The sequence below is a fragment of the Abrus precatorius genome, unplaced genomic scaffold, assembly GCF_003935025.1.
Source record: "Abrus precatorius isolate BTA unplaced genomic scaffold, Abrus_2018 Scaffold9, whole genome shotgun sequence".
Lineage (NCBI taxonomy): Eukaryota > Viridiplantae > Streptophyta > Magnoliopsida > Fabales > Fabaceae > Abrus > Abrus precatorius.
In genome coordinates, this window is record NW_020874439.1 from 590432 (window position 1) to 662520 (window position 72089).

The 72089-nt window shown below is 30.9% G+C and overlaps 4 protein-coding genes across 4 annotated transcripts; 1 reads left to right on the forward strand and 3 right to left on the reverse strand.

Annotated features, from left to right (window-relative positions):
• Positions 1-8112: 8112 nt before the first annotated feature.
• LOC113851614 (ras-related protein RABA5b-like) lies at positions 8113-12703 on the reverse strand. Its single transcript, XM_027482143.1, has 2 exons — positions 12123-12703; positions 8113-8824 (listed from the first exon to the last, which is right to left on the reverse strand). The coding sequence occupies exons 1-2, from the start codon at positions 12454-12456 to the stop codon at positions 8508-8510; spliced, it is 651 nt and encodes a 216-aa protein (XP_027337944.1). The 5' UTR covers positions 12457-12703; the 3' UTR covers positions 8113-8507.
• A 17990-nt stretch (positions 12704-30693) lies between these two features.
• On the reverse strand, positions 30694-43737 carry LOC113849204 (ubiquinone biosynthesis monooxygenase COQ6, mitochondrial). Its single transcript, XM_027478926.1, has 10 exons — positions 43514-43737; positions 43197-43305; positions 40143-40239; positions 39154-39297; positions 37094-37152; positions 36182-36249; positions 36051-36102; positions 32685-32858; positions 31952-32551; positions 30694-31313 (listed from the first exon to the last, which is right to left on the reverse strand). The coding sequence occupies exons 1-10, from the start codon at positions 43519-43521 to the stop codon at positions 31098-31100; spliced, it is 1527 nt and encodes a 508-aa protein (XP_027334727.1). The 5' UTR covers positions 43522-43737; the 3' UTR covers positions 30694-31097.
• A 2863-nt stretch (positions 43738-46600) lies between these two features.
• Positions 46601-47471, reverse strand: LOC113851455 (cysteine-rich repeat secretory protein 55). The gene has a single exon (XM_027481943.1). It carries the CDS (start codon positions 47469-47471, stop codon positions 46695-46697), a length of 777 nt encoding a protein of 258 aa, XP_027337744.1. The 3' UTR covers positions 46601-46694.
• Positions 47472-58497: 11026 nt separating this feature from the next.
• LOC113851374 (EPIDERMAL PATTERNING FACTOR-like protein 9) lies at positions 58498-59676 on the forward strand. The gene is made up of 3 exons (XM_027481838.1): positions 58498-58844; positions 59234-59295; positions 59389-59676. The coding sequence occupies exons 1-3, from the start codon at positions 58772-58774 to the stop codon at positions 59569-59571; spliced, it is 318 nt and encodes a 105-aa protein (XP_027337639.1). The 5' UTR covers positions 58498-58771; the 3' UTR covers positions 59572-59676.
• The last annotated feature ends 12413 nt before the right edge of the window (positions 59677-72089 follow it).

The following is a 72089-nucleotide window of genomic DNA, read 5'->3' on the forward strand; positions in this document are numbered from 1 at the left end:
ACTAATGATGAGAGAGCAGGTCAACCAGATAGTCTTGAGGCAAGAGGCTTTCCACTCCAACTAGAAGGCTATGTTGACTCTGATGGAGACCATGATGCTGAATATAGGGAAGAAGCTGGGGATGACTTTAGAACAGATTTATGATGGCCCCACCTTCAATGTTTTCTACCTCAAGAGGCTAATGAGGATGACAACAGCTCCAGCTCTTCAGAGGAAGCAGAGGCCGAGGCTGATGATGAAGACAACACCCTTTCCTTCTTCAGCTCAAATGAAGACGTCATACAGCTTTATTTTATTTTTTTGTTATTCTTTATCTCTTTCCCTGTATATATTACTATTTCTCATTTCTATGTAATTACTGCACATTATCATTTTTATTTTCCTACTTTACTTTTACCCTAATACTTTTGCTTTGAACAATATTTGATGCCTCTATATTTTTATATATACACCATTCACATTTCAGTTTTCATATTTTCTTTTTGTGCTGAATCCATTGTGTATCTTTGTGCAGAGAATGCCCTCAGTCCTATCAAAAGAAGCATGACTTTAACCTCCTGAGTTGTGAATCTATCTTCTATGGAAGGGGGGTGATCTCTTTGCCTTTGTTTCACATGTTTTTAGTCCAATTTTCTTGCACAATAATAGACAAAAATACAAAAATATTTTCATTATTCTTTTCTTTTTAATTTAGTTCAGTTTTGTAATTCCAATTTCATATTCTAATTGCACTTCTCATTCAACATACAATCATTCTCTGTTTTGTATATAATTGTCATTCTTACCATTCAGAACATATTTTCTTGTAAGGTGAATTGTACTTACATGTTGCTAAGTAATTGTCATATTTTACCATAGTAGAGAGTTGAGCCTTTAACTTCTTTTCTGTGTGCATACTACATGTATTTATGCACCTATCCTCTAGAACTTGCCTTGCTTCTTAATTGAATATGCATTGTGCAATTTCTCAATCTAGATGATTGAGGCCTTCTTTACACACATCCACCCACCCTAGCACACCCTTGCACCTAATTCCTCTTGTTCCACATTTTCTTCTTTTGCCAAACTTAGTCTACAAAAATATTTTTCTTACCTTAAGAGAGGTATTTCTTCTGAGTTGCATTAAGAGTGAGTGCAAGAAACTAAGTTTGGGGTGCTGGTTCTAACCATAGTTGCTTAAGGACAAGCAAGCTCTTAAGTTTGGGGTGGTGGCCATCATATATGTTCATAATACATGTCAAAAAATGCTTGAATTTGAAAAAAGAATGATTACCAAAGTCCAATAAATTACAAAAATGAATGAATGAAAACTGAGAGAAAAATGAAAGAAAAAATAAATAAATAAATACAACAAGGCATTTTGAGTTGAAAAAAAAGATTACACATAAGGCAATTTGATAAAAAAATATATATACATGATGAAAGAATGCTTGAATTTCTAAAAATACATCATTTGGCATTTTACTCTAGTAATTGTACTCATTTACTCAAAGGAATTCCCCTCTCTTGAAAACCCACTTGAGCTTGTGACCTTTATTGATCAAAATGAACCTATTCTAATTTCATTTGTGACTAACAAAGCCCTTATGATAAGTGGTTCATTGTATCTAAGTAAAGGAGATTGAGAATATGAGTAAGCATATGGTAGGGTGAGGCAAAATGCATGAACTGAGGGAAAACACTTACCCCAAAAATTTTGTTGAGTGAAGAGTGAAACACCTTTTTGTGAGTTAGATAATTTCTTTGCATTGTGTGATTTACATGAAACATTGCTGAATTTCTATTTCAGTTTAGTGAGATTTTGCATGAAAATAATTGATAAAGAGTATGATTCCTCTGTTGAATGAATCTACAGTTTTGAAATTTTTGGAAGTGTCAACTAGAGTTAAAGATTGGAATGGAAAATTTTGAATTTTTTTTTTTTTGGATAAATCCAACCCTTATTGCTCAAGTTCCTTGAATTTTGATTTGCTTGAGGACAAGCAGAAGTTTAAGTTTGGGATTGTAATTGTGATTGTGATAAATCCATATTTTATTGAATTTTTGTTTACCTTTTTGTTGTCCTTTAATAGAAAAAAATAGACTTAGAAAGTGTAAATAAGATGAAAATCCCATTTAGGTCAAATATCATAAGTTTCTTAATTTTTGATTAATTTACATTGCTTTACGTAGATATATTTTGCAATTTTGATCATTTGAATAATTATGCAGGGATTTTTAGACTTATTCTATGGATTTTTGGCTTTTGAGAAAATTTGAGGTGAAAGTGGCTACTTTCAAAAGTAATAGTGGACACTACAGAAGCCCAGAACGTTGCAGACCTGTGCGTAGCTACTATCACAAATAACAGTAGACACTACAGCGAGTTTAAATTGACATAGTGCTACGCGTAGCTACTTTCATTTACTATAGTAGTTACGTGCAGCCACTATCACTTGCAATAGTGACTACTACAGAAAGAGTGCAAAGGCCTGGGAGCTGCGTGTGGCTACTATCACTTATAATAGTAGCTATTATGGAGGACGTCAACTTCACTCTAAATAGATTTTTGAAAATTGGGGTTAGGATCTTTTTGACACTTTAGATTTCTTACCAAATGAGGACACTTTACAGAGCTTAGGTTAGCCTTGGGTGATAGCCAAGGGTCCAACCTAGGGTTTAATTTTCATTTTCTTTTTTACTTCTCTTTGATTTTTGCATTGATGTTGCTTATTTCTCTTCACTTTCATTTTGTAATTGTGAGACCCATCCTTATGGAGGGCTAAACCTTTTGTAATCCCTAGTGAGTTCACTTAGATTCTTGAATTCATAGGTTTTGAATGTTAATACAAATCCCTTTCTATCTAGAATTTCTTCTTCCTAATCCTTTGAATTGAATTAATGGTTGGATGAGGGGGATATTGCTTAATTAACCCTAATTCATTTTAATGAGATTTTAAACTTAGTTTGCTTAATTCTGAGTTTATTTCTAAGGTTGCTTAATATTGGGATAAGGGATTAGAGTCCATCAAATTGCTTGATTTTGTATGGAAATTTGAGGTTGATTTTCGCTTGTAAAATTAACCTAATTCTGGGAGAAAAGGAAAAGTATTAAATCTTGAGAAAAATTGGGATAGAATCTACATGAATGAACTAGGAGTTATTGCATCTTATTGATTAAACTTTATAAATTTTTCCTTTTGCTCTTTGTATTGAACTTGGAATCACCAAACTCCCCCCTATTTTATTTGTTTTTTAGTTAATGTTTTCAACATGTTTGATGCTTATTCTCAACCAATGTCATTAGAGACAACCTAGGCTTGCATTCTAGATTACTTTAATTTTTCTACATATTTTGATGAGGATTAGTAACAAAATCTTTATGCAAATCAAGTCGATCATCAATCCTCGCTTGAGCGACTCATTTCGCCTAGGCAAGATCCTTTCTCGCTTAAGCGAGATCACTTCTCGCCTGGACGAGAGGACAGTTGGGCTGAGTTTATCTTATTCTCTCTTGAGTCAGGTTCATCTCACTTGAGTGAGAATGCTCTGAAATATTATGGTTCTGGGCGCTCAGTCTCACTTGAGCAAGACCTGTCTCGCCTGAGTGAGACTCCCTGCACCAGACCTCTACCAAGCACTCATTAAATCAATCCAAAATACATTCCAACATCATTTAATATCAAGCAATTCACCAAATAATAATTAAATAAAAAGAAGGTGTTACACTAATTTCCTCTCTCTCCCTAATTTCTACCTTTCTTCATCCTTCCTTATATCAATTTAATTAGTGAAGAAGAAGACCAACATCCCAGCAAAGACCAATGTAGAAGAAAACCTATAAAGAAGAAAACTAAGGAAGAAGAATATAGAGAGTGATGGATCAATTGGAAGCATGGATTTGTCAAATTATAATGGTGGTGTTCCCTCATATTTTTGCATTTTTGGCTTTTCCTCGATGCAAACTTTTTGGGCTGAGGCAAACCTAAGTAAGAGATTTTATGGGTATCTAAGATATGATTTTTAATGACATTGCAACTTCTTTGCATGGTGTGACCCACTTGCAACATAAAGATTGACAAAAGTGATGAATAAATTATTAAGAAATAAGAAAGGGCTAAAATAAGAAAGGGTTAATTGATGAATGTATTAAAAAGATAGAGATAAACTATTCCTTGATAAATCATATTTAGACCGAAACATTAGAGAAATATACATGTGTTGAGTCTTATTTATATACAAAAGTTTAATATTTACAGACTATTATCAAAATACATTAAGACTTAGAATACATAATTACAATGTCAAAATAAATTAAGTAATTAGAGCAGTTACTATCCACACTCAAAACACTAAGGGTTCAGTTTTAGTTATCATCACCGTGCTAACCTTCTATCTTAGGCAGCTCCTCAGGAGTTAGATCTTCATCCTCTCCAAGATCTCTGGAGTTAGCCTCGATCTCAACATCTATAATGGCTCAATAATTAATCAGGTCAGTCTATAGATCATGATCCAGGAAGGTATACAAATAGCTCACAGCTGCTGGAATCCTTACTACCCTTCTATAAACATATATACAAAGGGTGTGTCAGATCCTATTGTTTATAGAAAAATTTAAAAGTATACTATAGCTAAATCTATTTCCAAAGTATAAACATTACTTGGTATATTAACATAGTCTATCAAATTGAAAATAACAAAACCGTTGATATTCATTAAATGCATAGTTAATCCTATAATTTACATAGTAGTCTACTAGTCTAATTACTCTCAGAAATTTAGTCATCCTTGTTTCCTGAAATGTTTAGTAAAGATGAGCGTCTATCTCACCATTTAACATAATGCAATTATATTATTAATTATCATCACATAAACTTGTTCATAATTTAAAGTAAAATCATGTCACATCAAATACCAAAACACATACATCAGTAACTTCCACAATACATACATACTTAATCACAAATCACTACACTTCTCTCTCAAATACACACATTCAGTGCACTGTGATAACAAGTATTTGATGCCTCCAACACTTTATGAGGTCTTACACAAATAAGTAAATATTTGTCGGTTAACCCATGCACACAGATACAACATATACAATAACGGGTTCCTTAGTAAATGTATAGTCAGGGGTCTAGTCAGAAAATGAGTGTGAGGTCATGTGACGCATTCGCTTTCAGAAAGAGTGTGTACATATACGCAAATGTCACTCACCATCCTATGTTTCTCCTAAATTTCCCATCGTCTCCAAACTCTATAGTCCTAATTTATCTCTGTAACTATTCACACTAATTCCTTTCATCACTTTGTATTCATTCCATACTCATTTTCACATCCATCTCGTTATTCAACTAAAAGATCGTGCTTAGTAAAGTGCTTCCGGACTAAGTCCATAATACATAGGTTTTAGTATATTACAAACTTCTAAAATCATCCAAAAATATACATTATCAATCTTTCACCACAATCAAATCTCATTCAGCTAAAGAATTATACTTGCTCAAGATATTTTCAAACTAAATTCTTATCACATATTTCACAGAAATACAGTACAAACATCTCAATCAACCAGATCTATACCATCAACCTTTCACAATAATTAAATATCATTCAAACATGCCTTCCAATCACAATAAAGAATACATAACAATAATTTCATGAACATGAAAATATACACTGTGTGATGGCAAAAAAGAGCTCTTCTTACCTTGAGATGAAGTTTTGGAAAGGGATTGGTGAAAGATCTTGTTCAAAGAACTGAGTTCCTCCTAAATATTGCAAGAGAGAACACTTTAGAGAAGATAGAAAATAGAGAAAACAAAGATTAGAGATTAAGCTTCAAGAAACTTATTTGGAGTTTATCAAAACAAACGTTCAAGCCCAAATTCCAAGTAAGATTGAGGTTTATGGGAGGTTTTTTGAGAGGATAAAGTGAGAGATTAGAGAGAATGGAGGGTAGGTCAAAACTTGAATTGTAATCCAAGTATTCTAGGTTGAAAACCCTTAAATACCCCTTAATTCGCATTCTCGCTATAGCAAAAAACTAGACAACATTTTTTCTTTGTTGTCTGTCATTTAGGCTACAACAAGAGAATCTTTTGCTACAACAAGAATGCTAATGGGTCATCCTTGTCCACTTCTTGCTACAGCGAGAGAGCTCTAGAAAGCCTGATTCTGGATGCTCTTTTTCGCTACAATCAGATATTCTACAATTTACACTAATTAAACTTTTCTAATTTCAAACAATATGCAACATAACTATCCTAAAATGAAAAAATAATAAATAACAAAAATAGGGGTGTTACAACTCTCTCACCATTCAAAAGAATTTCGTCTCCAAAATTCGCTAACTTAGGAAAAGATGAGGGTATGTCTCCCTCGTTTATCCTCAGGCTCCCAGGTGGCATTTCCTTCATCACTTGCATTTCATATCACCTTCACCAACAAGATATCTTTATCCCTCAACTGTTTGATTCGATGATCAGTAACCTTCACCGAAAATACATCATATGAAAGACTCTAAAACTTAATAGGATCAAGTTTGATTACATTAGAGGGATCAAGAATGTATTTTCTGAGCTAAAATATATGACTAAATGTAAAAATTTTGCTCAAGAAGTTTCTCATTCTAATAAGTTTGATTATTACTACTATTTTAAATATGCAATGCAATGGTTGTAGGAAAAAAATAATGACTGTTTTTCTTGATTTGAAGGAAGATCAGATTTGGAATGACTAAATGTGAGATAGTATTTTCAAGAAGTTTCTCATTCTAATAAGTTTAATTATTATTACTATTTTGCGAAGCACATGTATGACAACAACATACCACATTGCCAATATTATGATGTTCATGTTGTCTATGATATTCCATAATAGTTTACTAATAAATCATAGCTATTTTCTAGTATAAGGTTTGAAAAATTGATGTGATTTTTTAATTAGTCTACTAAAAATTTATATGTCGAGTTGTTGTAAGAGATAGATGAATATGTCTATTTTTCTCTTAAACTTTGAAAGTTTATTTTTAGAGGAAAATAGAAGAAAGCATAAGACTTAATTAATAACTATCTTAATTTGAGAGTTTTTAAATTTCAGGTTTTTATAAACCTTCCAAAACTTTTCTAAAATCAAGAGTGGAGAAAACAAGTGAAAAAAGAACTCAATAGTAAAGAAACGAAGGCAACAAACCTTAATCTTTGATAAGAAAACGTTCAGATCCGCAACAAATTTTGATTTGTGCCCACTGCACAGTTTTTTGTTTTTGTTTTTTCATTTTAAGCAAACTAGATTGGCACCTCATTATCCTATGGATTTTTAATAATTTTAAAAAATTATAAATAAAATTAACAATTTTAACGTCGTATCAATTTTTTCAGCAATTTGGACCTGTAAAATAAAAAAAATATAACTAATAACTTTTATACTATTTTGTTATATTGAATTTATACAAATAAATATTATTTTTATATTATATATCTTTCAGCAAATTTTATCAGCACAACCATATTTACAAAATAATTCATTGTTAAATTTATAAGATGTAAATTTTATAGTTACAAGCTCTTGATCATTACACCACGAAGTAAAATAAAATCTATCCCTTTATTCCTTTTTGTCAGAATTTACGGGGAAGATAAAGATAAATTATATATTTTTTAACAGAATTAACCTTTTTAATGAAAAATAATTTATTTGAAACACTTTTGTAAATTAAAAAACTGTAGTGAAAAAAAAGTTAAAAAACCAAAGCAAAATAAAATCAAGAGTTAAGATATTAATCTACTGATTTAACTTAAAAAAATGATATTTCCAAAAAAGAAGAAATTAAGATCGAGTATTTCTATTTAAAAGAAGAAATTTTCGTAACCAGGTGCTATCTTTTAATTTAAGAAACAAAGGAGACACAAAAAGGAGACAAGTAATCTTGTCGCTCCCACCACTCCCCTAATGGATATTGAAAAGTATACGGAGCTGGTCGAGTATTAGTTTAAAGAGTGATTTTGCATTTTAAAAACATAATTGCATTAAAGCTGGTTGAGAACCTTGTCACCTTTTATAATACTATCTCACCTTAACCCAAATAAAGTGTCAAACCTTAAAAAATAAAATAAAAAATACCAATTGCAAATATCTTTGCCATCCTATTTAAGTTGGCATGTCCTTATGAATTTTGTAAACCAAAAAATCCAAAAATCCTGTCATCAAAGTGTTGCAGTATTCAACAAATAAGGAATATATTTAAGCACAGAACGCCTACCTATCAGAAGCGCCAAATGCGTGATATTTGAACATACTACTAAAAATATTCATAGAAAAGTAAAGCAATTGCCTTTCCTTTTTTCTTCCAGGCAGAGTGGGATAAGGGTCCCAAGAACTTGAAATTGGAGGACAAAATGAAAAAGAAAACACAAAAATAAAGGCAAGAAAAAAAACAGTAGCCATTATAACGTTGGAAAAAGAAGAAAAATCTATTCTTGACAGATCCAAAGAAGTATCCAATCCAAGTCAAGGTAAAAAGCTTATCGAGAACAACAAGAAAGACTGAGCTGACTTTGCTTTGATCCTGCACCATTAACCAGGCTTACTCGATTTACAGACAACTCAGCCTTATAAGAATCAGAGTTTAAGACTTTACGGCTGATATTGTTGTAAATCTCTCGGATAACAATCTCAAAAGCTGTTTGGACATTGGTAGAATCCAGTGCAGATGTCTCCATAAAGAACAAACCTTCTGCTTCTGCGAGACTTTTGCCCTCTTCTGTGCTCACCTCTCTAATATTCTCCAAGTCACACTTATTTCCCACTAACATTCTTGCTATGGTGCTATCATTTTGAGCTGCAGGTTAATTTATGCAAAGATTAAAATTCTCGAAACAAAGTTTTATGGAAAGCAGACATCTAAATAAAAAGCTTTGAGGCACCTCAATGATAGTATTACAAAGGAAAACGATGCAAGTTTTAAAAGCTTACCAGTTTGCTTGGGTTTGTGTTTAAATGCCTATGAATTCCTGTTTATTTCAATGCTCCTAGTTTTAGTTTTAGAATTAAATCTACATTTACAAATTTCCAATGTGTTTCCAAACATACACTACCTCGTCCAAATGTTTTTGACTGAAATCGTTCTCCAAGAATACAAGAATCATCGCTCTAGTAATAAAGAATTTTGTCATCAAGTTAGTGTACCGATAATGAAAGGTGCATCGCTTTAGTCTTTTAAATATTTTTCACATCAATTTATTCCCTCAATAATGCAAAAGTCATTAATTTATACCATCAGTGGTGCAACATATCATCAAATTAGTAAGGAGACAAAGGACCAATTGTTTTTTTTCCGTAGAGATAAAGGGGGAAAAGCCTAAAACAAGGGACCAGTATGATGATACTTTTGCTTAATTAAAGGACTTATTTCATGACTAATTTCTCGAGAACTAAGGATATAGCGCATGTATTTATGGAGGATGAACTCTTATTTGACTCTAATATACCAAAAGTTAAACAATTACAGAATTAAAACAATATACTAAATTTGATGCTCAAATATATCTATATTTCATAAGGTAGGTTCTAAGTTCTGACAAACTGACAGTGTCATTGAGGCTGGCAGAAAAAGATTTCAGTCAATAAAAAACATTGAAAATACATGCTCCCTGAAAATTGTCAGGTAGATTTTACACAAGATCACGAAAATGAATTTTATTTAAGTAGTTCGTATAGTTCAGAAGTAAAAATTATGAAAACATGGCAATTCCATCTATACAATACAGTCAGGCAACAGTCATGATGGTAGCAGATTTTAATCATGAAAAGTACTTCATCCTGTTTATAAAGAAATTTGTGAGTTCTCTAGAAGAGTATTTTTGTCGCTAATATTAATCTCTCAGTATTCACAACGACGATGAAACTTAAGCAAAGGATGTTGATAATTCAAGGAAGCCATGCATCTCGTCCAAAGTGGGAACATGTAACTTTTATCAAATATGGTAGTATATTTAAGTCCAGACAGCAATTATAAAAAAGATACCCAGCGATCATAGTGTCCCTCATCCTCAAATAGACAAGAATCAAAGCCATTATTAATCCTCAATGATTTCCATATTTTAGGTCGCTAATGGGGAAATTCCTATTCATATCCTATAGGAAACAAAACCTTGTAGATATTTCCTCCCAATATATCCTACATCAAATCAAGGTTACCTTAATCAAATTAATAAATCACTTTACACGAGCAGATTAGGCACATTATTTACCCATTCAAAGCTGAACCTCAAACAGTTTAACACCCTTCTTCCAATTTAGTTCTACAAGATTGATTATACACGATAGAGATTCCCACAGGGTCCCCATAAAAGATTTTATTCCGTTCCAGATCACAATCACAGGCATCCTTCATTCATAATTTATAACCCGGAACCATGTGAATATAATATCAGTTGCAAAAAAGAAGACGACTCAACTATCCAATTACCAATGTCTAAACTGCTTCTAGTAATTGCAGAGACAGCATAAAACAGATCCGGATCCTCTGCATTCAAAATTCTTGCATTCATCATCCAATGGTTCATTTTTTTTTTTTATTTTATAAAATTTTTAAAATTATAAAAATAAAATGAACTGTAGAGATTTTTTTTTTTCTCTCTCCTACTGCAAAGATCCATAGTTCATAAAAACAAAACAGCAAATCTAACTCTGATTCCATTCTTTAATTTCCTTCCTAATATAATGATCCTATTCACTTGAAATTCAAATGTCATATTTCCTTTCCTCCAACAAAAAGCCCATCCAAGGAAAAATAAAAAAATCAAACCAAAACAAGCCTACATTAACAAAATCATGCTGGGTCAGAACAACAGGGCAAAAGGGGGCATAACCTAAAACACCAAATCCATCAAATGTGAAACTAAAAACTAATAAGCCCACTTCCTAAAAATTAACTTACTCAAATCCAAAACTAAAGGGTATAAAATACTATAAAAGGGGAATAGAATGAGAATTTAGTCAAATTAATCATAAATGATATAGGCTTGTTGAAGTGAACTTGGAGATAAGTGTGTATAAGAGAAGAAAAATAATATAAAAAATTAATAAAAATTTTTAGTTTTGTTAACTTCAGTCCTAAAGCTTTAGGGCTGAAGATAAGCAGCTAATAGTAGTAAAAATTTATTAGAAAAAGAATTATTTATTGTATTTTTATAACTTTAATACAATAACTGTTTACTTTTTTCATAAAAACTTTATATTTGTAGATGCTTAAAACCCAAAAATTTTATAAGTTAAAATTAACTTATGAAACTACTCTCGTTCAACTACTCTAAAACTTGAAGAAATAAGTTATTTTTAATTTAAGGGAGAAGTATTTTCCTTGTTAGTCTCTAATCGGCAAAATTACAATTCCAGTCCTCAAATTCACATTCAATCGTCAAAATGGTCCTTCAATGCGTATTCTTCCGAGATCACGAATCTCATAGCGTAATTAGCCTGACAGAACACACATTCAAGGACCTTAAGTATAACTTTCAAGATTCATTTACCAATAAGACCGAGCAATCAGTCCAACTCCTAGTCAAAATGGTCTTGAATACTAAAATTACAATCGCAGAACCCAATTTCTCATTTAATCGCCCAAATATATCTTAGATGTGTATTCTACCGTTAAATTAGTCCTCGTATCACGAATCTCAAAACTAATTAAACTTATAAAAGCACACACTCACGACCTTAAAGCATAATTTCATCATTCAATACTACCATGACCACCCTTATATACCTCTTTTTACATTAATTTAATTATTTTCTAAGTAAATGAAAAATCAATTTATTATAATATATCATTTTATTATTTTATTTTTAAAAATAAAAAAAAAATACTCTTTCCTCTCTTTCGCTTCTAAAACCTAATCCCATACCCAAACCTTCTAATTCTAAAACCATACCAACAAATTTTATCACGAATTGCAAAGACCTAATTAGATCAATACAACACACATTCACAACCGTAAGCAAAATTTGCATCAACAGGTCTAACATAACAGATCACTCTTTTCTTCTAGTATTAATTATTCTTTTATTTTTGCACCATAAAAAGGAAAAAAAAAAAAAAAAAACAGAAATGGAGAGTGAGTAGTGAGAAGACTAACTAGTGAGTTCATCAAGCCACCTCTTGATGCTATCAAAGGTGCATCTCCGACTAATATCGTAAACGACGAGTGCACCAACAGCGCCTCTATAATACGCAGAAGTAACAGCTCGAAAACGTTCTTGGCCAGCAGTGTCCCAGATCTGAGCCTTAACTTCCTTGCCATCGATGTCCACAACCTGCGTTTGAAACTCAACCCCAATCGTTGCCTTCGAGTTGCTATCGAACTCGTTCCGCGCGAACCGTGACAGCAGGTTCGATTTCCCGACTGCTGAGTCCCCAATCAGCACTATCTTGAAGAGGTACTCTTCGCTCGCTTCACCGTTCTCATCCATGGCTCTGTGTTGCTTTGGGATTGGAATGGGTTATTATAGGTTGGAGAGAGGTGTGGGTGTCACGTATGAAAGGAAGGAGTGTGTGTGTGTGTGGATGGGAGAAGAACGTGAAGTGAGTAATGTTGATGGTGTTATAGTGTGAGGTTTAGTTAGGGGGTTTCATTTGATTTTGGGGGCATGTTGCGTGATTAGTGGCGGGTTTTTTGTGACCTTTGGTGAAATTTGCTTGCAACTTCGTGGGTGTGCCCAAAAAGGGCTTGACCTGTTTACACGGCTTTATTGACTGAAAATGAAAGAAATAAAGCAAGATTTTTAAGGAGAAAAAGAAAGAGAGAGTGACCTCTTCTTTTTGGCCATTTGATTCTTTTACATATGATCCGGTTCTTAGTTGCATGGGACCCTTTATTTTTATTTTAGACTTAACTTAATTTTTAATCTCTTATAATTTTATCATTTTATTATTTTTTATTCTTAATTTTTAATTGAATCTTTCATAATACTTATTTATTATATTATTTATTTAGAATGTGTTCGGACCATTGCACACGTAAATTTTATTAGCATTAAATTAGGATAACTTAACTTACAATGAATTTCAGTTAATATTTGTAATTTATTTAGAAACGTGTAATTTTTTATTTACCGTTAATATACATAAATTTTAGTTTACGAAATTTTTATAAATATTTTTGCTAAATTTATGATCTTGACAATAACTTAATAAACTTAGTAAAATCTTAATGATTGAAATTCATTATCTTGTTTCAATCATGTTTTACAAATTACTGTGATTAAAGTAAAATCATAAGTCTTAAAGAATAAGACTATGATATTGCAATAGTGATGTAAACTAAAATTCAGTTATTAGTAGAAAAGTATAAATCAAACTAGAATCAAAGATAAACAATTAGTTTAAAAATTAAGATTTAGTTGAACATGTGACTAGGGAAGGGAAAATTGCAAGTCAAATGGGATAAAAACTATTATTGAAGAAGATAAAATAAAAATAAAAATTCAATGGAATAAACAAGAAAAAATAAGTACGCATAAACCTGAGATAAGTTAGGCAAGAGTGACTTCGACAATAAATTAATATTGATGTATAAAAGTTACCTATGAAAAATAAGAAATCTCACTTGAAAAATAGGCTACCAAAAAAAAAGAATAAACAAAATAGAGATCTTTAAGACAAGACAAAATGCAATTGAAAAATGAAATAAAATTCATGAAAAAGAATAGTCAATTTTCGTATAAATCAAATCTAAGTCAATGTTCAAACATCCAAAATGAGATAAACCATTATGCAAACATTTAGGGGATACAAGGATAAGCCTACCTAGAAATAAACTAAAATGGGAAAAAAAAAAATCAATGAGAATTTTAGGTGGCAAAACCTATTTATAATCCATGATTTTTTTTTTCTAAGAAGCCTTGAATAACTCACACATCCCCACTACCCAACATTTCTTTTACCACTCAATTTCAAAACAATTTCTTAAACACTCTTGAATAACCCACACATTCCCACCTCTCCAAAAGATCAATATTTTCTTAATAATTCTAAAATTACCAAAGGACTCGCTTTTTTTTAATCCTTGACCCTTAAACATTAAACTTCAAGCACATAGAAACACTTGAAAGAAAGGAAGAGGTACCCACTAATTTCACAACTCACATCAACTTTGACCACAAGCAAGGTAAAGGAGAAAATTATAAATTAAGAAGGTAAATGCAAAAAAGAGAAATCTCTGTATATGAGAACATCTCCTACATTTGAAGAGATGTTAAACTCTTAAAGAATTAGTTAACTTTTAACACTATGAGCACTCTAAATAAAGGATTAAATTTATAAACTGAAAATGTGTGATTATGTATTAAATTTTATCTTGACTAGTTATAATGATTGCTTGATTAAATCCTTACTTTATATGATCTTATATAACATGTTTAAATTTGATTTAAGCATAATTTCTTAATGATAGATGAAAGTCACAGTCCAAATGACGATATTGTGAAATTATTTATAAATAATAATAACATTTATCATTTAGTCATAAATGATAAATATGAGTACTCAATTTTGTCCAACTATATTTTTGCTTAATCACAATTAAGTTTAAAATCAATAATCTAAAAATTATATATATATAATACGTGTAAATACACTTAACATACGAAATTCAATCATCTAAATAAAAATAATTCCAACACTAAAATAATAATAATAATTCAAAATTGAAAATAATATTTTAAAGAAAATATGTGAAATATTTTGAAATGATTTTAGAATACTAAAATTAAAATAAATAATAGTTTTTAAAAGCTAAACCAAAATACACAAAAATAATAAAGAAAATTATTTTTTAAACCAAAAAATATAATTCAACAATAAAATATTCAAAAATAATAATTTTTTATAACAAATTTTCCTTTTCTTTTAACCTTTTTCCCAACACTCTAACCAACCGCAATTGTATTTTCATGCACCTGCACACACTCTCTCTCACGTCGCTCACCAGCACCTCTTCACCCACAATCACATTTCACAATTCTGGTATTGATGCATTCATGTCTTTCTTCCTCTCTCTTGTCATTGGTATTGATATACAAGGCAACCAAGTCTGCAATCCTTTCCCAAGCCATTCTGGATTATTAAGTGCATTAATGAACTTCCTCTCTCTTGTCTTTTTCAAATAATTATTAGCATCACACCATAGTCTTGCACCTTGTAAATTGTTAGCACGTTGTATAATCCATCCTTTGCACACTGCTTCCTTAAATTGAACTTATAATTGTCAACCTCCACTATCGCATCTACACACCTTTTTTTCAAAAAATGGTCTATTATTCGTTGGCATCTATACTGATCGAAAAATAATAAACGAGTTTTTAAATTTAGTTACCAAAATATTGTTTTACATAAATTATTTTTAACTACCAAAAATATTGTAATTTAATTACTTGAATCCAAATAGTGCATAATAAAATAAAACAATAAAAAAATTAAGAAATTAACGCAATTTCTAATAAAAAATTATTCAAAGTGAACATAATTTTACATTTGTATCTCTTTATATTTATTTTTAGTTTAACTCCAATGTTAGTTTTTTTATGATTATCAATCATTTATACTAAAATTACTAACACTTAGTAATCATACAATATTAGCATTATTTTTCTTAAGTTATTACTCCCAATAGTCATGCAAAACAAAAAGATAAGACATAAAGAGCTTATAAATTTGTTAATTTAATAATAATTAAAAAAAACTAAATTTAGTTCACTTAATTACTTGTTTTATTTTATTCTATAGTTCCATTAATTATATTGGTACAATCTCTTACAATGCAATCAATTATGATATGTTAAGAATAGTCAATTCCAAACATATAAATATAAACATAATAAGGCAAAAATTAATCTAAAAAGGAAATTGCAATTGTCATTAAAAATAAAGATCACATAAAGTATGCAAAAGATCTACCATATTTCTAATTATGGATTTAGCTACTTATAATAAAGTAAGAAGGAAAAATAATTGTAAAAAAATTTATATTCATTCAAAAAGTAATGCAAACTAAAGGAATCTTAAGAAAAAAGAGATAAGAATGGAGATTTTGTCCCAAAAAAATGCTCTTTATCACTTGCTCATATAGTCATACTTTGAAAAGGCATTATATATCTTCACCAATGATCTTCACTCCCAAATGGCTTCAAAAATTGTCAAAAGTTAGCTGTGTTTGTAAGTTGTAGCCCTAATTGTCCTTAAATAGGGTTCTTCAACTCTAAAAAATCTTCAAATTACCTACACAAGGAAAGAAGCACGACTATGCATACCCTTCAGTATAGTTATGCATAGTCATGAAGCACTTTTAGGTGACTGTTAAGCAAAGTAGTGCTTCTTGTTTGCATGACTTTGCTTTTTATCAAACTTTCTCCAATTGTGATTAAAATATTTCCTTAATTTGTTGGTGATTAATTCATGCCAAACTACATCAATTAATGAGTAAATTAATACAAAGCTATGATCAAATAAGGATCAAGTATATGAAAATAAGTTATAACAACACCTCAAAATATAGACTTTTCATCTTTTAAGGAAACTAGGTAAAAAGTCTTGGTGTTAGGTAGTATTCTAATTAGGTTTATCAATAAAACCTAAATAAGTATCAAATTGAAATATAACAAATAAAATTACAATAACTTCTACTCAAGACTCAAACAATTTATGGGTGAAATTATAAATTTTTCAAAATATAATTGTGCACAATTGTGCCTAAATTAGGAGAAGATGATTGTTAAGTAAAAATTCTTAAACCTTATTTAATTGGTGTTATATTTTTATTTCATATGTAATTTTTTCCTCCACTATTATGCTTATATGGGTATTGGATTGTTATCGTTAAAAATTTTCAAAACATATATATTTTGATACATTTGCTTTGAAAAATCTAGTATAGATATCTCATTCCAATTCATGCATCAACCATTATAATCCAAATACTATTTATAATTGTAATAAGAATAATAAAAGTCTAGATTAAAATTTTAGAAAGTAAGCCCTCTTTAAGTTTGTTCATACCTTTAATGTCATGCTTGAATCATAGTCTATATAAAATCTTGTTTCTTTATCTAAGTTTTGGCTAATATAAGCCATCTTAATTCAATAGTTTGGCAATAGAATTGGCATTAGCCCAAGTAAAAGGAAATATGATGATTGTGAAGTCTAAAAAAAGTTGCTTTGATAATTTTTATGGGGCCTAAATTAAATTATAGATACTTAGTAATCTTAATGAATAAGCAAATTAAATTGATCAACTTTTATCATTGTTAATTATGATCACCAATGTTATTTATATTTTAAATTCTCTCATGAATCTTAATTTGTTAAAGAGACAGGATCTTCTTATACTAGTGTAAGTTTAAAAACTCTTACACTCGATCTGAGTCTTTTATTTAACTTATATCTAACGGATTATAATTTATTACTTTGTTAACTGTTAGATGTAAGTTAAATAAAAGACTCAAATCGAATACAAAAGTTTTAGACTTACACTAGTGTATGAAGATTCTTTCCCTCTATTAAAAGTTAGTTTATCCTTTAAATTCGCTCTTCACCACTACAAACATGTGGAATACACATGAATTTTACAAATGGTAACAAATCCACTAATATTATAGATGAATTTATAAATAGTATATCTTAAATTTGTAATTTTTTTATTTTAGGGTAAATTCATCTATAAATTTGTTTGTAATTGTTATAATAAATACATATCATTTGACGCGTAACATGCACAGGTAGAAAATTTAAAAACAATAAAAAACTAAATTATCGATAGGTTTTACAGATAGAGTTAAAAACAAGTAAAATATTGAAAAAAAATAGAAACAAATTAATTAGTTTGTACATTGAAATTAAGGCATAAATTATAGATAATAAACTTTTTCTGTAATATTAAACATAAGTTTGTCATTTGATAAACCTCGTTATAGACTGATTTTCTCATCTATAATTTGATTAATGAAATGTTGCATTTCTTTAATGCAGTTATAAATGATAAAATTTGTTTGTAATTCAATTAATGAAATGCTTTGATTCTTTAATACATTTACAAATGGAAAAATTTGTCTACAACATGCAGAATATAAACATAAGTGTGTTTTGTCCTTCTTCAGTTTGTCATTTCTTTCTCTCTCTCCCATCTCTCTCTCTCTAGTGTCTTTGGTTTTTAACTTAGTGTTGATGGCTGTAGCCTCCATTTTGAATACAATTTGTACCATTGTATTTTTGGTAGTATTATACTTTAACTTTTTATTAGTTTAATTTTTATTTTTATTTTGTTGATATCTTATAATGTATGTAGGATTGAGACTTACAATTTTTAGGATAGAATTGTAGAATTGGAGATCGCATGACTAGGGGATAGGTGAAGAGGTCATTCTTCAAATTGTTTGTTGTGGGATTGTTTATGTTTGTAGAAATTGTAGAATATGTATGTTGTGAAGTTATAAGAAAATGCAATTTAGAATGATTTTAGGACTGTGAAATAAAAAATAAGAAAATGAATGAATATTGATCAGAATTATATTTTCTAACAAATAATAAACTCACTTGTCATTTATATGATTTAAATGCCTAATATTGAACTACTAAACCTCTGATTGAGAGGTTCAATTACTAGTTATCATTATTAATAACACAATATCAAATTCTAAGTTATCTTGAACCATATGAGCTTCATTATTTTCACTACTATTTTCTACTTTCCTTTGTCATGCAACATTTATGAGCATAACGCCCTTATTTCTAGAAAATTAAGTATTGAATATCTCTTTTATTTACTCTCATCATGTTTAGTGGACTAATCTTGATTGGAAGACCATCTATCTTTACTGAGTCTTCCTTTCATTTACATTTCTTCCCTTTCATGTTTAATGGATTAATCTTAATTGATATTATTAAAATCCTCTATAATGACTATAATGTAATCAAATCAGCGTGTTCGAATGAATAGAACATATTCTATAATTGTTTGATCAATGACTTTTTTTACCGTACCTTTTCATAATGTTAGTGAACCTCAACACCCTAGTGAAAAAAAAAATCTCAGCATTCTCCCTTAAAAGTAACTTATACTACTTTTGCAATGACTAGACCCACACCTTCTTAATCTTTTTTCCACTAACACTTCTTCAATGTTTCTCAAGCTTCATTGACTTTGATTGTTGAAAAATCTTCTTAAAATTACTAACATTCGCAGACTAATATCAAGAACATAGTCTTACAATTTTTTTAAGGATATTTGTATGCTACTTCCTAGACATTAATATGCTTTTCACTTTGCTCCTAATATTAGAATTAAGGTGATCTGAATCCATGTTTTAATGTCTAGTTTTATGAATGTAGAGGACTAGTGCATGTAATTATTTTTTCTAGATTGACTTGAAACTAACTTTGTAAAGAAACATACAACATGATTTTTGCTCTCTCACCTTTTCTCAATCTCCTTCGAATCTTTCTCTAACAAAGTGAAATAAAATATTTATTTTATTAGATATGATAGGTAGAGGTAAAGGTAAAAAATGTGTTACTCAAGCATCTTGGTTGTGCAAACCTCTCAGACTAGGGGCAGAAGCAATACATCACGACACCTAACCCTGAGTATGTGCCTCCTCCCCTTCCAACACAGTAAGTTTCATAACCTGCACCACCGACTACATCTGGCATACTATCCCTCTCTACACAACACGCAAGCAAGGGATCCTACTACTGTTGCATCTTCGTCTAGGCACCAGTCACAGACCAAGGCATCCTCGAGAGCACTTGTAAGTTTGAGATGGGATGATCCACTTGGTAAGATATTTACAAAATTTATTTCATATGAGTACTAACATCATTATCTTATTATATATATATATATATATATATATATATATATCTTTATTATGTGTTCAATTGGTATGCACTGTAGAAGAGTATCCACCAAGTTACAATCTAATCTATTGGTAACTTTACATATGATAATATTTGTTTTTAAAAATCTATTTGTAAATCTGTCTGTATTCCATAAAATTCTTGTAGTATTATAGGCCATGCAAGAAGAAATTAGCTTAATATCTTAACTTATATAGTTTGAATTATTGCATTAAATTTGTTCCTTTCCTTGTTCTTAAACTACTTCTTTAACTATGTTATTTTATTTTACAAATTTATTAAATGTTTGATGATATAAAATAAAAAAAATATGGACATAACTTATTATAATTGTGTATAGATTACTCTATCATTTTCATGTTATAAATTCAAACATGTGAATTTTTCTCATACTTTAAGAACAAAATAAAATAAACAAGTTTATTTTTAAGTAAAATTTCAAATAAATATCTCAAATTTTTTTATATTTTATATTTTTCATAATTAATTCCCTTTAATTTTTACAATAATTTATAATAACAATGTATACATTTTATTTCATAAAAGTACCAATTTAGCATCTAGTACCCTATGCATGTGAATTATTCTATATTTTATTTTAAAAAATTAAATATTTTCTTATATTTTTTAAATCAAAATTTTTTTTTTGAAAAAATTATAAAATAACTAATAATTATGATATATAAATTACTTAATTATTTTCTCATTATAAAATTAAGCACTTAGATGTTTTTGTTTGTTTTTCTCAAAATAAATATTTCTATACTTTCTTTTAAAATTCAAATGAATACCTTTAGTTATAAAATTATTGTTTACAGTTTTTAAATTTAAATAAATATATTTAATTATAAACTCTAATATTTTTATTTTTAAATAAAATAAATAAATAAATTGTTATAATATTTTTAATCGTGTGATAATTTATAATAATAATAATAATAATAATAATGTATAGACTACTGTATTATTTACACGTTATATAATGATAAAAGTACTAGTTTAATTACACTATTTAGTATCTTGTTATTTGAATTACTCTAAATTTTATTTTTATTTTTAAATACTAAATATTTTCTTATTTTTGTTTATCTAAAAATAATAATAAATTATACAATTTTAAAATTAAAATTTTCATCTTATTTAAAAAATAAAAGAAAAAATACCTTTGTCTAAATTATTTTAATATCTTTCAATAATTTTCTTTCATTTTTTAAATACATGTCAGAAAGGTTTTGGTTTTAAGTTTTTTATAATTCCTTTCAATGAGGTTCTAATTTTTAATTTCTCAAACAAATATCTTTTAAAAAAAAATTTCATTTAAAACTAATCAATATTATAAAACTCAAAATGCGGAGATCAAAACTTATTTTCTAGGCCTAACTATTTTAAAAACATTTCTCTTCTTTTTTTAAAGCAATAAATTTTTAAAACTATTAATACTTACAATAAATAACTCTTAATAATGAAATAAATACTTTATTTTTTCACAATTAGGATAACTATTTAAGGATGCCGTAGAGTGCTGACACATTATACATATATAAATAGACTCTCGAACTTGAATTTGTTTAAGTATACTATTTTTTAAAGTTTTTCATACTTCTTTAAAATCTTGGTGGCAACTCCATTTTATCTGTTTTTTGCTTTTGTTATGGCCCTAGTTGCTACAATAAGTTAAAAATTAACTAAGTATTGACTAAATTATGTATCTATTTACTACTAAGAAAAACTTGGTACTTCTATGTACATGTAGCAATTGTTGAAAATGGAATAGTTCTTGATATTGAAAATTATCAAAGGGAGTGTATCTATGTTTGTATAAGGACTTCCAATCTGATGTCTTTTGAAAACACATTACAGCCCATTAATAATCTTAAAACACTTTTCAAATGTTTCTTATAATCTTAAACTCTTTGTATTAGAAACAAACAAAACTTTTATTTACAACGTATTATATTTTTCTCTTTAGAAGGTTTCTTTCATGACACATTGACTTTAAAAGTGCAATTGTTTTGTTAAGTCTTTTAGTCATGTGTCTTTTGATTTATTAGATTCTATAACTTTGTACTGTCTTCTTCTTGATAAAGTATCATTTTATCTATGAGATTTTATCTGATTTTATTATTATAATAGATGTTTTATCTCTTGGATTAGCTAAGGCTATCTTTATTTTATAGTAGAAAGTGGAGAGATTGCAACATAGTAAAATTAGATTAAATCAAGAAGAAAAATTGCATAAAAAAGCAAAAAATGAGGGAAATTAGTAAATGAATTAGCCAAGTATGCTTTTATTGACAAAGATGCTCAGTGCTTACTAAACAAACTCTTTAGAGAGAGCGTGCTCATCAGCAGCACACTTGTTACTATATTTTAGGTGACCCTAATCGTGCTCAACCAACAACATGTTATGCGCCGGAGTGAAATAGCAGGATGAAGAAAAGTTTCGTTAAATTTGGACAGTAATTCAACGAAAAGATGAAATTTGATAAATTAAGAAAATAGGAACTAAAATTGTGCAATCTAAAATTGAGAGACTAAAATCAAACAAGCATAGTAATCGTGAAAACATGCAATATTATGTTTTTGATGTCATTTTTATATATAATATCTTTTTTATTAAAATGTGAAAAGATAATATGTTTACTTATTTAAAAGGCCTAAAGGACTCATCTTTAAATTTGATAATAGAAGATGAATTCTACTTCCCTAGTATCGTGCATGCTTAGATGTAACTTCTAAATTGATCTTCTATTCCAAACAATTCTTTTTTATCATATTTTGTATTGGTTATTATTATTAGGTTTTATTATGATTTTAGTTTTTATAAATATTGAGTATTTTTGTGATAAGTCCTTATAAATATTTTTGCTAAAATTTAGTCTAAAAAAAAATCATCTCAATATTCTTATATATTAAGTCATTTAATTTAATCATATTTTGTTATTTAAAATTAATATTTATAAATAATTCTATGATTACAAATAAATATTCTTCCTCTTTCGACTGTGAAGAGCCTCTTTCGCCGTAAAAAAGAGCCATTGTGGAGTATTGAATTAAATTGGTGCTCTTATTTTTATGGCCAGGGTTCTTAGCTGTTATTGTGCTCATGTGGGTTAAATTCACCAACGAAGTTGTGTTTTCCTTGTCAAGTTTTGATTTTGAGAATGAAAACTTTCCACTGAATTGGTTTTTTTTTTCTCTGACATGAAACATACATTAAAAATGCCTAGAATCTCTTACAATTTATAGAGCTGCAACTCAGAGTAGCATCTTGTCTTCAGTAGTGGGCTCTGATTGCATGACTCAAAATCATCAAGAACTTCAGTTCTATGCTTTTTTTGCTGAACTAATTCATAAATATCAAAAAATTCTTTCAAAGAAGTTTGTTGGTGTACATGACCCTTAGAAAGGGGAACAACAGAACCACGTATTCACCCTTTTCATAATCAAATATTCCAGCCAAAAAATGTGTCCTTGGAGTACACTGGAGCCCAATGCTCTCGTTCTTCATGTTATTTCGTTATTTCTTATTACAAAAATGCTGGGCTAGATAATCCCAAGCCCTTTCAAATTCATCAACTGTTTTAGATTAATATATCACTTTAGACGGAGGTGGGACAGTTGGAGAAGAAAGAGAAGATGATTTATTTATAATTATATAAAATATGTTTAGGGGTTTATTTATAGTTATATAAAATATGTTTAAAAAATTATTTTTAAACATATTTTATATAACTACCCGAGAATGTCTTACTTCGTTCAGTTGGGCTCTACCTAACTTTACCTTGGTTGGTTCCACCACCATTAAAGATTGGACATATATATATATATAATTATAAAATAGAAATCTAAATAAGAGATTCTTTATAATTAATAAAAAATTATATATATATATATATATATATATATATATATATATATTAGTTAAATAACTGCAAGACCAAAACAAGGTGCAAAAAATCGAAACCCCTTCTTTTGGTAGCTACTGATTACTTCAAAACACTTCATAACTAAAGAAACCTACTGTGTTCTGGGCGGCTAAAGAACTATCCAACAGATGCTGCGATGACTTGTTAGTCAGTCCTATCCTATCCTATCCTATCCTATCCTATAGGCTTCTTTTTTTTCCCCCTAAACTATAGAGGGAAAGATGTTAGGGGGGTGGGGAATTTATAATTAGGACAACTCGTTAGAGAACTTGACACTATATATGAGAATCTTTCTATTTGGTTTATTCCTATAGAGTACCAAAATAAAAATGAAGCAATAAGCACTCAGAGTTAGTATTAGCTTGCCAAGCAGGTAAAGTAAGAGAATAGCTGAGAAGAAGTCAAGAAGATCGGAGGGAGGATAGCTATGATCCTGCCAAGGTTTTTTCAAAATAACGAAAATTGTGTAGGCAGCAAATCTTCATTGAAGTGATGTTAGCTAGGTCCTTTCCTCGAGCCAATCTTAAAGTAGGAAGTCTTTTACTTGGATACCTTTTGAAAATGACATAGAGTGTTCGAGAACGTCTCTGTGCGGTTTCTCGGTCCCAAGTGGTGATGAAAGTCAAACCACTAGCACAGCGTGCAAACGTTGTTGCCATCTTTGATAGTATGGCGGAAAACTAGCTCCGGAGACCATAGAAGGGAGTTTTTGGTTGTGAACGTGATCAGGACCAAGGTAGTTGGCTCAGCAACATGGTTGTTTGGTAACTGGCAAGCACAAGGTAGTGGGGGGTTTCCTTCAAGCAAGCGGTTCTAGACAAGTTCACTCAACCCATCGATCAGCATGAATTAATTGAATATCCATAGCTTGACTGCACTGGATATATGGACAAACTAGCTCCGATTTCTCTCATTCAAGCCCTTGAATCCTTTCCTTCTTTTTATTCATATAGCTATCAGGTATTCAATTGCTTACTTGTTAGAAGCGAGAGGAAGTGAGACAGATAGGGAGAGGTTTGAAAGCTTAGTTAGTGCTTGGGCTAAGGTTTAGGATGGAAGACTTGCTTTAAGGTAAGGTATTCTAAAGGTAAGCCTGCAAGTGCTGTCCCCTAAGTATTTCTATCTTACTATTTTAAGTCCCAGTCCCATTAGTCCCTGACTCTGTAAAGCCTGAAGGATAGGATCAGACAAGGAAGAAGGAGGAAAGTTGGCTAGTTTAAAGCCCACAAAAGATCAAAGGCCCATCCAAGGAAAGTCCCACGAATGAAAACTTGGGCTTGCTTTGATGATGGGTAGGCTTGTTGTGGTCATTAGGTGTCCAGCATTTCACACATAGCCCAATCGAGGGCACAACTGTTTCAGAAGGTCCGAAGATTCATTTCAAAAAGGAATGTAAGGGCAGTTAGCCCGCAGGATACGCCTTAAGACTTTCATGAGAAAATCATGAAGAGTTCTAAGGGTCCTTTGAAAGATCAAATTCTCAATTGCAAACACTCTCCTTTTACCAACTCCAGAGTCTGTCGTGTAGGCCAGCCTACCAGGAGATTCCGCCTCATCAAGAGGAATAAGCGGAAGTTCCGCTCGGGCCTTCTCAACGAAGATCCTAGTATCCTTCTCTGAACGATAGGATAATTCAATCTCATTAGAGAAAGGATAGCGAAGACCAGGAGTCCAAAGAGGAAGCCCAAAGACCTCGAAAGTTGCAGATAGCAACTCCGGGCCGTTCAAATGACGATTGGTCAGGCATGTACGCGATGAAAGCTTCAAGCTCATGGTGTAACATTGCGAATGGGGATCCCTTCTGGTCCTTTGAGAGCTTACGTTTCGAAGGAGAAGCTTTTCGCAAAAAAAAAGAATATATAGACTTGTAAAGACCCTCTATGTAGTTGTCTATCTAAGTCGATCGATCTACATCTTTCCTCATAGCCCTGGGGCTGTGTCTCGATCTCCTACGTGCGAAATCTTAGGGACTAGTTCCTATGGAGATTCCCCTTGGTCTAATTCCACGCCTTATGACGTATTTGAGGCCTGGCGTAAAGTGAAGATTGAGGGAAATAGAGAAAAATTTCCTTTTGGAGTATTCTGAAGGTGTAACCTAGGCAACCAAAGAAAAAGGGGCCCAATACTTCAACTAGAGGAGCGACCAGTTGGTTCACCAAACCCCGACCCAGCTTCACACGTTCTCCAGGTCTGAAGGGATCTAGTGCCCAACTACTGACTCTTTCCGAAATTGCGTTATCAAAGCTGAGCCAGGAATGGCCGTTAGTGGACACCCACCACTTTTCACCGGTTAGAGAGGCCCTCTTTAATACATTAAGAAAAGATGTTCACAGGGACCGCAAAAAGACTCGAACAAGGGTTAGCTCTGCAGCTGGTCCACAAGCAAGGTAAGTAGGTCCATTACCGGCCGGCTCCGGACCGAAAAGACCTAACGGAGTAATCCCTTATCTCGGATCGGGGATGCTAACGGGGCTGGAATCGAAGTGGGGGACCTATCTACCGCCTGTGTCTATCTCCTGTCAAGTATGCTCCCCAGACATAGACTACGTACAGGGTAGTACTCTTGGAAAAAATATCACCGCGTGAACATAACATTAAGTTACGAATGTAACTCCCGAGGGATCGACCACTATTCTAAATAAAGTCAGGCGGAGAACTCTTGTTCATTGGAGCGCCGGAGTGCGGAGGTTGTTCCCATCATTGAAGTCAGAGTGTGGGACTGAGCCTTCCGAATGAGAAAGTGCTTAGTTTCGTTGGAAAAACCAACGCAAATATCATATTTACTTTATCTCGCCCAAGGATAGATAGAAAAGGTTGGAGAGAGTGACTTTCTGAAAATCTCTCCTTTCTAAAGCTGCGCAAGGCGGCCCCACCCCTCTTTTCCCCCTTTAATGAAAGACCCTCGCCCGCCCCGCTTCCTATTCATTTTTTGGTCGGGACCCGAGGGCCTTTTTTTTCTCAAGAGGTGATTTCGAGAATCAACCAACCGACAAATCCGTAGCCCAGGTGACTCACAGCCTCCCTCTCGCCCAAATAAAATGGGATGAATTAATATAAGCTTTTTGATTGATTCAGGGCGCAGCGAAAGAAAATTCTTTCAAGGCAAAACAAAACAAAAGGGGGGCTTACTTACTTGACTTTTCCTGACGCTGAGTCATCCTATTCAAATTTAGCTATGTTAATCGAACAGGAAAAGTTTTCAGATGATATGGACCCCCAAGAGATGGACGAGAACCCCCAATTGCTTAGGGGTCGCACTCTGTCCCGCTTGGTGGACGAAATGAAATCTTCTCTCCTTTTAGAATTCTTTCTCCCACACACCTTTGCCCTCTTTCACCGAAGAGGAAAGAAGAATCTTCCAAGCGGACAGAGACCTAAATTTCCATTAGATTCATTCCTAAGCTTGCTTTGTTGCAGTAAGATGATCAGTCCGAGAGTGCTGGAGAGAAGAGAAAGCGGTAAAAACCCCTCTGATTCGGTCACCGAGCAGTCGGACGACTCTTCAGTAACCCAGGATGACCCCTTCGACGCTCGCTTCTTTCGCTGTATACCCCCTCCATCCTTCGGAGGTAGGTGGAAGAAAGAAAAGGTACTATAAATAAAATAATGGATTCTTTCTCTTTTTTTTTAAGTAAGGCCCCAGAACGAAAAAAAGGTGGGGGAACCAGAGTTGTCTATAAGGAACCAACAATTCTCTCTTCTTAAACAACCTATATCCTCCACACTTAATCAACATTTGATAGATTATCCAACCCCGAGCAATTTTAGTTATTAGTGGGGGATCGGGAGGGCATGGCACAATTCTTCTTGGAGGCAGGTTTTTTGGATGTTGGCAAATGGGCATGAGAAGGAGCATCGTTCCATGCTAGAGATCCTTTACTAAACCCCTACCTGAACCATTATCAGAGCCTACCATGAACCACGCTTTGTTTTTCTTTTTTGGGTTGTGTGAGCTCCGGCTACCGCTGGGGAGAGGGAAAGTTATGGAGCTAAGCACTGGCGGATAGAGACCAATAAGGACACCTAAAGATGAAGCAGGATGCCACACCAGATAAGAGAAAGATCAAAGCCCAAAGCCAGCAAAAGGAGTCCCAAGATCTGCCGAAGGAGACAGACCTAAGGAAGGAACGAAAAAGAAAAAGGAGTGAAAACGAAAAGAAGGAAAATAGGTAGATTTCCTTAGACCCTATCATAGGAGCCCGCCCCATGGGGAAAGGGACAATAGGCTGGGAGTATACCAAACTCCCCTGACACCGATGAACTAACGACTATAGATGGATACCGGTATCGCCAGCAAGCTTCATTCTCGAGGAGCGGGTTCAGTCCCTCGAGAATGGAATCAAGCATGTTGGTGATGAATTGAGGGAACTGAACTATATGTGTGTTAAGCAAAGCAGTTCTGGTCCTCCATTCGTTGGGCTCTTCGTGACCCTATCAGTTAGTCAGCTTGCCACTAATACAATACCCAACAACAGCGAAAGAAAGTACACCTTCACGCCCTTCTACCGCTTTTTCTTAACGCAATTACTAGCTTACTGTCCACCTTCCCCACTTCACCACCCTGGTCCTTGATGTATCGATGCCTTTCTTTACTTGATGAGCGGATAGGCACTTCTTATCTTTTTTTTTTTTTTTGTCTAGGTACTTTGGATTCGGCTTGTTCCTGCATCACTTGCACCCCTACTGGACTTCTTCTTCCGCTTCCAGGAGCAGCCTCTATCCTGTTGAGGTGAGGCCTTTAACTCCGCTTGCCTCTACTTTTCATGTCAAGCGTACAAGTGTAGTTTGGACCTAGCTAGGCTCCTTGTCTTTACCCCAGAGATATCCCTGCCCTTTCAATCTTACTTATTGACTTATTCTCTAAACCACCTTTGGGCATATTCCTTCCACTAGGGGCATTTGCTTCATTCTGACCTATCTCAACAAGCCCATCTAAGAGCTGAAATTCAATCAATGGCTAGACTTTATTTCCGTGTGTGATTTCTCCATTTATTTTGGCCAGGGAACACGAACTAAAGGCCTCAATCCACTCTCTTCCCCTTAGGCGGGAAGGTCGTAGGACAAGGGGAATAGATCTTCATGCACTGGCTTTCCATTAGCAAGAAAGAGCCCTTATTACTTCTTAAAATGAAAAAAGGGGAGTACCAAACCACTAAGAAAAAAGTTAGAGCATCTCCTGATTTGATGATCGATTGAACTACGGCCTTTAGCTCAGTATTTAAGATAAAAACTAAATTTTAATTAAAAAAATTATAAAAACTTTTCACAAAATATTTAATATTTATAAAAACTAAAAATATAATTAAACTTTATTATTATTATTATTATTATTTACTAATTTCATTTTAAATTTTATGGGCACAAAGTTTAATTTACATATTAAATTTTATAATTCCTAATAATCATTATGCACAATTCTAAACATGCTTTTAATCATTTAAAAAAAAAAATTAAACTTACTACAATATTATTACATATTTATAATTTTATTAATGTCAATAAAATATTTAACTGGTACAACATCATTTACATTTATAATTTTATTATTACAATAAAAAAATTTCCCATATTATTTATTTTATATTTCAATAAGTATGATAAAAATTTCACTATTTTAATAATTTTAATTATCAATGAATTTTTTTATGTATTATACAATTAATTTTAAATATTTTTAATAAAAAATTAAAGATATACTCTATGATTATTTAAATTTAAATAAATTTATAAAAAAACTTTAAAAAATTAATGAATAATAATAAAAATATAATATTAAACAGCATTATTTAATAAATGATTCACGTACCTTTTCCATTAATTAAATTTAGATTTATTTAATACTTTATTATTTTCAATTATTTTATTTTAAAAATGTTTTATCCAGCAAGTTACCGGTAATTCATATCAATTGTTGATAAAATTTTACGTTAAATAAATGGCTACAAGACAAGGGAGGCATGCATGCACCCGATGTTAAAGGGGGCATGTTAGACACTACCAAATTTTATACCTTAAACCCTAGACCATGATTTTGGGAAACCAATTTACGGAGGGAAAGTGGGGAATTGTTAGGTTTCTAAATAATCAATTACAAAAGCACTTTGATGGCATTAGGAAGTAAGGCAATTGAGAGTTTTCTGGAAAACAAATTCCAAGAGCACTAGAATGGCGGACCACAGTGAAGGTCGTGTCCATGGACACTGCGACGGCGTTGAAAGTGAGGCAACTATGAGACATTGGTTTTGGTTCTGTCAGAACATAAATTGTGTTCTGTGCAAGTGGACTACAGAGGATAGCGATGACATTGTCAATTGTTTTAGGAAGAGCACGTTGCTTTTTGGTGTAGTTGAACAAGAGTGAAAGATCTGTATACTTTACTAGTGACATACCTGAAAGCAACAAATTAGGGGATTTTGTTTGCAGTGAGGTGAGCAGAGCCTTGGGTAAGTTCTCAAGGAGGTTGAAGAGAATTGTCTGTTTGAGATGATTGATGAGAAAAAGCTTGTGCTCAAAATTTCAATTACAAGACATACCACTGAGCAATTGTTTTACACGTGATATTCTTCAGAGCCACCTAAGACGAGTAGTTGGACCCTTCTTAATTCAAAGGTATAGTAGCAATTACCTATATAAATATGTTTTCAGACTAAACTGGACTTCTGAAAATGCTAACGTGGACCTTAAAAAAATTATATTGAATGAATCCAACCTATTTAAGATAGAGCTGGACGCGATTTAACCCATTTCCATCCTTACCTTTCATCTTGCAGCCTCACCAATCTCCAAGTGGCCAGTGCCCTGACACTAAAAAGGGGTTTCTCTTCCCTGTCAAAGGTTAACCACAAGAAAAAAAAAAAAAAAGAAAAAAAAAAAAGAGGATTTGATGTGCACTTCCGTTTGCTTTCGTTAAACCACTCCCTGAAGAAAAAATGCCCACAATCCTCATTGAAAGTAAAATCACCACAGCATGTAAGAGAGAGTAAGAAGCAACACCAACCCACTTTCACCCATTGCTGCGCATAACTTTTTTCAGGGTAAAGCTCGTAAAAAATGAAAAACTTTGGAAGGGTAAAGAGAATGACAGACATGGCAGCTGACTCATTTCATTTCATCCTCAATCCTATAAATAAAATAAAATAAAAAGGAAAACTTTGGAGGTGTTGAAGCATTGGCTAAAACACATTTTAATCCACGTTTGCCAGTAATAAAGGAAAGGATTGGCCGTGTGCAAGATGCTGTCAGTCAAGGGCTTTACCTACACTACATTTCTCTGCTCACGAGAAAATGGGCAGTTTATGATCCCCGGAAGCATACGAAATGATACTTCTTTTGAGTGGTGATATATAGTTTGCCCCATGGAAGGCTGCAGCACGCAGAAGATTGAAAGGTCCGAAATCAATAGAATAGGCTTTTTGGAAGCCATCAAGGATCGCCATCATCATAATATTTGCAGGTTTCCTTTCTGCTTCATATTTCTTCAACAAATTTACCTGCAAAGTAACATAAACAAAGAAGAAAGAACCATATCACGTCCAATCCAAAAGTTCTTCATACACGTGCGTGCATGCACACATATTATTTGTTAAACTTACACCTTTAATAATGTTTTACAAATGTTAATTTTATCAAGTCAACTATTGAATCAGGGGATATTCTAACAGTCCTGTATACCAAATTTTAGATAATTTAGATATTCGTAGATATATATAGTTTGATAGTAGAAATTACTTTTTTTAAAAAATAGCATATCATATGTTAAATATAGTAGTGCAACAAAATATCAATTAAATTTTAAATTATGTTAAATTTTGTATTCTATACATACTCCGTGAGAACGTTCAAAACAACAGTTAAGGATACAATTTTAAGTTGTTAAGAGTATGTTTAATACAAATTGATCTAGGAAACATTTTAGATTCCAACCAGCAAATGACTCTACCACCCAGGAACAAACACGCACCATTGCACACAACCGACTCAACACCAAGGGAGGGGAAAGTGTTAATGTGAGATTTGATTCCAGGTTCTAGCACTTAGTGGGAAAGGACTTTACTTCTAAAGCCAGTTGGCACCTTCCAATCTTAAAATTTATATTTTCCAAGATAAAAACATTGGAAACATAACATACCTCTCCAATATCAGTGCCCAAAGCAATCCTCTCTGCAATAATTCTTGAAAGAGAAAATGCATCTCCAAAACCCAAATTAACTCCTTGACCAGCAAGAGGATGGACAGTGTGGGCTGCATCTCCAATAAGAACCACGCGTTTTGATGCATAGGAATTTGCATGCCTTAAAGACAAAGGAAACACCATCCTTTCAGATGCCAACCTTGTTACTTTTGGAGGAATTTCAAAGAATTCATTTGCTGATATTGTTGCATCCATTTTAAACCAAGAGAACATGTCTCGAGTTCCTAATAAGCTTGACATAGGGTGAGGTCCATATCCATAATCTAGAGCAGAATTCACTTCCTTTAAAAATTCTTCCTCGGTAATTGATTTGCGGTTGTTTGACTCTGTTGAGCTCATGGTCCAAACAATATTGCTAAACTTGTCACCCATGGGTAGAAGAGCAATTGGACCTGTAGGTAGAAACCGTTGCCATGCAGATTCATTTTCAGAATTATGTTCTACTGTGCAGATTATTGCATTCTGAGAGTAATTCCATCCAGTTGTTTTGAATCCCGCTAATTCCCTAACATGTGATTTTCCTCCATCAGCTCCAACCTTCAAAACAAGCATCTACGTAATTAGCCATTAAATTATAACAATCAGAGAGTTGCTAATTAACCTCCAGAGTGTATGTTAAGCAAAGTTTTGTTATTGTTTAAAGCAATGCAATATAACACTTTTAAATTACCACCAACTTTGCATATATGCTACTGCCATCACTAAGTTGCAGCTTAGCACTATGACCTTGAGCAGATGATGGTTGTTTGGATGCCATATTCTCCTCCACCATAGACATAGAGCTTGTATTCAAAATCATTGAAGTTAACCTCAACGGATAGATTGTTGTCTTGAAATCAGAATCCTGTCAAGAAGTTTGTAGTTCTCAATGTCATTTATGTATCATGCCCTTGACTGACAAATTTTACTCAGATAATGTGACAAGCAATGGTAATGAATTAAAACTTATACCTGAATCTGAACCAGCAGTGTTACATAAATTTTTAAAACATCCAAGGATATGACAATATTTCATATCATCCACATTAAACACTAGTATTAGCAAGCTTGCTATTCAGAGTCTTTTAGTACATTGAAACACAAGTGAAGGCAGGATATTAAAACTCAAGACTTTCAAGTTGATGATGTTGATTTTCATCTGAGCAGCCATAACTCAACCCCCAAAGCAATTTCAAGGGGAAGAATTGTCCAAGTCTTATAAAGGGTATTTAGGCTATATTTGTAGCCAATGTGGGACATCTTACATTATCTAAACAGACAAAAAAGGTCACTTTTTACAAAAGAATAATGTGTTAGGAGAGAAGAAAATTACATATCAGGAGCATGATTGAGGAATCTTCCTAACAGCTTCAAATTATGAATCGCTTAAAGAATCTTAAATTAAGGGTGGGCATGGATCGGTTTTCTAAAAAAACTGAAGTGTATTATATGGTTTCGTTTTGTAGAACCAAACCATTTTTTCTACAAAACAAATCTGGACCTTTTTGTGAACTAGTTTGGAACCGATTTTAAATCTTGTTTTAATTCAGTTCAGTGTCAAAACTGGTTTGTAACTGGTTCTGAGCTCCCAAACTGGTTTAAAAACTCTTTCTGAACCCAACTGTGAACCTCAAACAAAATTGCTTTCAACTGATTTTAAAACCAGTTGTTCTCTACTTCCAAGCACTAAATTCACATGTTTAATCATGTATATAAATACTGAAACAAGACAAAAAAATATTGTACACTTGCCATCTTGAATAAATGTACCTACATTTATAATAGGGCAGAAAATTGAATACTCTTTCAACTTGAAATAAGAGTTTCAAGATAACAAGACTTCTCCAAAAATAGAAAAAGTTAAGTCAAGAAAAAAGACATACAAAAAATATAGCTCCCAAAGTTTAATGAGTCAAATATCACAAGATTCTTTTTGCATAAATCTAGTTCAGCCAAAAATGTCTAAAATTAAGGGTTGTAAAGAATTTAATGACAAGCATGTAAAATACCAAAGCAAGACATTTCCAGATCCAGATTCTGTGCCATTCCCTGCCTTATATCTTAATGCAGTTTCTTTTTAATTTTCTCCCTGCATTAATGCATGTATTATTTGTACTATTGAACACATCTTATCTTGTCTTTGTTCATGATTTTCCTGAAGTTGTACTTCAAGAGAGTTATGTCTGTAATGGTTGGGAGACTTGGCTTTCAGTTTCCATGCTTAAAGACATTGTATGTATCTTTAATCACTGCTTCTTTCAATATATAAAGAAATTGGAGCAACAAAAACATAAGTTTGAAATGCAAAATAATGGTGTTGTGAAACTTTATGCAAAGACAAAAAGGAGTGTAAAACCCTACAAGGTTGATTAGATTATCCTATATTTGTTCATTATAAATAAAAATTATAAGTTCTAAGCATGTGGATACTTAGTATTTTTTTCTATTGAGCGCTTGCTCTATGGTGATAACAGATATCCTTAAAAGATGGAAGATGTGTGTGTATGTTTTACAAATATGCTAACTAGTCTCACTGAACATTAGTATCATTGAAGTCAACTAAATAAGTCCCACAAAACTTTTTTAGTTTTTAATCTGCCCTATATATTAACAGCTGAGGATGGGCTTGTAAGTATGTTTTGTGATGAGAAGATGATATTCTCTACTTTTAATTTATATTTCTTTTCTTTTTGTTTTTACTTATTTTCCCTTTCTTTTCTTTTTGTTTTTTACTTGTTTTTCTCTACAGTAGTTTTTAGGTTCTTATTTTTTTCTTCATAATGTATTCACGTTAGTCCTCTTTTATTTTCTAAAAAACAAATAGCAACTTATATTAGCATCTAGAAATATAAATTTCCAAAATTTTCTTAAATTTTCTCCTCATGTCATAAGTGAATGATGATTGCTTTTTAATTATTATTATTATTGTTTCTTTTCATTTTGTAAAACTGAACCTCCACTGTTTTGTGATGTCCATTCATTAAGATTGTTTGTTCAATCATAATTTATATGTTTGAGTGCTTCAAATTCAACCAACCATTTTATCTTACAATGTAAACACTTTCAGTTTAGAAATTCTTTATTTAATAGAATAATAATTACTCAAGTATGGGATGTGTAAACTTTGGAAACACATGGAGACAAATATACACACATTAATTTTATGTATCATATTTACATGACTGGTGTTTAGCTTGATATAAATAAAGTTGATGCTAGTGATAGTAAGTTGCAAATGTTAAGATGCATTATGATAATTCTTAATCTTAACAGGTAATAGCTCTACGCACATAACAAAATTGTCTAAAAGGAAAGTCAACGATAAATTACCTGTTTGTCTCATATTGTTTCAATCCTTGATTAGTTTATCACCTAAGCCTGAATCTTGATACAGTTCTTTTCCATTTCTGCCTTACTTTAATGCATGCATTTTTTTTTGCCCATATTATCTTCTTGCAGGGATGAATGCTGCTGGGGCAATTTTTTTTCGTCTACATACTTGTCATCAAATCTTATATGACCATTAATTTTAAGCAATTTTGGCTTTCTCTTGAAATTTCAGTTGTATTAGTGGATCCTTCGGAGGGCTGAAACTAGATTTATGCTAAAAGAAGTTTATGATATTTGACCCGTACATCAGACCTTGGTAGCTACATTATTTTGTATGCCTTTTTTCTTGACTTTATTCTGTGTTTGCAGAACTTTTAATATCTTGACACTCTTATTTCAAGTTGAAAAGAGCTTTTTTTTGGTCCTATTTCCATATTTATACATGATTAACAGCCTGGGACTTGGAATAGGGAAAACCAACTGTAAAACTGGTTCAAAAACAGGTTTTAAAATCAGTCCAAAAATTTTGGGTTCAAAACTGGTTCTGTAACCAAACCGATTTAAGACCATCTTAAAGCTAGTTTCAAGCTGGTTGACAAAAAGCTCCAAACTATGCCCACTCTTACCCTTACCTTCAATTTGAAACATTATCCAAGTAGCTAAATGCTTATCATAAAGCTAAGTAATCTCCTACTACATACCACAGATAGACAATGTGAATTTATACCTTTACACATGACAATAAGGCATTATGGAGCACTTTATTCTCCGCCACACACCTGAGTGATAAAGTTTTTCCAATTATGATATAGCTGCTTCGCAAAGGTATCTACTTCACTATGACATGTTCATACTTACCCTAGAAAGTCCTTATCTACATCTCTTGCATGGTATCTAGCGTACCCTAAACCAGTATAATCCCAGACCTGCAATGGACAGAGAATTCATGAAATTTTGAAAAACAGATTAAACAATGTAGTAAAAGATAAATGCATCATTGAAGCACAATGAGAATCTACTGCATTGAGGCAAAATGCACCAAAAAATAGTTTCAATGAAGTTAGGTGATAGGAATCTACATCCAGGAGCTTTGACAGCCCTACTGAAAGGAAAAAGGAAAAGACAACTAATGCAAGCCACTAACAATAAGACTAATAGCCTTAATATCTTCAGTAATAATCTTAATCTTAAAATACGGTGGGCAGTTGGCTTTTGATTATTCATATTGTCAGTCAAATAAGACAAACAATTATGGAGCTTATCAAGGCATCAAAGGTGTGAGAAGGCCCAAAATTGGCAAAAAGCAAGCACCTGCTGAAGAGGTTTTGCCTGAAACATCAAGGCAAGAACCCTTCATGCACCTTGCCTTAGCATCTTGGGTGCAGTTTTGACATAAATAGTAGAAAATAATTAAATTTTAAAACAAACTGTTACACTTCCTTTATTTTGGACGAATTATCCATCTGGCATGTCTTGGAGATCTCATCCATGGATTAAGGGTAAATAAATTACAAGACTTCATTTTTCAAATCACAGGACGAGGATCTAACCCCCTTAACCAAATCCTAACCATGCTCACATAATACAGTAGACAAACAATCATACAAGTGATCTACAAAAAAGAAAAAGCATGTATATGTGCAACATTCAGATCAATTTCCTAAACAAGCTCCTAACAACTTTGTACTCTGAAAATTGATTCCCATTATTGAGCTATTCATGAAAAGAAAATAATTAATAACTACAGTAAAGGGACAGAAAATTAGTTACCTGCATTTTATTAAAATAAGCATGTCTGTTTTGCTCAACATATTTCCAAGCACCAGCATCTGAAAATGGACCAAGTATACAGAGTCACTACAAAAAACATGTTTTCATTACTATCATATAAGCAAAAATCCAAGTAACATTGATGCTCCAATTTCATTCATGTAACCTAAGCAAGGACTTTAAACTCAATAAAAGCAAAATGTCACCATGTTGGAAGCAGTGGCATTCACCCCTGGTTCTAATTAATTATTAAATTTATTTTATGCAATCTGAAACAGCACATGTGAAGAGATGGGATCAGTGCAAAAAAATTGGCTACTATTTTGGCACACCAACTTCAAGATCATGATAGCTTGACAGTTATATAGACTTGAAGTGAACTGATAGATTGTGCAGCAAAGGAGAATACTGTGTGTGACATGAATAATCAAATTTGGATGTAGTGAGAACTGCAGTGAGCCAAGACCAAACAAAGACACATAGAGCAAGAATTATGTATACATAAATTTTTGCCTGAGGATGGAAGAGTCAATCATCGCATATGCACATAAGCATGTGCAAAGAAGCCAATAGGACTGCTTCACACTGAACTTTAATGAGGAACAGGAATGTCATTCAGATCTCTTAGCAGATCGGAAACAAAGCTTAGTTCCTACAAATCTTCCAATATTTGACATATTCATGGTTTGTGTTGAAAGTTGTTTCTCATGGCTAATTTAATTAGACCTTGATGATTATTTATTATGCATGAATTATATATGAAAACGTGAGTTTAGTTTTTTATATATATTAGCTTTCCCATTTGGTATTAGTTGACTATACAAGAAAAAAGTAAGAGTAACAGAAATGAGAATGTTAAGATAGATATGTGATCACGTGAGAAAAAACAGGATAATAAATGATTATATACAAAGAGAGATTGGGGAAACACCTATTGAGAAGCAGATGACAGAAAATTGGTTAAAGTGGTTTGGGTATGTATAGAGGCCTGTTAATCAGGGAATTTATTATTACATCTATTATTATTCTGTTTCCTATTATATGTTGTATCAACTAGGAATAGAATCAGCCTAAATTAGGAATTAAATTTAATTTGTCATTACGTGTCATAAATGTGCCTGTACTATATATAGAGCAGATCAGAACCAAAGAAAATAAAAAAGTGAAACTTTCTTGACGAAGGCCATTAGAGGCACTAGAGACTAGAGAGGAGGATGAATTTATGGTCTTTAGCCTTATAAAAAATAGTAAGAGACCCAAAAAGAACCTTGAAGGAAATCATCAAAATAGATCTCAAGATAAATAATATCTCTAAAAATTTAGTTTTTGACAGAGTCCAATGGTATCATATGATCCATGTACCGAACCTCGCCTAGTGGAATAAGGCTTTGCTATTACTGTTGTAGTTTCATTTGTTTTTAGTTGCCATAATATAATGTATAAATAGATCATTCTTTTAATATTTTTCTCTATTCTTCAAAATTGTGTTATGCTGTTTTATATCCTCTATAGCTGTATGAACTGCTAATTGCTGCAAGTGCACTATTCACTATTAATATCCTTCTCTTAGTTCCCTTATGCTTTGAAGTGGAATTTTATGGTTCACTATACAGGTTTTTACAAGAAAGAAGAAAAACAATTTTATGGGAAATGAGCAGTTCACACAATTTTTGGTGCATTTGTAACTGGCTAGTGGATTGCCCTCATATTTGACAGTGTCTCTTTTCCAGTTTTCCCATACACTTTGTACGAGAAAGGATGTAGTGGCTCCCCTTTGGAGTTCTATATGCTGCAATATTAGGGGAGTTGCCATTTCTAGCAGATAGAAGGACTCAACAGCCATGTTTATATTCTTTATTTTTATTTCATATATATTTCTTGTTGTACCTTGTTTATTCTGTTTTGGATAATATGTTATCCTCCACATAGTTGTACTTTCCTCCTTTTATCCCTAATAAAAGTTTTGCAGTGTTTCCTTTTCTATTAAAAAAAACAAAAATTAGAGAATTTGAAATTTAAACCACAATAATAGTGATTAACAAACCTTAAGAAGTTAATACCTTTGAGAAGAGATATAGTAGCAGGAGTTACTGTACTGACTCTTGGATCAGGGGGATCTTCCTTCTTGATGTGTAAGCTCCTACCCAGAGCCGGATTGCTATCAATAATTGCAACACTCAACTGCTTTGTCATTGGCATACTTGCTGGAAGGACAAAACAATTGCCAGATTTGAGGCATCAATAGTTTTATATAACATGATACTCTCCAGCATCATCATCAAATAGGTAGTTTTCATTGTATGCTTGTCCTAATGTCCTAAACCCTAAACCCTAAAACCCTAAGGAAATAATCACTTCTTTTGATAGCTTCCCGAGAGAGCTTTTAAAATAGGGAAAAAAATTCCAGAAAAAATAGTGCTCCCAAACATCACCTTATTTTTTCTATTTCCACCTCTCTCTCCTCTCTCCCTCTCTCTCTCTCTCACTCTCTCTCTCATGTTTTAATACTTCCTTCCATTGTCATTATCATTCTTAGCCTGTTTCATGACAAATTATAGAATACAAAGTAAACACAGAGATATTTGAACAAGGATACATCGAAGTGTGAGAACAACACAATTTGTCATAAACATATGCAAATTATAAATGCAACTTTCAAATTTAATAGGCAGCTTTACGAATGACAAGTGAACAAGGTTGAGCCATAATCTTTTAAAATGATCACAAATAAATTGACTGTCAGACAAATACAAGCTCTAATGTTCTCTTTTATAAAACTTAAGTTATCAATATTTATCATATACCGAAGTTTTACTGTGATTTAAATGCATTGAGATACTATCCTCAAGCCTAACCATTCATTTATTATATCAGGAATCTTGCAAGAACAAAATCCAATTACGCTTTGAAAATGCAGATAGCAAACACAAATACTTGAATAATTTGTCATAATGAATGACTACAGTTAACTGCTTAATATGATTTTAAAGATAAAGAGGAGATAGAGCCATATTAGCAGAGCACAAGCTAAATGTAGATTATTAAATACCCAAGAAACAAGCTAGAGCCATGCCAACCATGCCTCCTCCAACAATAGCAATATCATATTGCGGAATAATTTTGTTAATAGTCTGCTTCTCATGCTCCTGCAAATTTTCAAGAATACAAATCGCGCAATTTTCATTTGTTACTCCATTGGAAAATAATTATCTTTCAATATAAACTAGAATAATAATATGAAAATCCACAAAGATGTAAAATAATTATGGGAGAAGTGATGACAATGGACAAAGATTACGAAGAAACTGAGAACAGAGTAATGAATCACAATTTCTCAATCATCCCTCTAATCAATGTAGTATGATTATGAGTAAACAAACCAGAAATTAAAAAGATGATGCTACAATACTGCATCCACCAAAAAGAAAACGATGATTGTATCATTATATTACATAGTTTTTCCTTGGTTGTGACTAGATTTAACCCCACAGAGCATGTTGTTCAAAGAAATGAGGGCAAGTTTCCCAACTTAATAATGATTGTGGACTGTGTTAACACTTAACATATAGAGAAACATGCTCAGGGGAGTGAGGGCAAGTTGCCCAACTTGGGTGTTCATTTATGGTTTGTTGTTGATGATATGGCTTCAAAAGAGTTGGAGAAAATGCAGTGGTTGAACAGGTAGTGGATTAGTGATAGTAAACCAAAAATGAAGATTCTGGTTGCAGAGATTTTTTATTCAGAATTCCAAAACTTGTCAGAGCTTAAAAGGATACCAGAGGAGTTGCTCCTTGAGAGAGAACATTTCCTCTCCTCAGGTCAAGCCTAACACAATACAGAAAATGATCATTTTTGTTTTTAATGTTAACTTGACATTTGATAATTGAATATTTTGTATTCAATTATGCTTTGGATTGTAAGTTATACTACATATATTGAGTTAATTATTTTTTATCATTTTCTATGACCTATAGTATCTTTTTTATATATTTTATTATATCCACCATAAATCCGCCATAACCCGCCATGGCGGCTGCCATAACTTTATGGCAGTTTTTTGGGTTTCTGTCATGAGCCGCCATCTGCCATTAATAACATTGAAATCAATTCTACCAATATCCAAACAAACATACCCTGAGCTGGTATGGCATCATTGCTCAGAGTCTTGGTTTGGTGAGTTAGCTTTGATGTCTATGGAATTGTGATTTGAAGACTTACAACACTAGTAGAGGAGCTATGTTTGGTTACTGGCTAGTCCAGTATTGTGGTGACAAGCATGAAAGCTGAGGTGATCAATGATGAAAAAAGTCAAAATCATCTGAAGCTGTGTGCTTGAGATGTCTTCCCAGGTCAGCACCAAAAGGTTTTGTTAGCCAAGTGCAGTACAGGCATAAGTTGTTCGTTGAAATTGGTAAAGTTGTTTCATAGCTTGGTGTTCTTTCATTTCTGTTTGAATTTTCTACTTGAACCAAGAGCTTGCAGCTTGAGTGGGAGGAAGGTTAAGGAATATAGTATACTTTCTTTCTACATGATCAATCAACCCAAAGGGTAATGAGTCTTTATGCTGCTATAGTATTGGTAAATAGATACTCTGCAGTCAGCTTCAGTATCAGGATTTTAGTTGTTGATATTGACAAAACAGAACATGTATTGGCAGCCCCTCTCCCCTACTGTCCTAGTCTCACTCTCTGAAACCCTGCTGTTTCTCAAAACAAATCCGCATTTACTATAAGATCACATTTGGTTATCTTAGAAAACCTCAATTTTGTGTCATAGTAAACTAAAATACAAGATATATTGAGATTTTTCAAAAAGTTATCCATAACAATAATGACAAATTCAAATCTCAACTAGATTGCCTAACCGTGACTTTGTAATGACAATCTGAAACTGATCACTCACCTAAAAATTTATCAAAATGCCATAAAAGTACCTTCTTCACTATAAAAAGACTTATGTAAGTCTAATCTACAATTCAGGAATGTTTGCTAAAAGTATTAAAGGAAACAGGGTTACGTTCTATGAAGCCCAGATACTTCAAAACAGCCAACGTATCCATGTCAGCTTAGATAGAATTAAATTTATTTTTAAAAATTAATTTCCAACCTGATACGACTTAATATGGCTGGAATACAGCGCCTAATCATCTGATACAGCTTAGAATTACATGATATAAAGGCATGACCTTCTTTTTGTAATAGTTCTACTACTAATTCTTTTATGGAATTCTAACTTGAATAGTGGGTAAAATATATAATTTTTAATGTGTTTATAGTAGGAGAAATATTTTGACTTAGTTACTTAGACAAAGGAAAGATATGATCGCAGGTATTTTTTTTGTAAAATATAATAATTTATATCCAAATATAACACATTAATATAAATGAATTATCAATATCTCTTTATAAATATTTTTTATATGTATAAAATATGTTATTTCTTTTAATTCATGTTAACATATCTAAGTCATATCGTATCTTGAATTTTAAATTTTTCCCGTATCCCCTTATCCATATCATATCCATGTCGTATTAAGTATCTAGGCTTCATAGGTTATGTGTTACATCTTTCACTGAATATTAAAAAGAAACTTGGAGAGCTGTATCAACAGGGTTACAATCTTCAACTATATCCATGCCAAACGATCAATTTAGAAACACAAGAATCACACCCATTTTATCAAATTATATTGCCAAAATTTGAAGTTTCCAAAATCTATTGCAAAAATAACTAGCCCTTACTGGTTCTGTCTAATACGTTATATTCCATAAATTTCTAATATTGTTTCAAGAGAAATGCTAGCAACACACTCCTAATAATTGGCTAAAATTAATTAAAAATTACAAAAATCATGTAAGTCTCACTCTTAATTCAATGATTATATCTTGTACTTTTGTAGTTTGATAAATTTTAGCTAACAACTAAAAGTTTGTTCCCAGCACTCCTCTAGTTCCAATGAATCGCCATTTTGTACACTTTAACCTATAATAAGGACTAAGGAGTAATTATAAGCTATAATTGATAAATGAACAAATGTAAACACCCCCACGCCCAGAACAAAACTAAAAAAGAGAATTATTGATATGAGATGTTGTGTGCTTACATTGGGAGCCTCTCCACTAGTAGAACCAGCAACATTCACAACCTCATTACAAAAATACTTCCTCGGAATTTTGAGTGCACAGACATTTGAAAAAGTCTTCTTTATCACTCTGTTATAAAAGTTACTCAATTAGACCCAAAACAATTTTTACATCGGAAACACAATAAAAAGATAGAAAACCACATTACAGAAGAAACAAAAAAAGAAAAAATCAATCATTTTCATCCTGGCATACGGAGAAACCAGAGAGAGAGAAGAATCTAATTGCGGCAAAAGGATTGGAATTGAAAATCGTTAAAAGGAAAAGGCATAGATACCTGTTCATTGTGTGGAAGAGAAAGAGTGAAAAGAGTAGCTGATAGCTTAGAAATGGATGCTACAACACAGAAAGGAAAGGGTTTGCGATTATCTACGCCACGCAAATGCAAACCCTGGGAGGAAGCTCACGTTGCCACGGTACGAGCAGAGACATGTGTGATGCGTTTATTTTGCTTGAAATGGAACGTCACTCTCCTTGATTTTCTTTTCGCCTTTTCGACTTATTAAAAAATATTGTCCCAACAAAATAACTTATTAAAAACATTTTAATATTTTTAGAGGTAAATGTATTTTTATTTTATAAAAAATATTTTTCAAATATATTATATTTTCAAGGATAAAAGTACATTTAAATGTTTTTCACATTAGTTTGTTTGTTTGTTTTCCAAAATGTTATTTAATATCCCTTTGTTTGCCTGAAGCAAAAAAAAATAAGAAAAGTAAGAAGAGTTTTTTTCTGTTTTGTGAGTGTTTAATATCATGTTCAAATAATAATAGTAGTAGTTTTAAAATTTTAAATAAATATTTTAAAATTTGGAATCAACTATTAGAATATTTTTATTTGGTTTCGATTCTAAAGTCTTCAAAAATAAATAAACTTGTTCCCAATTATTAAAAAAAATTGTAAAATGTGTACAATTCAATATTAGTCTATGTATGCATTGACACACAATTCTTAAAAATATATTGTTGGACTTTTAAATATTTTAAAATTAACTTTAGTTCCAAAGTATCTTTTTGTATGGTTTCAGCTTCTAATCTTTTAAAAGAATTATTTTTAAGAATATTATTAGGTATTTTTTACTAAATATTAAATTAGTTAATTATATATTTAGTTAAATTAGTAAATTAGTTATTTTTTATTTGGTCTCTTAATTTAATTTAGTTCTTTAATTTATAAAATAATTGAAATAAGTTATTTTTTGTCAAAACCATTAATTATCTTAAAAAAATTATTATTTATTTTATTTATTCTTGCATACTTCAACAAAAGTATAATATATTTTGGTGAATTTTCTAGTTATCTCTTCTTCTTTTTTTCTTATTTCTAATTCATTCGTTCAAGACTTTTTTTTCTTTTTCTTTTATTTGAAGTTCCAATTAGGAGAAAGAGAGGGGAAGAGAGAAGGGATGAGAAAAGAATTGGGTCATAAAAACGTGAATTCCAAGTAGAAGGAGAAAAAAATAACTTAAATATTCATCAAAATATAATGTGTTTTTGTTGAAATTCATAAAATAAATAAATAATAAGTTTTAAATGGAATTAACATATTTTAATAAAAAATTATTTCAAATATTTTTATAAATTAAGAGATCAAAATAAAATTAAATTAAAAAATTAAATCAAAACAAAATTAAAGGTTAATCAACTAATTCACAGATATAAATTATAATTTAAATTATCGTCATGTGTATTTATACATTATTTTTTACAAATTAATCTCTTATTATATTTTATCTTTTTTTAAATATGTAATTTGACTTCTTTTTTTTTATAATGATGAAATTTTTATTTCTTATATATATTTTTGTATATTAAAATTTATTTAAATTAAAAAAACTGACCAATGCATAATAAAAAACTTTCTAATTCATTATGATGTGAGACTACTTCATCACACGTATCAACATGAAGATAGAACATCCATTACTATTTCCAAAATATATAATTCAGCCTCTTGGATTATTTACTCATAGGTCCTTTCACTTATGAAATTCTTATTTTGTTCATTTTTTTTTAATTTGAGATATTTTTTTCTCACATATCTGTCATAATCTAAAATATTGAAGCATCAATTATAAAGTTGACAAGTCAGCATGGAAATTATTTATTATTACACTGCTTTAGCTATTTTAGGCCATTTTACTTCTTTAAACAATGCTTATTTATATTTCTTACTCTAATAAAAACAACATTTAACTTCTCTCACAGTCTTTCATGCATAGACTATTAAAAACTCTCATTTAAGATAATTTTAAATTTATTGGACGATTAATGAGTATATTATTTCAATTCTTTTACTCTAAGAATTGGTTACTTTTACTGCAAGATGTTCCAAAGGAACTTTTAGATGCTTTAGTTTAATTAATCAAAATAAATCTTGAATTTTTGCTTGATATTTAATGTTATAATAACATTTTCCTTTCTTAGGCTCAGTTAAAAATTTATAATTAATTAACATGTTTGAGTGTATATATAATATATACACACCGATGCATAGGTACCACCTCAAGTTTTCACTGTATTCCCAGTTTAAATATCTTTTGTCCCACTTTGGAAATATCTATACTCTTACTGTCACCTTGCACAAATGTGAGATATGATTTCTGCTGATGTGCACTGAGCATTATTCCGTGGTTATATTGAAGTCTAATTGTAGATTATGTTGGCTATTCACTTTTCAAGAGAAAATTAATCGCTTCAAACCAGAATCAATGAATTGTTTACTTTTTCTTTTTAAATATTAATCGTGATATAATCATGAAATGTCCATGTTTTACTAGAATGATCTTCTACATTAATATTGCAACTATATAAAATTATAAACTGAATTTCCCCCGTCCTGCTGAGCTTGAGATTTGTTTTCATAAAAAGATAAAATTCTGGTTTTGTTTTCTTAAGCTCACCGAATTGTGTTTAAGCGTTTCAGTTCAGAATAGTAAATTTATATTTAAAAAGTGTAATAAATATTTATTTTTTTATAAAAAATATTATATTTGAATGTTTAATTTCAGTTCTTAAAGATAAAAAAAAAGACACTGATTTTTTTCGGACCAACATAGGAAAAGATCAACAATTTTGAACTTAGAAACACGTACATTTCATGATTTAGACCTTTTTTCATTTCTAATTTAGAATAAGAAAGTTGTCCATGCAGAAACTCATAATTAACATGGAAAACAAAAGATTTTACAAGTTACAGACATCGCATACATCAGCTAGAGATGCCATGCTTTTGGACTAACTGCATACTTTGATCAATTCCAATTACTGAGACAAAGTCTTCTTATTTGTTGTCTGTTTTACTTTTTTGTTTCCTAAGATAAAGCCTTTTCAGAATGCATCTTCCATATTCATGGGGGGTCATAGCAACATATTTTTCACAATAAACAGGTATTTGATGCCCAACCAAGCAAGAATGCTTCTTTTGGCATGAAATATGAATTTCAGCATTTTTTTCAAGGATAAAAGCTGACCCTAACTGTGTCGGAAGTTGAGCCTGTGTTGTTTGAATCAAGAGGGAAGAAAAATGGGTAGAGTTCATATCGAACATAACAAGAACTATATAGCGCTCTACACCCTCTACGATTATTGCAAAAGTTAGGGAAGTTGTTCACTGCAATGGCCAAACACTGAGCACAAGATAGCTCAGACAAGTCCCTAGTGCATTGCACCAACGCATAAAGTGTCACAAATGGGGACAACTTGGATTTTCCCTTCCCAAGCCCTTCCTCTTTGGGCATAACAGCTTGTGCTCTAATGTGATCCATTAGAGCCCCAAGTTGTGTATTAAAAGCTTCAGGGTCAGTCACATTTTCAACATTAAAATAGAATATGCCAAAAGATGTATCAACTTCACCAAAGAAACTCTTGTTGTCATACCTTAGAAAGCAATAATCATACCAAATCCTTGCATCTGCTTGGCTTGGACAACGTTGACGGATTTGCTTTGTTGCATCTTGAATACAAGTGGAGCAATCTTGGATGCTAACATCTCCCCTGCATTGAGCCAAGGCATAAACTTGGTCTTGGCCTTTTCCATATGTGGTAGCAACAAAGCCAGTGGAGGGAGTTTTGAGGGCTAATTCAGCTACTACTTTATCAATGTTAGATGATAATTTTCCACCACTACTAATGTTAGTGTTTTTATTGCAGAATTCCCCCAAGGGGTCTTCAGATTCTGCACCCCAAGTGCATAGGAACAATAAGAAAATTATTTTGCAGAGCAAATCCATTATTTTCTTTTACAATTTTCTTAGAGCGAAGTGCTTCTTATCAAGAAAATTGAATATGGGCCATGGTGGAATGTGGAATGTGGAATGTGGAAATCCTTCAGCAGACAATTCTGACTTGCAAATTTGTGGCCACCATGATTACCGGATAAAGCTAGTTAGGTTTCGTTGACCTTCTGTAGTCGGAGTAACTAATGACGAATATTCATGACATGATGTGACCAAACTAAAATTATGCTCGTATGAATATAACGTTCTCTAGAAAGTAAAGAATAACGAATAATTTAAATAAATAATTTTAAACATATAATTTTTTTAATTATTAAATGAAAAATTTTATATTTTTAAAATAATAAATGTATACACTATTTTATTAAATATTCACTTTATAAAAAAGATTGGAAGAATATATATATATATATATATATATGAAATTTCAAAGTGAAAAATCGAGATCATAAATTAAAAAAAAAAATAAATTCCCGTAATTTTCCTTTAGATAGAATTTTTAAATTTATATTTATCACTAAGAGTAATATTAACATAAATTTATGATATTTTTCTTATATATAAATTTTTAAAATATGTTCTCAGTTCTCATGTACTATATATTATCAATTTTGTAATTTCACTAATAAAAAAAAGGCTATCATTTACTAACACATATATATAGATATAACATAAAATTATTTGTATAAATTTCAGATTTTATCAACAATTTATTAAATTGCTAGAATAAAAAAGTATTATACCAACAACTAATACAAATATGCTAGAATAGACTACCATTAAAAGATATCTAAAAAAAGAAAACCTTTTATAGTGTAGGCTATCACAAAAAGAAAAAGAAGCAATAATTGATTATGCTTTTTAACAGTTCTATTTTGTATTTGATTTATATAGTTGGTTTAATTTTTCACCAAAAGAGATTAATTTTGTTTAGTTGATTTTAAAAATAAAAAAATTAAATTAAATTTATAAATTTTTATTAATTTGATTTATAAAACATTTAACTCATTTGAAAACTGTTGTGTAAAACAAAAATTTTATTTTGCATTTATTTATACTTTACCTTTTTGAAAGAAAAAAAAAAGTTGCATGTAACTACAGTTTAATATATTAACTCAGATAATTCATTTTTTATTTAAATTGCTCATTTACAGGACTCCAGAATCCAGATGAATCATGATTAGTTATTATTTTATTTTAAAAAAAAATAAATACAAGCAAGAGATACCAAAATAGTCACTTCTAATTGTCTCATACCCTTAATACGTGGCTTTTCCACGTGTATAATATTTATCAATTTCTTTTTTGAAAAAAAGAAAAAGATGCAACACGACCTGCTAATAGTATTTTGGAAGCCTTCCTTCACTATTGTCTCTCTCTCTTTGAGCTTTTAATTGAAACCTTTTTGTTTAAGGTAAATTCATGTTCTCGTACCCCCCCCCCCCCCCTCCCTTTTTTTTTTCCGTCAGCTCTTTTTAAATTTCCACTTGATTCTCCAATCCCTACTAGCTAGATTTTTTAATCTCACGTTTATTTCGCTTAGTGTCTTGACACAATTCAATTAGTAGCAAATAAATTAAGGTTGTATTTAAATGAAAATTTTTTTAATTTTAAAAAAATATAAAATGAACAAAAAAAATTGTTAAAAAGGAAAATTAAGTATGAATGATATATAAAGAACTTTAAGTATAATAGAAAATCTTCTATTTTTTTAAGATATTCATTTAAAATTTATTCTATTTGATATCAAAATTATTTAATTAAAATTTTAGAATTCTCTAAAAGCATTTTTTTTATTTAAATATATAGAATTAAATAATTTAGAATTACTCTATCACAACACAATTTAAAGTTTGTTTTTAACTTTTATTTGGTATTTTACCTTAAATATTTCAATTACATTTTATTTATTTCATGCTTAAATCTCGTTAAGTGCAATCTATTTTATATTGAATGATTGACATTCTTTTTTAATGTGAATCTCATGTTGATTACAAGTTGTGTTATTGATTCAATAATTAGACAGTTAAGTCAAGTCAGTGATACATTTGAAGTACATATTTTCTATAAGAGTGATTAAGTCATCAGCATAAGGTTTGAAGGATGTGTACTTGGCACGGTTATAACAGCTCTAGCAATTGAACCGATAAATATAATTTTATTATATTATTGTTTGAAAAAAGAAAAATTTTACTAAATTATAAAGTTTTATTATTAGACCTCAGGCCTTCAAAGAAGGCTGAGTTCACCTCAAAAAATCATTGATATAGATATGTTTTTGACTAAAATTAATGTAATCTTAGGTTCCCACATGTCAAACAAATTGTGGACAGGTAGAGGATTTGGAAAGTTTAGAATTTTGTCAAAAGAAAACGTATTTTTAACACACTTCACAAGGAAATATAGAAATCTTCATTTTTGTCGCAGACTGAAAGAGTCAAAATCAGTCGAAACTAAGGCTCTTCGATCCATTTCTTCATAATATTGTCAAAGAATGAAGAATAATAAAGAGTTTACAAGTCCAAGAGACAGGGAGGTAAAAAGAGGATAAAGTGTATCGAAAGATGTGTTAAAGGCAGTTTCCAGAGGTTACCAACAGTTCTCAACGATTATCACCAAGCGAAGATCAAATACATGTAAAGCACAATTGTGGACGATAGCAATTATAGAAGAAATACACACAGGAGAGACAGTTACCAAGAGGCACTCGCAAAAGAAAGAGAGCGATTAAGTTACATTTGTCTAGAAAGAGTATCAAGCTTTACATTCTAAGGCACGACTTTTTGCACTAGACACCAACACCCAAAATCTCTACAAGGCAAAGTTCTACGCATAAATTAGACCCGATGACCTGGAGATCAACGAACCTATGTTCATCATTGCTAAGAGTTGTACATTATATTTTTGCAAATTTATTTTCATGTCAGTTTATTTCTCTACTTCTTCACATTTTGTTTCAACATCATTTCATTGTACCTCTACTATTTTTGTTTAATTTTTTGCTTTACAACATTGATTTGCTTAATTACGTTGAGAACACAATTAAAAGAAACCAAAGAGGAATTAAAATTCAATTTTAGATTGCTCTTAAATTTATATGTTTACCAATTATAATTTTTACCGTAAACAAATTGGCACACCTAATGGGACCTTTATCAGTGTGTTTTGTTTGAATATTGCTACTTTTGATGTAATAATTCTTGGAATGATAATTCAAGAAACCCAAGTGATGATATAAAGTTAACCAAGAGAATAGTAGCGACAGGGTCAATATTGTCATGGATTTGGTACTAACGATGGCATTACCGACGCCATCATCCCTAGTGGTTAGCCATGGTGAGTTTACCCAATCCTGATGTAGGTTCAAGTTCAAGACCTAGTGACTCACCATATGGTTTACCCTCTGGGTTTCTTCTGCCCATTTTAGGAGTTCAAATGCAACACCCTAAATTTTCAATTGCATTTTCTTGTTTACAAAATAGAAGAGTTTACAAAAAATAGAAAAATAATATTTCTTTTAGCTCAAGCGAGAATGATCAAATTTTCTCATCTGAACAAAATTGTTTTAAGAAGTTCCATGATTTTACTATTGATTATCATATATGTACAATTAATATATAAAATTTTATTTTGAATAATATGTGTGCTATGAATGATGCTAAAATTTAAGATAGAAGATTTTATTTAAGACTAGGTGAGTGTGATCTTCAGCAATGTATTTTTGAACTGTATGATTGGTTTAAGTTCAAAAGTGTCTGACTTTGGGCACATTATACTGATTTGTATTATGTGAAATTGATTGCATATGATAAAAAGGCTATTGGTGTGTGTGATTCTGTATTCTCTTTTATTTTGGAAATATAAGTTGAGATTATGGTTGTTTGTTTAAAGTAACGAATGACAGGTATGGTGAAATTTTTGTTATAACAAGAAAGAAAAAGAGTGGAAATTGTACTATCATAAAAAGTGATGAAAGGAAATGAAGATGAGTATTGAGAATTACTGAAAAACGTGTCATGAAAAATTGACACACACACACACACACACACACACACATATATATATATATATATATATATATATATATATATATACAGAAATACATTGAGAGTACAGAAATCATGAACGACATTTGCTTGTGTGTACATAATCTATTGAGTGCGAATGCATCATATGGCCTCACACTTGTTTATTGACTATACTTTTACTGAGGGACCTTTTATTGTATACATTGTATTCGTATGCATGGGCTAACTAACGATTATCTATACTTATGAATGACTTCAAGGGATCCCAGGGGCAATGATTATAAAATTGTGCAATGTGTGATTATAATATGTGAGTCATGATAGATTGATTAAGGTAATTATAACACAAGTATTATAATACATCGACGGATGTAGATATAATATATGTATCATAATATATTGATTAATATGATTATAATACACATATTATGATATGCTGATCTATGTAAAAATATATGAAATAACATGACCTTAGTGTATATTTTGAAATATTAATAATGTGATTGTTATGATGTTTGATCTACTGAAATTTTTTTAGTATAGTATATGTGCTAGCATTATTTTAGTGTATATTGTATTTAATGATGTTTGTGTGTGCATGTTTCATTTATAAAATAAAGGATTTAGTGAGGTAGTGAATACTCACCTTTACAATTATTTTTCAAGAATTGAAATGAAGACTGATCATCCTAGGATCATACTCTCAGTGAAGTTGTAGGAATGACTACTCTGTTAGAATTTAAACTAGTCTAAAAATTGTAATAATTTTGATTTAGTTTCCATTTTAAGTTGACAAGAGTATGTAAGCACTTTTAATGACAATTTTATAATTTATAATACTTTGATAAATTTTGTTGTAAATAATAATTTGAAGTGTATTTGTAAAATTGATAGTTAGTTATTTTTAATTGTAGTTTACATTATCGTCTATATTTTAAACTTGTATGTATATAATATGAATTAAGTAAATCGTCAATAGGTAAATCTTAGTTTTTACTAAATTTGTAAGTTCAAATTTTTGAAGCTATTTCATATAAAATTTTTAATACCTTTGAATCTTCATAAAAATTGAATAAAAGAAATGTCAGTTTTACTTTTCTTCAGTTTTTTAAGTTATAAATATAAAGAAATTCTCACTTTATTTTCCTTTTTTGTTATAAATTATTATCTATATTGAATAAGAAATTAAAGATGTTACAAAATAGTATCAGAGCAATTCATCCTGACAAGACTGGGGGCATGGGACTAGTTCATTTGTTTTGTGTGCTCTAACATTTTTATTTTATTTTGCTAGGATATGAATTTATTTGTCTGCTAGTATAACCTATTTGATTTTCTAAATGGAGATTTGTGTGAATTGTTTGACTTAAATGTATATGTGTGTATGTATGAATGATAGTTTGCTAATGAGTATAATGGATTTTCTTGGCTTAGAATTATGGACTTGTTTGGACTACAAGTGAGATTCTGACAAGTATGGCGCAAGAACTAGAGACCATGGTGTGTGAACATATGCTGAATCAAATGAATTTTGCGGATTGTCATCTTTCAACGAACATCTGAATCAAATGAATTTTGCGGATTGTCATCTTTCAACGAACATCATCCTCTGAAATTTGAAGATCCAGAAGGGGCACAGAAATAGATCGTTGACAAAGAAAGAATCTACAATGCTATGGACTGCCATGAAGAACATAAGGTAGGGTAGCCACTTCCATGTTGATTGGAGAAGTTGAGGATTGGTGGAAGTTTGCAAGCTAAACCTTATCACAAGAAAATGGATTTATTGCTTGGGAAGCATTCAAAACAAGTTTTTTGGAAAACCATTTCCTGGGAGATTTGGAAAAGTAAAAGGTAAGAGAATTTCGTGAGTTGAAGGAAGGAGACATGTCAGTGGAAGAGTATGTTGTCAAATTTTGCAAGCTAATTGAATACTGGTCTCATTTTCAACATGAAGACAATGATAGAGACTGGTGTACCTAATTCGAAAATGGATTAAGGACTGACATTTGCATTGCAATAAACATATTTCAACTGACAGATCTGTCAATATTAGTGAACAAGTGTAGAATTTTTTAAGTTAGTTTAAAAGTAGACAATAGAATTGGAGGACCAATGAGACAAATTAGGAAACCTCTAAGATGTTCAAGAAAACCATATCAGAATGCAACTCAGGCTAAACTAAGTGGAACGATACTTCAGAGTGACAACAACAACAACTACGATTCTTCTAAGGGTTAGATAAAATATTCCGTCAATAACTGTTGGTACGCATCTCAAAATAAATGGCAGTGCTAATAGAAGCAACAAACCTGCATCCAAAACAATGACTCCCTAGACTCAAGAAAATGCTATCATAGTAGAGGACCTCATTTGGTGAAGCAGTGTACAAGATAGAATTTGATTTGCCGCATTAAGAAAAGGAAGGACATGTAGATTAGTAACCTTGATATATATTGTTAATAGTAGAGTTTTTGTCATCTTGGTACAATTTTGGAATTATGTATATGTTCTTTCACATCCTTTCATGGTACAAGAATTTTGCTTTGTTTGTAACTTGTGACCATGTACTATCGTTGTATCTATTCCATTTGTAAACTAGTTGTTGTTTAAATATATGTTGAGCTATTCAGTAGCAATTCAAAGAAAATCTCTTTCAGTACAATTGAATTGTTTGCCTCTTTCTCAATTGATTAGAATGCTGGGAATGGATTGGCTTTTATCCAATAATGTCCTTTTGATACGTTGATAAATCCTAAATTTCAAGTACTTGTGTACCAAATGTTTATAAATTTTTTAATGTGAATGATTCATTGAAAGTAGAGAAGGTTAGATATTTTGTAGCTTTGTTTCCTCTTAAGAATGAAACTCTCCAAATGTGGAAGTATGTTGACAGTGGAAGAAATTCTTAAAGTATTTTCTAAAGGAACTGACAGAATTATCACTTATAAGGGAACTTGAATTCACTATAGGTCTCGTGTTGAGGTCTAGTTTGATGTCGATTGCGTTGTATAGTATATTACTGATGGAGCTAACTGAGGTGAAGAATCAAGTGAAAGGATTACTGCAGAAACAATTCATGAGATTAAACGTGTTATTATGAGGAATGCTGACATTTTTATGGAAAAGATAACAACATGAGGATGTATGTGTTGCATCATTAGTCTAATGTAGTAACCATTAAGAATAAGTACTTGCTGCCAAAGGTAAATAATCTCATGGATCAATTGAAGAATTTTTTTGACTAGTATTATAGTTGACTAAGTTAACTCAGAAGGAGCAAGTTTTGTTTAGAAGAAAGGATGAGAGAAATGATTGATGTTGGTATCAATTTTAGCTTTGCTTGATCTAGAAAAGGAAACTTGGGGTTTAGGCGAGATGTGAATGTGATAATACAGAATAGAGGAAAATTGTTTTTGCTTCTAGGCAGATAAGGCTACATGAAGTAAAGTACTCAACGTTTGTTTTGGACTAGCAACAGTAGTGTTAGCATCAAAGATCTATAAAAACTATCTCTAAGTGATAAGATTTGAAGTGTTTAACAATCACCAAAGTTTGAAACAACTGCTTGGTTAGAAAAAGTTGAATATGTGATGGGATTGATAGATGGAGCCATTGAAGAATTCTAACTTCGAGTAATTATACCATTCGAGTAAAGCAAACAATGTAGCTGCTATATTAAATAAGAAATCATGGTACAATTCGGCTATATAGTGAAGAAATGTCAATTAATAGTGGATGTTAGAAACTTGAATTTAGCATTAAAAGTGTGACATAAAAATATACTTTTGGAATCTTCAAGGATTTAATAGGTAATTTTACGATGAAGGCTAACATGAGTTAACAAATAGGTGGTGCATGGGTGAGTGAGCTTCTTTGAACCATTGGATGTAGTATAAAAAGTATAAATAGTTTAGATTTTTTATTGGTAACCTAATAACAACCATCTTCATATATTTATGATTTAGTTCTCCTTAAACATTTTCAAAATTTCTCTTTGAACCTTCAAAGCTTGTTAATTTATATCATTATCTTAATGGTTGTATTCATAGTCATTTTTGAACATTTTCAAGCAAATGTTGTATATATCCCCTATCTATATTTTAATTTTAAGAGAGTTTGTATTCATATGCACTGATTGAGTTTCAATTTATAATAAAAAATAATTTTGGAATCAATAGAACTTTGAATGTCATTTTAGATTTGTAAGTTTCATCCTAAACCTATATATGAAGTTTATGATTTTTACATTTAAACCTTTCTCATCTACTCTCACAATTTCAATACATAATTAAAATTTGATTATGTATTGATTGATTATTGAATGTCATTTTAGATCTTTACCATGCCCTCTATGTATAATGATCGCAAACTACTTCATAACTATTATATTTGCTTAAGCCAAATGTTAAATCGCTTAAGCAAAAAATCACAGAAAAAACATAGCTTGCTGGATCAATATCGCTTAAGCATGTAAGACTTAGCTTAAGCCACAAAATTTTTTAACATTCATTTAAGCCAAATATATATGGCTTAAGTGAAATTGTCACGACATTTGTTGGTTCATCACTATCTAAAATTAGCTCAAGCAAATTTAGTAGAGTTTAGGTAAAAATTATAGAATTTGTGTTTTATGTATTTTTTTAGCCTTCAACCACATCTCTTTAGTCAGTACTCCTATATCGATCTAGTGAAATTATTTGTTTGTAAGAGAATTAAGATGACTATATAATATTTACATATTTAATTCATTCTATTTACAAAGATCACTATTCAAAGTATGGTATGCAAAAAAAAGCGTGGTTATTTGAGTTTTAGATTTAAGAAACAGGTTTGCATGCTATTTGAGAGGAAAAAACAAGAAGGAATTGAAGTAGGATATGTAAGAATTCAACAAAACTTCTATAACACTATTCCAAATGGGGTTACCTCATTCTATTTGATTTCTTGTCTTTGATATCTCTTTCAAACTTTTATCGCTTAAATTTCAACAACATCTATAGAATATCAAATTAGGAGTTAGAAACACAACAAAAATACTTGAACTAGCTTTAGAAACAAAGATGAAAATGAAGTTAGTTTGAAATAAGGTTTGACGTGAATGAAAAAGAAATTGACTTTAAGAACTTCTTCTTTAAAAAAGTAGATGATTTTTTAAAAAAAAAATGATAAATAACCTATTTTAAATATCTAATATTTAAATATTTTTAACTTGTAAAATTTATTAACGATTTAATTATAAATACTATAAATTTTAAAACATATTATAGCAGGTCATTTTGCTAATTTATTTATAAGTCATATACATGCTAATTCACCACAACTTTCACCTAATTTTAGATAATCAAACTTACTCAATTAGAGTACTTAAAAGCTTATTGATAAACTTATAGAGTTAATTTTAATTAAATTCTTTACCATACTTATAAAAATAAAATAAAATTAAAAATATTATAAGACACTTTCATAATCTAAAATAAATTTTATAAAGATTCTTCTAAAACTCTTTAAATAGTCATGACAACATATAGGATAGGTCAAATTTCTCCCTTCTTTGACTCTGACTCTCGATTCTCAATCTCAACCCTACTTCCATCCTTATTGGGAAAAAAAATAAAAATTTAAGGATCCAACCCAGCCCTTATTGTATTTTGCTACTTATTATATAAATCCACACTTACAAAATTAGAAAATGAAAAAATAAAATAATCTAACTTGAACCCTTCCCTATCAACAATCATAGTAGTGAAGAAATTTTACACTGACCAGATAATTTCAATCACAATGTGGGTTTGGAGACGGGCCTGGCGGATATAAAAACCCCGTAACCCAACTTCGACTTTAATAAGCAATAAAATAAAATAAAATAAAGATTCAAACCTACGGAATCGGATCCATTTTCCATGTTAGGTCTTGACTTTTAAATGCGACTTTATCTTTTTGAAGTATTTTAAAATATGTTCACGAAGACTGGGATGTCTTTTTGGTTATTTTCATTCCGTAATGATTTTATGGTCCGTACCATAAAAATGCTGTTTTGACTTGGGATTTCCTAGTTTTCTTGCTCAAATTTCCTAGTTCAATGCGACAAGCCAACAGGACAACATTAAGCATTTGAATCTAAGGTGGTTAGAAACATGTGGATTAGCTAGAACCAAATTTCGACTTGGCTCCAATGGATAATGATTTTACGATCTTATCTTCATGGGAATTTTTATTAAGAATCTTTTAAAAATTAGGGCGATTGATCCTGGGATGATAATTTTACCAGTGCTAGTTTATCTTACCATTCATTCAGGCGAAAACCCTTTATGAAACAACAAAGATAATAAATAGATGTTTTAACAGACGTTGATGATGTAACATGCTTGCCAGAGCTAGAGTAAGATGAACAAGAGAGGTGTGGTGATATTGAAGAGGGTATCTAAAATGAGAAACTCTGGTCTACAGTGAAAAGGGATTTTGATAATGAGTTGAAAGTTGAAAATTGTTTTATTTAGCTGTAATTTCAGTTGGGAACTTTTTGGGTTTCCAAAATGTACTTAGCCTATCCTCAAGGCTCTTTTAAATACACAAAAGTTTCTTCAAATATCTGATATATAGTACAAAAGATAGATATAACAAAACAAAACGCAGAACCACCATTTCCTAAGTCAATATTTTATGAAGTTAATTAATGAGTGTTGGTTTATTGAGAATTGGAGATTGATTTTTAATGTTTAAAATATGACAACTTTCAACTCATGGCCCCATCGACCACATTAAATGATACTTTGAAAGAATTGTAGTCCATATGATTTTGTACATTTGTTCAAGATCTTTCATTGGAATCTGAAGGCACATCCAAAATAGAGAACCCTGGATGCACGTTTTGGTAGTTGACCTGTCTTTACATTGCTATGGCCATTCCAAATGATTCTTTGAATGGAAACACCACTTTTACCCAGGCAAAATATGAAATCAATCACTATCTTCACTATGGCCAGGTTAATTAGGATATGGGCACTCTAGTAATTGTGGTTAGGTCTAGAATTCCCCAAGAGTTAGTCACTATGGGTTGCATTCTGTACCTCTTGATCATGCTCCTCTGTCTCAGTGCAGATTTTGCCAGTCTATCTCTTATGGTCATTAATTCACCACAACATCATTATCTCTCTCTTTCTCTCTTCCATCTTTATCTTTCTACAAACCCATAAATACCCTTTAAATATTTTCTCCATCAACACTCATATCCCCTTCAAAGTTATTACAACCCAAAAGGGAAGAATGAGAGACACCAAACTACCTGAAGTACTCTTGCTACTCTCAACCTTAATTCTTGCAGCTAAAGTTACACAAGGTCATAGTCATGTCACCCTGTCCTATTTGTATTCATCACTTCTTATGGCTTCCAATGAATTCTCATTCTCATTTGGTTCTTACTATGCTTTCTTCTATTCTCTCTCCTTTTTTTTTTTTTTGTGGTTCTTATTATACTAAAATTTACTTTCAATTTTATGTCATTGCTGAGCTTCAATTCATGGTTTTCTTCATGGAGACTATTCCCAGGTTTCTTAATAAAATCATTTTTCTAAGTTTGTCAGGTTCTACCCCTCTTATGTATTTTGTATTTAACTTTGTACATGAATAATCCAGCCTCAGTTTCTTTGTGTTTATGAATTTTATTGTCATCAGTTGCTAGAGAATGTACTTTCTATGTATTCTAAAATTATCAATCTATTGTTGCAGGAATTAAAACAGAAGAATTGGTGTCTCAATCCTCTCAACCACAAAGAGAACCAAGTTTGAAGGTGAGCCAGCCAAACACATGAATAATCAATTTGAATTTCTTGGTAGATTTCCATTTGCACTTAAATTTATGCATTCAGTATTTGGAATCTCAGGGTAGCAATGAGGCATGGAAAATGAGGAATTCTAGGAGACTGATGATTGGATCCACAGCACCAACTTGTACGTACAATGAATGTAGAGGTTGTAAGTATAAATGCAGAGCTGAGCAGGTGCCTGTAGAGGGAAATGACCCAATTAACAGCCCATACCACTACAGATGTGTTTGTCATAGATGATATTAAATTCAATAATGAATTATAGCATAATGTAATTTTGAGTTTAGTAGACTTGGGTTTATTCCCTTTGAGTCACTGTCAAGAGAACTTCAATTCCATATAACTCCTACAGTGCTGAAAGGTGCAAGATTTTTGCATTTGCTATGTTGTCATTCAATTACTAATAAGAAGCCTATTTGTTGTGTTTCATTTTTATATTTTTACTATAACCGAAGTTATGAGCGATTCTCTATTTTAACCTGCTATTTCTCTTCCGGATACTGTTAACCTGATGCAATCGAAGTCATTGTCATGAATATCAGAATTGTTGACATTTTCCAACTGGCACCTATATTATATAAGTAATGCCATTTAATTTCGTGTGTGAATATCCATCTAGCATTTGTAGTTTGTGGTGGAAAAGGGGAGAAATCTTGTGTTTAGATCAAATGATCAAGGAAATGACCATGTAACAAGCACAAAATAGTTTAGTATTTGTTATGTAAGAACTAACAACATTAACAAGCATTATCCCACTGGGAAGGTTGACTATATAATTTACACAACGCCATTGTTGTGTAAGAATCATTGTACCCTAAATTTGATGACCACAAGTGATAATGAGGAAAGCTGTGTAGCCAATTTCAGATTCTCAAGATAGTAAAAGGAGTGAGCTTTCACTGCAAGTTGGCACATGAAAGTGGTCCCAAATATTAAGCATAAGCGACCAAGAGCTCACATGGGTTATTTGTTTGAACTCTATTTAATTGCACAAAGTGGCAAAACTAAATTTGAAAAGAGCAGAACATGCATATATGCAGGGAGGTCCCATTTACTGTGTAGAGAAAGCTAGTCTCTGTAAACGTAAATATGTAGTCATGTGCTTGGCCTCATCTTAGCAGTTAGTTACACAGAATCGAAAGTACTTTGAAAATCTTCAAAATCAGTGGTTCAATCTTAATCAATTCAGTGCACATTCCTGATAGTAGACACACAAGCATTTTATTCATTGCACAAATGTTTATGCAAATCAAATTGCCCTGGCTATACTATACCCAAAAATTTGATTCCTTTTCTTTTTACCCGTAAATAATATCACATCCTGCGCGTTATCACTGACATAAAAGTAGTATTCCGGCTTAAGATAGACAATAATCTCAAGAATTAGGTAGCGTATTAGTAAACAGGTTATTATAGGAATCATATGATTGGTGTATTTTAAAAGAAAACTGAACACAAGATTGCAAAAGTAACTCATTTGATTTCACTAAAACGATAGAGCGAGAGAGATTGAAACGCGAGATTATTCAATTGGGCAAAGCACAGGTGTAGGTTTATAAGTGCTTTGATGCTATTTTCAATTAAAAATTAAATTTTTACCTCAATAAAAGGTGTGCACTTATGTTTGTTGCAAGTTACTTAGAAGAAACCCTATTTTAATTGAAGAACTAAATTTAACTTTTGTCCTATTCTATTTTGTTATGTAATCCGTTCATGTGCCAAATGTTACCTTAGGATACTGCTTGCAAAACATTAAGAACATGGGCATAGAGCGCAAAACAACTTCTGAATTCTCATGCTTAGTTTATTAGAAAACAAAATGTGGATGCTAAGGGAAGATAAAGCAAAGTGAATTGGTAAGAGATTGAGTGTGCGATTAATGGGTCACTAAAAGCAATCAGAAATGTGGAAAGCACGAGCCACGTAACTGAAAGTCATGCTCAAGTGTCAATCAGTGCAGTAAGCATGTAAGCGTCTAAAATTTGCTTCAGGCAGTCAGAAAATTTGCCAACAGCAGCAACAGTTACAAAACCTCCTCAAATAGCTGTCTTGTCACCTAATGCTGTGACTGTTCAAGTCATTGGAAGACAAAGCCAAAGACAAGATAGTTCCTATTACAACTGAAAGAAGCATCGGTTAAGCGTTTTGGCCCTCCCTTTCTCTTTCTCCCTCGTCCCCACGCTGCAACTACTACCACTCTACTTTTTTCCTTACCATCTTTTCATTCCATGCCTATGCTATGTTTACTTTTTAATCTTTCAAATCGTATCCATTCTAGACATTGATATACATTATACAACTTTCTCCTTATCACAATTTATATGCTTTATATATTCTAATATTTTGTATACATTTTTTCTTCCATTAGCGATATCATAACTTGAATCATGACACTTCTATTAAAATTTGGCTACAGTAATGCTTTTACAATAAAATATGTAAAAGATTAAATAATACAATAATGATGAAAAGTAAGATAATATCAACTACATTAAAATTTTAAAAAAATGATTATATCATTGTATTGTATCGCACTTCATAATTCTAAGATATTTTGTTGGCACCTTTCTTGGCAGGGGTGTGGGGATTGAGGATGGTGATGAAAATTGGTTGTGGTGTGGATGTGACACGATCCAAAAGGAATGGAATTACTGGCTCCGCATGCTGTTGTATACGTGAATGAAAGGCTGACATGCTTAAGTTCCTTATAGATCAAGAAAACTTTTGAACTGTGGTCCACAGTTGAAATTATTGCTGCAATTTTGTAATATTGGAAAGTTTCTCAAACGTGTCGAGAATCCAATCACGACCCCTTAGGCTACATTTGCAAGCTAACTTTTGCAATTTCAACCATCATAATAAAGCAGCAAGAACCACAATTTTTATCGCAATTTGAAAGTCCAGAAGCATTTGTTAAGTGGTGTCAAATTAATTGAATAAATTTTAATAGATGGATAAATTAAGCATAAATCAACAATTTATTTTGATCCATCATAAATGCGTTAAAAAAATATATAATTCATTCATGTATGATGTTTTTAATGGATAGGTATTAGCACATCCATTTTGAAATATATTATGTTTTAATTTTAAAATAATATTTTATAAAATAAAGTTTAGTATTTACATATATTCAACACTATCGAGTTTAAATTCATTCTTTAAACACCTATTCCTAATTTACTGGCATTTTACCACCCAACTCAATGGATCAGTAATAAGACGTATTACGGAGGATTTATCACCCATCTAATAATAAATGATGATCTAATGTAACTTTTTAATTAATTTTTTTTATAGTTAAATGAGTTGTTAAATTTATACATAAATGAATTGATATGCAAGATGCTACTAGTTGGACCCTTGGGCCTTTGACAAACCATCAAGGCCAATAAGGAAGAATTAACAAAATATTTCAGAATATTAGAGATGGAGAGGGTAGCAACCACCTCGTATTCCAAAATCGAAGAACCTGCAATTATACCTTGAACATTTGGTTGTTGTTGCGAGGATTTGATAAGAGGGATATTGGTCGTGTTATAAATTTTGTTGTTTAATCAAATTGGGAGCTGATATTTCATTTTCTACTCGAAGTAGTAATCTTAATCATGGGATATTGAGACTAATCTGGAAGTATTAATTGGTAAATTAACTTAAAAGAAATAAGAAAATGTGATGGGTCAAAACCGACGCAGTGTTGTACTCAAGTTTAAGTTAGTAAATAGTAACCACCAGGCCCAAAACTAAGCCATAAAACATATGACTTTTGTATCATTTTTTTTTTAATTTTCATTGCTCTTTTTATTGTCAATTCTAAATTTAATTTGTGAAAAATATTTAATACAATATCTTCCAAAAATTAAATTTAGAAAGTCTTCGGAAAATTAAATTCTTAAAGCCTTTAAAAAGTCATTTCTGAAATTTAGTTTTTTAAAAATACTAACCATATTTTTTAAAATGAAATTTCAAAAGTTGCAGTCAAAGCATTCAAATTTGTGGTAAAAAAATAGGCATTCATACTTTTCTTTTTCTCAACTGCATTCGTATTATAATTGTCAGGCCAGCACACTTATAAATGTATTATTGCTATTTAGTTATGTTGCATATATTTGGACTATATGAAATTTCATATGCTAGAATGTAAATAGGTAAGTTGTGCAGTTACTGGATGGAAGTTGTGAGTTACAGTGCCGTTTGGTTATTCGTTGAAGTAAGACTAGTAGTGAGGCTTTTGATTGGATACTAAGCGTTTTATATAAGCATGACTCCTTTTAAATAATGTTGTAGATATTTGATTTATATGGATATATATATATATATATATATATATATATATATATATATATGTATATGTATATTGTCGCAACCGGGAGATCGCAACGGTACGACGGATGACAAACTTGTTCCAAAATATCAGAGGAGTCGCCACCAAAGTTTATTTTTAAGAAAAACCTTGGAAAAACTTAAATATAATACGATCTTTGAAACCAAAAAATGAGTTCAGGAGTCATTTACGTGTAGGGAAGGTATTAGCACCTTACAACGTCCGTTTAAAAAACGGTTACCTAAAATTAATTGTACAAAATTATTCTAATTTTGAAAAATATTTATTTAACCCCTAAACATTAATTATTTTATTTTAGAAGAAGAAATATTATTTATTGAAATATTATTCGGGTTATTTTAAAAAATATTTTAACTTGACGGGTACGGTTCCCGCTCCTACGTATTCCCAGATGCAATGGGAAACTCAAAGCCACGTAGTTCTATCTAAAAATTATGAAATTAGTTGATTATAATTAAGTTTAGTAAAAGAAAAATTTATTTTAGAATTAAAATCATTTTTCGTAAAAATTATAATGTTTAGGATACAAGATAATGCAGTTATACATGTACCCTACGAGAAAACAATACAGAAAGTGAAGGAAGATCACACAACTATACTGCAAATCATTAAGAAAAATTTTATTCGTAAATGGAGTATTTGAATTTTAATTTTGATTATGATTAATACTGAAAGAAATTTAAGATAGCGTAAGCTATACATAAACTTCTTATAATTTATTAGACTATCGAAGACAATGTAAATTACATATCGATATTATAAAAATTTATAAAATGAATAAATTATAGTAATTTAATTTATCAAAATTTGAAACATGACTTAAGAAAATAAAAAATAAAATAATTTTATTTGAATTGATTAAAGAAGATACTCATTTAATAAAAAATATTAAAAATTTTATTTGATAGATTTATATTATATAAAACCTAAAGTAACGTTGGTACACATAGATTTTGACAATTTATAACGCATAAAGGTAGAGTCGCTACACATTAGCATTATAAATTATTTCTTAATAAAATAATTTAGATTTAAATTAGTTGATTGATTTGTAAATTAGTATTTAGAAGAAAAATACATCTTGCATTATTATTAAAGTGATTAACTAATTAATTAATGACAATATGTGATAAGTTAATATTGCATAAAGTCTTGGTAACGTAGGTACACATAGACTTTATCAATTTATAATACATGACGATAGAGAAGCTATACGTTAATATTATAAATTGATACAATTATATTATTATTTATTAATTAATTATAAAAAAATAAGTAATTTAGTATTCACAATATAAAATAAAATAATCATAAATATAAAATTAAATCGCATTAATATGATATAAATATACAATAAATAAAATAAAAGATAACGATACTAAAAAAGAAGATATAAATAATGAAATATAAAAAAGGAAATAATTTAAAAAAAATCAACTCAGATATGATATTGTAAAGTAAACGGTATCAAGAGATTTTAAATAAATAAAATAAAATAAAATAATTTAAACAAAGTTAACATAAAAAAATAAAATAAATAATAAAAACTCATTCATTAAATAAATTAATAATTATCATAATAATAAATAATAATGATGATGAATAAATAAATAAAACTAAAACAATAAATTATATGTTGAACTAAATAATGATAAAAATAAAATAAATAAATAAATTCGGACAAAAAAATAATAAAAAAAATAAAAAAAGGATAAAATGGTCTCAAATTTTAAATTTTCAGATTTGAGAGGGAAGGACTTTAGGGTTAGGGGTGTGCTTTTCTCCAAGAAAAACAAAAAAAAAGGTTATGAAATGGTGGAGGTGAGGTTAATGGAGGCCATGGTTTTGAGTGGTGAAGGTTATTGAGAGCAAAAGGAAGAGAAATGAGACAAGGTAGGGAAAGAGTTTTTTTCTTATGGTGAGTTTTGTGTTTGTGGATGATGATAGATGGAGGAATGAGTGGAGAGGTGGTGAGACATGGATATTTGAAATGGTGGTTTAAAATATTTTTTTTTCATTTGAGATTGATTTGATATAGGAAATGTTTATTCAAAATATAAATATGTATGAAGAAGAAAAATGTGTAAAATGTATGATGAAACTTACTTGATGTTCTTGAAAATTTTTGCTTGCCTCTTGTTCTTCCTCCTTTCCACTAACCTTTCTTTCTCTCTATTTTCTCTTTTTCTCTCCCCCTTTTAGAATGTCTCCTCTCAAAAAATTTTTAGCCTCCTCTGATGTCTCCCCCCTGCTCCATGGTCCTCTTTTCCTTTTATTGTTAGGGTTTTCACAAAAGGCCCAAAATTCTGAATTTTTCCTTTTTTATGTATAAAGTAACATTGGTTCAAGAATTTAATTATTTGTCATATTCTATTTTCCTTTTAAAAATTAATTCTGAAATTTTCCTATTTTATTAAGACAAAATTTTTGTTTTTTTTTTTTAAAACCTTTTGATTCCATTCTTCTTTTGTAATATTAAAATTCAGATTTTTTTTTCATTTTTATTTTTATTTAAAAAAATAAATAAATAAAAATAAAAAATTTAAATCAAAATTTTAGTGTTCACATATATGTATGTGTGTGTGTATGTGTCTGTTATATGATGTTGTGAGATTGAATGGAGTATGAATTTACTTGAATTTTTACATATGTGAGTTGTATGATCACTAGGTGAAAAATGAATGAATGTTGTTTGGTTTGAGTAAGGTTGAATTGATATAAACGGTAGGAGGTCTCGCTGTAGCAAGACAAGTTGTCTAGAAGTAGGCTCTCTGGAGCGCTCTCACTGTAGCGAGAAATTCTCGCTACAGCGAGAAGTGTATAAGATTAACCCAACTAAAACTCTCGTTGGAGTAGTGCGCTTTATCTATTGAGTTTGATTGTTGGGTACGTTTTCTTGTTGGCACGAAAGAAAAAGGCGATACGATAAGAAGAATAATCATTGAAAAATAGCTTGTCTGATTGATAGGTAGAAACTTGATACTTTGATAGCTCTGGATATACTTTATCTGTGGAGTCACTCGAGGAAAGAAAGACCGACCAATGCCCTTTATTTTAATAGGTGGGATAGGGTTCTTTGGAAAGTCCGCTTTCAGTCAATTGGTAAGCCAGAGCGCTCTACTAAATAGAAAGGAGATAAGCTTGGAGGCGAGTCTGTTGGAACGAAAAAATTCTCCCTGCAGCAAAATGACAGATAGCAAAAAGGTTCCACTATCTAGTTTGCTTACCTAGGCGAGGATGAGCTTACCTAAGCGAGGACAGGGCTCGCTCAAGCGAGAGCGCGTTGACTTGGAGGGGTATTTAAGGAACTCTAACGTAGAGAAACGCTTATTTCTCACCAGATAACCTTCCTTTCTTATTTTTTTCCTCTGTTCTCTCACCTCTTCCCCTTAGGAAAAACCTTCTCGAAGCAAAATTCCTTCTCGATTCAAGTGAGAACATTTATCTTATTAAGATCTATATGAGTTTTTGGAGTCCAGTCCTTTGTCTTTACTCTTGTTTCTTGCTTTCTTTTTCTCAAGAGTTTTATACCATGTTGTTCTAAGTAGATATGAATCGTTCGAGCCATACTCTATATCCAAACGTTGGATCTATCTTTTTGGGACTCACATGAAGCACGATCTTAGAAACTCATTTCAGGTAAGGGGAGCTTATCTTAGATGGCCTTTATTGTTCTTTAACTACAAAAATACCATGTGTGGATCTTATTTTAGCTGAGAGTGAGTTGGTGTATGAACAAACTTTAGGATAGAACCCAGATTAAACATGGCTGAGTGGGTTGACCATTATTGATGAATGTAATAGTGCCTAATGTGTGTAAGAGGAGCTTACCTAAGCTAACCTAGTTCATTTAGTAGAGGCCAAGATATTTATATAAATAGTTTCGTTCTAGCTGAGAATAATGGGCTGTATAAGCAAATATTAGGCTAGAACCCAGAGCATGTATAGTCGAGTAGATTTCTCTGTTGTCTGATGAATGTTTGGAATGCCGTGATGGAATATAATGTGCTGAAATGTTGTGACATATGCGCTGAAGATGTTAATATATGCTAAAATATTTAATTGATATTGTAAGCTGCTTAGTTTCATTGTGTAAATATATAAAGTTATGTTGCTGAGACTGGGTGTGGTGTATATATATATACATATGACTGTATTACTGAGGCTGATAATATGTATACCTGTGCTGCATCATATTAATTTTCATCATTCTAGAGTTGAGTTATGTGTTTAGGTGGTTAAACATGTAACAGTAAGACGCTGAGTTGTACTTGTCTAGATCCAAATACCAGGATATGTCGCTCCTAGACCAGAAAATAGTTCCTCTAGATTACTTAACCTATGAAACTAGCTAGAACTGAATCGCTACATTTGCATTAGATGAGCTAGGAATGGGCTGAATATGCTACATTAATTGATTGAGATCGTTGTGCTGATTGCTACGAAATATGAGTTGTATAAATAATTTAATATTTTCGTACTTTATAGTTATGATTCTTATTTATATAAGCTCACCCTTACACTTATTGTGTTGTCATGTGTGTTGCGATGATCGTACAGTGGTAAGTGAGCAAGAATGACAGGTAGAGTGTCCACTTTCCATGCTGGAGAATCTGGCTAAGGAGTGGTCTGGGATGAAGATTTTTGAGATTTGTAGCTTAGTTTCCATTAGTCTAGGTTTTAGTGTAAACTTAGGCTATTTGGCTACAGACTTGATGTTATGATGTAATTATTATTTATAACTTGTATTATGAGCTCCACGTAGAGCATCTGTTGTAAGTATATATACTTTTATAAAAGTTTTTGCAATCGTATGAAAATGCCCTTGGACTTTGTTGGGGTTTAATTTCTGAAAAATATATTTTTTGTACTATATATATATATATATATATATATATTATCTGACAAATAAATTTATTTTAAGATCAGTGACATATGATGTCATTGATCTTTTATAAAAAGGGGTTATGATAGTAGTGTTTTTTGTTTTAGTGGAAAAGTGTAGAAAAATAAAGATTTTATATCTTTGGATGTTTTGTTTTGAGTGAAAAATAATATTTTTTGATAGGATTCACCAAAATATTTTCTTGTACAGAATGGTGAGATTTTGTGAAAATGTGATGAGTTTTTTTTATATTTTATTGAAAATAATTGTTAAAATGACATAAAAATATTAAAACATAATTAAAAAATTATTATATAATTAAGGAAAAATATTATATTAAAGTTTTAAATTTTTGTTAAAATTAATTTTTTATTGCTATTATAAAATTATTTTTATATTCTCTTTTCTATTCATCCAACTAAATAAAGTAAAATTTTCACTATTTTTTTATCTTATTTCTATCCATTTAAATAATATTGCTATTATTACTATTATAAAATTATTTTTATATTCTCTTTTCTATTCATCCAACTAAATAAAGTAAAATTTTCATTATTTTTTATCTTATTTCTATCCATTTAAATAATACATCCATATTTTTTAATCTTATTTATCATATATTTTTTTCATCATAATCATTTTTACTTATTTTTTTTTTACTCAATCTAGCCCAGAAAGTAAAAGTACAAACTCGATATGGGAGTTGATTCTGACCAAAGTAAAAGAACAGATTGATTAAAGTGGAAAATACATAAATTTAAATGATTAATGAGTAAAAGAAAATGTATTGGTAGAAAGAAGACAAATGAATATTTTAAGAGATCAACATATAGTTGCTTATGTCACTTTTCATCAAGGAGGATAGTGTTATGCATGCAAGAGAAATTCTCGTTGGTTGGAAGACAGATAACTGTCCAATAGTAAAAACATATCTTATTTCAACAATCATATACTTACATAAGTGATGATTAGAGAAAATATTCTCCAAAAATCAAGAGAGGCTTTAAGGAAATATATGAAAAAACTTTCACTACACTGTATTTTATTTTATAATTTGTGAATTTGGATAGTGGTTAATAGAAAATTGATCTTTGAGATGTATTTTGAGAAAAAATTTCATATAAATGCTCTATAAAATCAATGCTCTCTAAGAAAGACTTGAAGATTGGTTAAAATTTAATCGCTTTCTAAAATTTATAATGAAAAGAGCTATTAACACGTGAAACCACTCTCTAAAATTAAAGAATTCTTTAAAGAATGATTTGACGTGTAACTAGACCAACCGTTGTCTAAAATGAAACCCTAATAACCTAGCTATCAAAACATGGTCATCTTTGTCTACGCATTCTCTCTTTTGTGGCTACTTTCATATTTTTCGTAGTTTTCTATGATCAAATGTGTTTGCGTCACACCCTATATCGTCAATGTCACACTTGCACCCCCAAGGTGTACACTTCTCTCCCTTTTATCATTGTGTACAATACTCTTTGTCCTTATACTGAGATGCACCATTAAAGTTTGAAATGAATAATGCACTCTCATCCTTAGCATTGACATGAATGGCAACTGAGGTCAAGTACACATTATATTTTGGTTTTGCCCTATTTTACAGTCTGGGCAAAGAATAGAAACTTGCAATAATATGTTTTGATGAGATAGAATTAAAAAATGCATTTAGTCTTAGGGAAAGAATAAAAACCTGCAAGCTAAAAAATGCTATCAAAATTGTATTTGGTTTAGTGGGTTTAGAATTAGAATTGTTTAAAGAGTCCTTTACATAGGACCAGTAAAAATGAAACTGGTTTGTATTTGGTAATTTAGGATTGCCTCTTCATAATGAAATGATATGCGTGAGACAATTAGCTATATTTTTTATAATTAAATTTGTTGTATGTTTTGTTATTTGGTGAAACACGTTACAATGCACATAGTTATACATTATAAAATGTTATAAATATGCATGTAAATTATTATCTAAGTGTACTTTGAATTTATGATTTGAATTCAAATTTTGAGTGAAATATTAATTTTCTATTTGAGATTCAAAATAATTATTAAAAAAGTCATTGTGTTGAATCTTAAATTGTCTAAGTCGGATGGTTTGAGAATAAAATTTTTCATTGATTAGTTCTTCTTAAAATGTTATATATTATACTTGATGAAATTTTAGTTTTGGTAAATTTGTCATTGTCTCTAATGCATGCTTGATTGTGGTAAATGATATCATATTCAACTTGAGTACTTGGAGACTAATGCTGAAATTTTACCAAATATTAAAATACTAAGTTTAAGTAGCAAATGTTGATTAATGCATGGTAAAAAATTTTCTCGAATGGGATAGGACCCTAGTATGTGAGATAAAACAAGATCACTTAGTTTTAGCACCTTGTAATGTTGGGTGAGTTGTTCTTATTGCCATGCATATTTCACTCCTATTTTTGTTATCATTTTTTTTCTTTTTGTGATTAACTTAAAGATATTCACTAATGATAAGCAACATTGGGTGTTAATCTCCATCGACACAATAAGACATTTTATTATATAGTTCCACTTCACTAATAACTTAAGAATTAGACACATATGCACAACCTATTTAACAAGTAAACATCTAATTCAATATATAATATATATTAATGTGCTTGAATTGTAACATACTTTCTTATTTATTTTGTTAGTGTCAATATTGCTTATTGAATAGAGAGACGCATTCAAGTCTCTAGCACGAATAGGTATCAAATTATACGGGTCATTGTACATGTATATTTTCCAAATAACTTTTTAAAATGTTAGTTAGTACAATATCTATACTATTATTGTTTCATATTTTATGCTTTGTTTTTCACAAAGTGTCCTAAGTAAACAAATAGTGATGACTGTGGATATTATCTATATCTCTTCATTGAAGATACTTTGTAGCATAGACAAAATACAATCTTAGTTAATGAAAGGAGTACATATCAATTTTACTTAATAATTTTGTGTTACTTAAATTCTACCATATTCTTCATTCAACTTGACTTTATGTATTTGTGATGTGTTCAATATTTTTTGGAGTCTCAGTTCTCAACCTTTCCTCATAATAGAATTCAGCAAGTTTAGAGAAAGTGATGTGCATGTCTCTACTAAAATTAAGAAAAAATTAAGTATAATATATTTTTAGTGATTTTTTCATATGAGTACAATGCACCCTCTTCTCATTTTTTTGGTAATTATGTGTTATTTAATGTTGAGTAGTATTAGAATGTATTTAGATGTGAGTTTGGAGGATTTTAGAGGAGTTTTGGTGCATGAGATCTCGCTCAGGCGAGGTAAATCTCGCCTAGAAGAGATTGAGCGTGCAAGAATACCTTGCTATAGGGCTATCTCACTCAAGCGAGATAAGATAAATGTTGTTCAACTGTCACCTCGTCCAAGCGAGAGTGACCCCGCTCAGGAAAGCTGAGAATCTCGCTTAGGCGAGATGAAGTTCGCTCAGGCAAGATGGACTTAAGCGAGCATATCAGAAAATAAAGGACGAAATTACTGTCT

What these genes read in the sequence shown, in the direction of transcription:
- LOC113851374 (XM_027481838.1), top strand. Translation starts at nt 58,772, where the DNA reads ATGAGAGACACCAAACTACCTGAAGTACTCTTGCTACTCTCAACCTTA. An exon ending in TGCAGCTAAAGTTACACAAG is followed by an intron (nt 58,845 to 59,233) that starts GTCATAGTCATG and finishes CTATTGTTGCAG; the next exon opens with GAATTAAAACAGAAGAATTG. An exon ending in AAAGAGAACCAAGTTTGAAG is followed by an intron (nt 59,296 to 59,388) that starts GTGAGCCAGCCA and finishes TTGGAATCTCAG; the next exon opens with GGTAGCAATGAGGCATGGAA.
- LOC113851455 (XM_027481943.1), bottom strand. Translation starts at nt 47,471, where the DNA reads ATGGATTTGCTCTGCAAAATAATTTTCTTATTGTTCCTATGCACTTGG.
- LOC113849204 (XM_027478926.1), bottom strand. An exon ending in GTAGATAAGGACTTTCTAGG is followed by an intron (nt 36,103 to 36,181) that starts GTAAGTATGAAC and finishes TTTATCACTCAG; the next exon opens with GTGTGTGGCGGAGAATAAAG. An exon ending in TGGGCACTGATATTGGAGAG is followed by an intron (nt 31,314 to 31,951) that starts GTATGTTATGTT and finishes GTTACTTTGCAG; the next exon opens with GTAAATTTGTTGAAGAAATA.
- LOC113851614 (XM_027482143.1), bottom strand. Translation starts at nt 12,456, where the DNA reads ATGGATGAGAACGGTGAAGCGAGCGAAGAGTACCTCTTCAAGATAGTG. An exon ending in GTGGCTTGATGAACTCACTA is followed by an intron (nt 8,825 to 12,122) that starts GTTAGTCTTCTC and finishes ATTAACCTGCAG; the next exon opens with CTCAAAATGATAGCACCATA.